Source organism: Daktulosphaira vitifoliae, unplaced genomic scaffold, assembly GCF_025091365.1.
Source record: "Daktulosphaira vitifoliae isolate Bord-2020 unplaced genomic scaffold, ASM2509136v1 Scaffold_3, whole genome shotgun sequence".
In the NCBI taxonomy this organism is placed as follows: Eukaryota; Metazoa; Arthropoda; class Insecta; order Hemiptera; family Phylloxeridae; genus Daktulosphaira; species Daktulosphaira vitifoliae.
In genome coordinates, this window is record NW_026099574.1 from 6,800,852 (window position 1) to 6,872,940 (window position 72,089).

Sequence of the window (72,089 nt, forward strand, 5' to 3'; positions counted from 1 at the left end):
TACCCAACGGGAGGACCTGAGAAAAGCTAAAAACGACGAACTCGTCCTCTAAAAAAGTTATTTAATTTGAGCATTATTTTTGTGTCTACGTCGGGATACTACCGACGTACAATAGTTTATAATTATGTTTATTCAAATTTCCCTGACTTTTGGTATATGGCTCTATTTTCGAAATTAATATTACATTTGATAGCTCATTATTAACTTAATCTAACACTAAAATAAAAATCCATAATTGCCTGTTTAGTTTTTGAGATAAATGACAAAGTTTTCAGTTGAAATCAATAATATCTCTAAACCTATAAGGTTAAAGCGATTGACTAACATCAATTAAGCTCTACGAAACGTGTGAAACAGTACTTCGAACATGATCTCGCATTCCATTCGCTGCAAATAGGATAAAAGCTATTTTAAGTTTTTCGAAGGTTATTTATTTCGCTTAGCACAGGTGTAGGCCTTATCAAACTAATATAGCATAGAGAATGCCACAATAAAAGACCTCGGAGTACTGGCTAAATCTACTACTTTCCCTCGCACCCATTTTAGCTTCGATGCGAAGCTGAGAAGGTATTAATTTTACTATGATGTGTTTTTTTTTTAATTTTTAATTTTTTTTTTTGTGTCTGTGAACGCTCAATCTCAGCTCTCGCTGGACCGATTTTGATGAACAATATGTCAAAAGATCACAAATCGTATCTAGTCGAAGACATTACCCTCAAAAATTGAAAAAAATTCCCTCGTTCCCCGTAAACGGGGGAAATCCCCCAAAAAATTACAAATTTAAAAATCGCTAATTTTCGATATTTTTTCAATTTTTTTTACTTAAAATTGCCATAACTTTTTTAAAAATGACCGAATCAATATAATTTTTTTTTTTATAGATACCTTAGATAATTACCTATCATTTTATATATTTTTGTGAACATTTGACCCTTTAACAGCCCAAAGGATGGGGTTTCAAAATGGTAACTTTTTTACAAAAAAATAACTTTTTCAACTTAACTTTTGAAAATGTTCCGGAAAGACTGACACTTTTATATATATCTTAAATTAAAGCTTATGTAATATACTTTAATTTGAAAAAAAAAAATTTGACCTCTGGACTTGTCTTCATGGTGAAAATGACTACCGTATGCAAAAATATGCTATTTTTGTGTTAAAATTCTGGGTTTTGTATTTTATTTTATTTTAAAATACCTGACAAGGGGAGTACAGATTTTCATAAATCTTATATAAATCAAATTGATATAGCATAGAAAGGTAAACTTATTTAAAGTTTTTTACTTTTTTTAAGTCGTGAAAATAATTTTGAAATTTGAATTAGCTTAAATAGCCAATTTTTTCAATGTGAGTTAGTGGTGTACGGTTGCCGAACGGTTAAACTTGTGTCTTACGCGCTTGGGTTACAGTGTTCCAATCCGCGTGAGGCAAGAAAATTTTTTGCATTTTTTCTTAATTCTTTTTAAATTAGAATAAATTTTCAACTCATTTGATTTTTATCTCATTTAAATTCAATAACTTCAATAAAGATCAAGGATCCCATCACTTTAGTCGCCTCATGCGAGAAGAAATTTCTTATTCATATTAAAATTATTTTACTATATTNCTTTGCAAGAAAAAATTTCTTATTCGTATTAAAATTATTTTACTATATTTTAAGTTTTCGGTTCGATGCAAAGCTGAGAAGATATTTTTTTGTGACTATCATTTATTTTCTCTGCTCTAACTTGACCTACTTTTTTCAACGATACGTCAAATTACTACAATTCGTATCTAGTTGAAGATATTACTCTCAAAAATTGAAAAAAAAATTCTAATTTATCAATTAAACAGTTAGTTATTACATCGTCTCCATAAAGACAATTAAAATCATTAATTTCTAATGTTTTCAAAATATTTATTAACGAATGAAGTTTGATATGATAGGTTTCAACTACAAAATTAAATCATTTTACTTTGTAATTTAATAATTTTTTTACTCTATTTGTGTGTGCTACTACTAGACTATAATATTACAATTTTTTTTTGTAACATGTTGCTATATAAATCATTTCTAAAAAAAATGATTGTTTTTTCTCCTGAATTAACAATTGATTTTTACAAATATAATCAAATTTTATAATACACTCAATTGAGTAAATCTTTTTAACAACTTTGTTTTGATTGGTACATTTAGTTAAAGTAAATCATTAAAATTAATTAAGTTCTCAATATTTCAATTATAGAATCTTTTCAACAAACAACAAAAGTTCCTAGGAAATTATTACTATTACTTCTATTTAAGTTATCTATTACCATAAAAATGCAAAAAAATATTGAGCTTTTCTGATAAATTTACAATAAATAGTAATTATAAAACTTTCTGACTGCATATTGATCTTAACGATACAATTTTTTTAATTGTCATAAAATTTTCTATTTAATTATGTCAATGTCAAACTTACCAATTGAGCTAAAAGTTATGGTAAAATAAATTTTTTTTTTTTATTATAAACATTTACAACAATCAACTTTAAACGATTAACAAAATAGGTTAAATATGTCATTTTCCTTATTTTTAACTTATTAATAATCAAATTAATATTAAATATTATATCAAATCAGTATTAATTTAAAACAATTTTTTTTGTTCTTAATTATTTTTTTTTATATGTAAAAACTATTTTTTAATAATATTAAAACTTAGAAGTTATAGAAAAAGTCTAATTGCACATTTTAAAACATCGCGAAAAGTTGATTTAGAATAGTATATTTTTGTTTCTGATGGAAGTTCCTTGTAGTCCAGTGTATAAAACTTATAACTTTGTTAATTGTTATAACTTTATCAAAAATGACCAAATCAGTATATTTTTTTTTATTTAGATGCATGTCTTTATCTATCATTTGGTTTTTTTTATAAATCTAACCCTTTACCTGCCCACAAGAGGGATTCAAAATATTAACTTTTTTTTTTTTAGTTAAAGTAAATCATTAAAATTAATTCAGTTCTGGATATTTCAATAGTAGAATCTTTTTAAATATCAAAAATTACTTAGAAATGATTACTATGATTTCTATTTAAGTGTTCTATTACGATAAAAATGCAAAAAATAATGAGTTTTTCTGATAAATTTACAATAAATAATAATTATAAAACTTTCTGACTGCATATTAATCTTAAAAATAACATTGTTTTAATTCTCATAAAATTTTCTATTTAATGATTCATTCTAGTCAACGAAGGAGTAATTTTGCAGAATAGCAGAAAAAATTCCCAACAAACTTTTTTTTTTTTTGTTTTAATTAGGCAATTGGTGGATTATTCCAAAAGCAACATCAACTCTTATTTCTTTAATTATATCATGATTAGTAGTTCTTTGATTTTAAAATATAATATATGAATATATACTAATTATAATTATTAAATTTAGTATGAAATTGATATTTAATATTGTAATTTAAACGGAGAAATTATAAAAATAATAAAGAAGTTATATTTTGCTTTACTTTTACGTGTATAAAAATTTAAAGGGCTTGATACAATAATTTTCAATAAAAACTGTTTGTTACTATAAAAAAATGCACTGGACTACAAGGAACTTTCATCAGAAGCAAAAATATACTTTTCTAAATCAAATTTTCGCGTTGTTTTCAAATCTGCAAGTAGACTATTTCTATCACTTCTAATTTTTTATATTATTACTAATTATATATATAAAATAATAATTAAAAGAAAAAAAAATTTGTTTTCAAATTATTACTGATTTGATTTTTAATATGTTAAAAATAATCAGTCCAAATTTTCAATTTTAACCTATTTTTTTGGTTCTTTAAAGTTGATGAAAAATTTTTGATAAAGATTTATGAAAGTTTATAGTAAAATAAATTGAATATATTACCATAACTTTTAGCTCAATTACAAGTTTAAAATTGACATCTAGGCCTGTCAACAAAGGAAAAATTGCGGAAAAAATTTTGTTTTTTTAAAAGTTGAATTAAAATATGTATAATGACATACTAATAGTCCTCAAGATTGGAATTGAGCTTTTTTTTTAAATCCTCGCAAAAGTTCAAAAATATGAGCTTTCTTAATTTTCTCAAAAAAAAATATTTAACTTACAAAAAAAAGTTTCGCACAAAAGTTGTTTAAAAGACAATTATAAATAAAAATATAATCTTATATTTTTTCATTTAAACAAATATTTTTCGAGTTACATTACATTTAATATGAGTAATAAAATTTATATTCCATTTTTTTCATTTTACGGTTACTTTTTATCATGTTATACTTACATTAGACACAATGTTATAAATGCATATGTGTGTATGTGTGAGTTTATTTATTTATTGTATCATTAAAGTGTAGTGTATATTAATATACAACCGATAGAGTAGGTAATTGATTTGACGCTATATTATTTAAACCCAACTAAACGCTAAATTGTACATTCCGAAACAACAATCATATTATGTCAATTGCCACCGGAATTTCTGGTAATATTTTTCTTTTTCTTTGCCTTAATCCCAACTACTTGGGGTCGGCCACCCTTATCCTAAGCTTCCACTTGACACGATCTCCCACATCTTCTACGCTCACATCAGCTGTCCTCAAATCGCATTCAATAGCATCCCTCCATCTCTTTTTTGGTCTTCCTCTATCTCTTCTTCCTTCAACATTCATTTCTATAACTGTTCTTACAGCTTTCGATTCTTCTTTCCTCATACCATGATTGTTTAATCTAAGTCTATTTTCTGTCATCTTATCCACGATTGACGCAACACCTATACTTCCTCTTATATGCTCGTTCCTTATCCTATCTTCTCTAGTCACTCCACTCATCCAACTAAGCATTCTCATCTCTGCTACACTTATTCTCTGCTCTACTTTCTTATCAACCGCCCAACACTATGAACCATACATCATAGCTGGCCACACAATTTCATACTAAATTTAAAAACTATAATTAGTATTTATTCATATATTATATTTTAAAATCAAAGAACTACTAATCAGGATATAATTAAAGAAATAAGAGTTCATGTTGCTTTTAAAATATTTCACCAATTTCTCTAAAGGAAACACTATCTACAGATTTGCATCGAAGCGTTTCTTATGATAGTGATTTTAATCACTGTCAGATATCATCTATACTTGTCCCATCTATGCCTCGTCCACACTGTGCCTCGACCCCACTGTGCTACCGTTTTTTTATGTTATATTCTGTCTTAAATAACACATTATCCCTAACTTGTAACTCTTTAAGATTTTTACCACGATAACTTTTTTGTTTTTGTTTTCTGCTAAAAAAATCATTTTTTATTTGACTTAAGCTAACTTAAACGGCTCTAATAAATTATTTACTACCGGTAACTTATCTTTCAATCTACGAGACATCAACAATTGAGCTGGTTATAGCTCCAAACCCTCTATTGCTCTTTTTCTCCTCTGATTTTTTTAAGATTTTTTTACATGTACTCACAGTCTTTTCTCCCTGTCCATTGTTTTTAGGATAATGGGGACTACTATAAATTGATTTAATGTTCCACTCAGAGCAAAAGTGTTTAAATTCTTGAACGTTAAATGGAATGTTCTACGAAACAATCTCATCCGGGCAACCATGAATAGAAAAAATGTTTATAATGGTTTCTATTACCTGTGAAGCAGAATTATCTTTAATTTATCTAAGCTCAAACCACTTTGAAAAATAATCAGTTACCACTAGATATGACTTTGATTTATACTCTAAGATGTCTGTGCCTATTTTTGTCATGTCTTGCACGGAATATCATGAATTAACATCGGTAATTTACTATTGTTACTTTTAAATGTATCATATAAATCACAATTATTTACAATTTTTTCAACATCATTATTGATTTTAGGCCAGTAGATTAACTCTCTTGCTCATTAAATCATTTTCATTACACCATTAAGATGTATCTTTTAACACAAAGATAAAGTTGCGCGTACAGCCCAATTGCACATTATTAACGGACCGTTTACATGGCCGATCGTAAAGATGTTATTATTGTCAACGTCATGATTCCCTAAACACATATGCCTTTTTTTCCTCTTTTAATTATTAGGTTCCTTTTATTGCTTATTATGATAGAATGGTATCTTATTTATTTCAGAATTGATTTAGTTGTAATTTGAATTTTTTTTTTTTAATCATTCTTTCCTTACTCAACTGTTATTGTATTTAAATAATAATTTCTTTTTTAAGTCATGTCGTTATTGTTTTAGTTGTGTGTTCTGTTTTGTAGATTTAATACTTTATTTTTATATTCAGCCGTCCAGCTATTTATATGAAAATTGGTTGTCTCCCCGCCCTTGATACCGAGATAAGGCCGCCGCCGAGTATGGATTACGGATATTACGTTGTGTTCTGTATCAAACGTATACCTTGACTGGCTGATTTTAGCTTCGATGCGAAGCTGAGAAGTTATTAATTTTACCATGATGTGTTTATTATTTTTTTTTTTTGTCTGTCACTACTTTTTCTCAGCTCTCATTGGACCGATTTTTTTTAACAATACGTCAAAAGATCACAAATTGTATCTAGTTGAAGACATTACCCTTAAAAATTTTAAAATTTTCCCTCGTTCCCCGCAAATGGGGGAAATATCCAAAAAAATTACAAATTTAAAAATCGATAAATTGTGTCATTTTTTTCACTTTTTTTTCTTAAAACTGCCATAACTTTTTCGAAAATCAACAAATCAACATAATTTTTTTTTATACTAAAACCTTAGATATTTACCTTTCATTTGATATTATTTTTTTGAAAATCTAACACTTAACCTGCTCATTGGGGGGATTTAAAATAGCAATTTTTTTACAAAAATTAACTTTTTCAACTTAATTTTTGAAAATGTTCCGGAAATACATGGTGGTCTTGTAATAAACAAAAAGTAAGTAAAAAAAGGTATGGTGTGTTGTGGCAAAGGAATGTTGTTAAGTGTGTTTGGGGTGTGAAAGGGAAGAAATGTAAAGAAATGTAACACAGGTGGCCAATAAGGAAATAATAATCGTAGCGGGCGTAGTGTAAAAAAAGATGGGCAGCAATGGAAAGTAAAAGTGGCTATAGATACCCGGCAGTGACTACAATAAAATGAAATAGAAAGGGATCTCGGGGTATGTATGCTTGTGTAAAGACGTCTAATGTATGAATAAGATGCAATTACAAAGAAGGGTTACTACCTAGCTCCTGCATAGAAACGCGTACACTAATTTCCGGCGAGTCACAAGTATGGTATTTTTTATAAAAATATTTTAGTTTATTCTCAATGACCTATCCTGTTCTAATTGTTTATTACTAAAAAATTCTTCAGTAAAGGATCTATTATAGACTTATTATGTAAACAAATGTTTCACTTACCTCTGACTATCCTGATATTCTCTTGAGATGAATGATGTTGTTGATGTAACAATTATCGATGTATACGTTTACGCATTAATGTACGCAATTATATTTATACGGTTTATATTATTATTAACTCGCGTGTAACTACTTTTCTAGTACAATTCTATATTAAATCTACCCAAGGTGAAGTCTAAGTTTATTATAACTCTGNTAAGGTGAAATCTAAGTTTATTATAACTCTGTCTTTTTGCAAAAACCTTTTGTATATTTATGTAGTATAGTTCTTAACCTTGTATATGGTGTTTTACCTTAATAATTTATAAAGCAAATAAATAACTTCTAAATAACATAACTGTCTTGTGCAACAAACTATTTCCAAGTGGCCTACGTCTTTTTAGTCGTCCAAAGAGTGATCTAGGGTAGATGCGAGCTCAATTTCAGTTCTTTGCACAATAGATTATACTAGTGTCCTACACTCCGATCACCCGCACTGTGGCTGAGATCAGACTAGCTAGTCGATAAGTGGAGAGACACTTTTAGTTGTTTAGTATAATGTTAGTTATAAATATATATTAGTAAAATATTAGTTTTTAGTATAATATTTCGACTCTGATTTATTTGTATTTCGTAGCTGGATATACCAACGCGAGATCTCAAATAATATCTTTGTCTTTATGCAAAGAACCTTATGATATGTGGCCTACTTCTTTTCAATCACCTGTAGGACGACCTAGGTTAGATGCGACTGTACTATAGATTTATGCACGATAAGTTATGTTAGTGTCCTACTCTCCGATTGATCGCACTGTGGCAGAGATCAGACTAGCTAGTCGATAAGTGGAGAGACACTATGAAGAAATCTTATGGTTAACTAAAATTCTAATTATGATATTATTGTACTATTACCCTGTCCAGCCAGGTTGTGGCCCTTCAATAAGTAGTAGATTACTTTGTATACTCCCGTGTGTATGGTCGTTCTCTGCTGTTTGAAGTATGTTGCTAAAAAATTTCCTTTTTTCTCTTTGAAGGGTGCTTTTGCAGGCTTTACGTTCCCGTATAAAACTTTCTTTAGTCATTTGAGTGTTGTTTTTAATAAATTCATTTCTCGATTTTCTGCGTCTGTCTACAGCAACTCTACAAATATCATTATACCAAGAATTTCTTGACCTTTTTAGTTCACCAATACTAGTGGCCGCTACTTTTTTAACAGCGTTTCTCACTATTTCCCGATCCAGATCTATGTTCATTTGTGCATTATTCTCTTTAAAGGTCTTCGTGACTTCGTTCTCATAATTCTTCCTCATGATTTCATCTTTGAGTAACTCTAGATTAATTTTGATCCTTTTTTCTTGCTTTAATTTCAGTTGGCTTTTTAACTTTGATCTAAGTTTTGCAATCACTAAGTAGTGATCCGTGTCGCAATCGGCGCCTCTCTGGCTTCTTACATCGTAAATGGTACTACGGTATCTAGTCTGTATGAGGACGTGGTCAATTTGGTTCAAGGTTTCGCCATCCGGTGACCTCCACGTGACTTTGTGAATATTTTTGTGTGGGAACGTAGTACTACTAAAAGTCAACCCATTTAATGTTGCAAATGCTATCAATCACTGACCATTGTCATTGCTGTTACTATGCAAACTCTCTTTCCCTATGCAAGGGAAGTATTGTGGTTTCCGTCCGCATTTTGCATTGAAGTCACCTATTACAATATTTATCACGTTCCCAGTAATGCTCTCATATGTATTAGTTAGTTCGTCGTAGAAGGCATCTTTCACATTATCATCTTTTACTTCCGTAAGTGCATGTACATTTACTATACAAATATTAATTGGGCTAGTGTTGATGGTTAATATTGATATCCTTTCAGATACTGGATTAAACTCTTTAATGTATGATACTAATGTCCTATGGACTACAAAACCACTACCGAAGTGATGTGTATTTTCCATTCCAGAGAAGAAAATTGTGTACTCTCCAATTGTTAGTTGTCCTACTCTCAACCATCTTATTTCTTGTATGGCTGCTACTTTAATTTTGTATTTGTTAAGAACTTCAGCTAAATTTTGGCTAGCACCTGTTTTATACAAGCTTATCACATTCCATGTCGCAATCTTAAAATTAGCATTCCGTTTCCAAAAACCAGTCTTGAATCCATGTAGTCTTGTCTGAGGCTTAGGTGTAGTTGGTTTCTTAACAGAGTTTTTTTTACTAGGCAGGGTTGTTAGCCCTGCGCTTAACCTCCAATCTGGAGGACCAAACTGAACCAATCAGTTAAGTTTAGTTCAGAGCTCGGGGTCCCGGGTACGCCAAACCCGTAGCACAAATAAGTGCATCCCCTGAGGGATAAATAATAACATACTATGTAAAAAATAAATGCATACGACAGTCATTGTTACTGTATGGTGGTACCTTTGATGTTGAAAATATGCATATCTAAGCGTCTGGTAGTTGAAGATAAAATTCATAGAATACGTTTACGTTTGGTTTCACCCTGTCACCATCAATAGGTTATTTTCATTGGGTTTCGTCGTTCCCCCCACCATCAAATTAGATTTGTTTACGTTGGATTTAATCCCTCCCCCCGTTGCGATACGCTACAGTGTCGGTGTAATCGGGCTCTACGGGGCTACGAGACATCGGCACGAGTGTAGTAACCCTAGCTCGGGGAATCGGGCGCGTCCTCAGGTTGCTGATAGAAGAACGGCCTGCAGATATGTAGGGTAGCCGTGAGATAAGCCACTTTTAAAGTGGACGAATAAGCGGTTGCGATCGAGGGTAATTGTTCAACGGGCGGGTGGGCCCGGTAGCCTGTTAAGGCGACCACCTAGGTCATCAAGGATGGAAGGTCACCACGTTAAAAAAACAGTTACGGTTCCAGGAGTATCAGAGACTCCAGGACCGGCTGGAGAGAGTGCCGTTGCAGGATCAACCCGGTCGTCATCCTGCGACTGTACCACAACCGTGGGCCTGTTCAGGTAGGGTCCAGGGGGCGTTCGCGCCCAAGTAACTGCCGAAGGGTGTGCCAATCAGGCACCCTCCAGTGACCTTCGGGTCACTCAGGTAACTACTGGTGGTATCACTACCACCGAGGAGATGGTGGACGATTGGGAAGTCGTGCGTGAGCGTTTCCGCGACGACATGCCCCTGACTCAATCAGAGTTTACTCGATGGGTTGAATGACTCCATCACATGGAGGCCGGGAAGTCGGCAAGTGACTGCTTTCCCTGTGGTCAATTCCGGAAGGTTGAGGCATTCCGGAGTTCGGTGTCCACTGTGTTAGGCATGATGCAGAGGGAACTGGACGACGGACGTTCTTTTGCCCCGGAAAGGGTTAGAGAGTACGACCCGCTGGATGATGTTGATGATCCCAACCAGAGAGCTGAGCTCATCGAGAAATATATTTCGAGTCGCCGAGGAGAAGCCGCAGCGGAACGCCTTATGGGCGTGGCTCGTCTCGTCGCCTCAGGGCTATTATCCCGCTACAAAGACAGTGAGGTAATAATACTTGTGGAAAGTCGAGGTAGCAGCCAGGCGTGAGGAGTACATCAGGGTCAGGAGGGCCTTGACGTGGAATCCCCGTACCCAAATGAGGCGCTGAGGTCGGCCCGCAAAGAGCTGAAGCTTGCCATCAGGCGGGCCAAAGCGAAATGCTGGGCCGAACTCGTGAAGTCGATGGACAACGACCCATGGGAAAACCCTATCGGGTCATTATGCGGAAGCTCCACGGTCACCGGCTTCCAGTCAAATAGAGACGGAAGTGCTGGAAAGGGCGGTAGGCACGCTCTTTCCGACACATCCACCCTTGCCTCCCCAGGTGTTCGGAGATGACGTGTCGGCGGAGGAATTCACCGCCCAGGAGATGGCCGATGCGGTGGCGCGCTTACGAGGTCGGAATACTGCTATTAGCCCCGTCGCGATTCCAAACCGGGTGTGGGGGTTGGTAAACGACCTCGTCCGGATTGGATACGCGCTATATTGAATCGCTGCCTCTTGGAGGGTGAATTCGCCGCCAGGTGGAATAAGGCCAGGTTGGTGCTTCTGAGGAAGGGTGACAAGCCCGAGGGTATCCCCACGTCGTACCGACTGATTTGCATGTTGGACGACTTGGGGAAGATCCTCGAGCGCCTGCTCGTCACCCGGATCAAGGCTCACCTGGCCATCGTCGGCGGACTGGCCGAGGGCCAGTATGGTTTCAGGAGAGGGAGGTCGACGGACGATGCGGCCTCCCTCTTCAGGGACTTGGCCCTCAGGGCCAAAACTGAGCAGGGCTTCGGGGTGGCGGTGAGCCTGAACAAAGCGGTCTTGTTTACGGGCAGGTACAAGTTCACTCCTCCACGGTTGAGGAGCCGGGAGGCGTGGAGGCTCGTCCAGGCGTTCGCCGAATCCGTCTTATTAAAGAAAGAGGAAGCGGAATGCCTGAGACAGAGGCAGCCACGCATCAGGGGATTCAGATGCCCCAGTGCCGGCGGTTGGTGTTGGTTGTACCCACCAGGTGTCGTTATCAAACGAATACACGCCAAATGCAGGAGTGTTGAGGCAGGCTCTTGCAGCCAATCACGGGGTTTATGGTTAAAGGTACTGATGCAGTAACTTTAACTCCATTCGTTGCCATTTCCTAAATATATATGATTTGAGGGGGTTGCCCTCATAGCCAGTCCCTCCGGCCAGTGAGCGGCTAACTTCACTGGTTGCGTTGCCATAATTCTCCGTTCTCACTCAAACGCTACCGCTTATTCGTCCTTAAATGCTTATTTCACGGCTACCCTGTTTATCTACAGGATTAACACGTCGCCTTCGCTTCTTCTTACCATCGCGCTGTGAACCGGCCCAAGTTAACACTAGAGCCGAATCCCAGCACGGCGTAGCCTACCCTGTTAGCCGGACCCTACTAAAGGGTCCGTTGCCCGGGTTGGACCACGTGGAGGTGGGGGTAGGCAGTCTTCTCCATTGTTGGCCGGGTTAAGAACACGACCTTCTTCTTTTTTTCTTCTAACAGGGCAGTCCTTGGAGAGGTGCCCCTCCTTCTTACACCTGAAGCAGGCCTTCGACCGGTCCGGTCCCTTGCACGCGTGGGCAATGGTGCCTGCCCTGTTCTGTCAGTAGGCCGTGAGGGCCGAGAACGGACCGTCCTTCTGCGTTGCCCGCAATGAACATTGCCTGGACATTCGGCACGATTTCAACTCCGTGCGATGATCACACATCCTCGTAGCGCTGGAAGCGTTCCGCGTACCTCCATACTTCTGCTGAATGATCCGGTCGTATTTCAACGAATACTCGAGTGCCACAAGGTTCGGTTCTTCTTCATTTCGGAACCTCCTTCATTAAACTCCCCTCGACCTCCACAGTTCTAGCGAGGGCAACGACGTGGTTCAGGCCGACGTCAAAAGTGGCCTCGACGTCACTCGGTCCTGCTCTTCTATCACCTGATCGGTCACCCGTCCGCATTACCTCGTAATTTTTTTCCCATGTAAATAAAAACCGTCAATATTGATATGGAAACGTTAAAAAAATTAAATACTACTCTTCAATGAAAAGGAAACTACAATTTTTTAAAATGGATATATTGTTTTGCTCATCCAATGAGCTTAGTGCATGGCTCCAGGAGATTGTATTTTTATTTTTTTATCTGAGTCACCATTTAAAAAAAATTATAGATAACTCTAGCAATTATTTACCAGAGAAAACTGGAAAATATAATTTTGTAAATTTTCAAGTGCAAAGCAACATTCGACGTCATCTATTCCACAGGTCGTATTAGAAACAACAATGTTATTGCAATTTTTTTTAATTTTTGAAACATGAGAATATCATGAAGTAGTTTAGTTTCGAAAACACCGCGTAAAATCAATTCATTGATATGACGGCGTTGGTAAAAACAATAAGTCTTTCTTAAATTTTTGCTCTAGTAATTTTTTAGAGCTTAAAAGGACACCAATCATTTAAACGTTCTATATTAGATGCGGTATTATCACAACATAGAGTTTAGACTATGTTTAATAAGCCTCAATCATCCAACGCACAATAAACAGCATTAGCTTATAATAAAAATTGATCACTTGTGGCTAATTAATTAAGTAAAATTAAAACTATATTAAAAATATTATTAATTTAAAAAAAACTAAAAAATATTAAAAATATTAAACTCAAAAGCCACAAAAAAAATTAATGAAAAGTCGCGGATACGTATTTCGGAAACAATGTTACATTATCAACGCTAAACACATACTGACACCCCGACTAGAAAAACTCCCTTATATACCCCTAGTGACCTTATCACCTAGTGACGTTATCACTAAGTAATATTATCACATTTTGCCAGTTTACACAAGTTTAATAATGAATTTTTCAGTGGGCCAAGATCCCAATTAATTAAATTGTTTTTATTTTTAAACATTTCTATTGCTTCTCTGATATTAAGTTCTTTGTAATTATTTACGTTTTTAATTAGTTTTATGGTTTTAATAGAGTGATTATGTGTCAATAAATGTTCAGCCACTGGAGATTTCTCAATTTCTTGATTTTTAATATTTCTTAAGTGCTCTTTAAACCTGACCCCTATATTTCTTTTTGTTTGTCCTACGTAACATTTATTACAACTTTCACATTGTATTTTATAAATGCCTGATTTCCCCCCTTCATCTACCTTATCTTTAGGGTTACCTAATAAATCTCTTAAATTATTACTCTTAGATGTTACCAAAGTAATACCAAAATTCTTAAATATTTTAGTTAATCCATTTGAGATGCCCGGATAAANTTTTGTGGCTTTTGAGTTTAATATTTTTTAGTTTTTTTTAAATTAATAATATTTTTAATATAGTTTTAATTTTACTTAAGCATTAGCTTGTTCATATTCCGTTAACTTTTTCAGTTTCGGTATACTAATTAATAATCTAGATTTTCACTAGTTATCACAATTGGTAACCAATGCCCTAAATTAAATTTAGAGTTGGTAAAATCTATCCATCCCAATGCACAGTAACATATATAGAAGGGCAACTTCAAATTTTTTTTTATTAAGATAGCCCGATCAATTCGCATAGCATTGCGGCATATATGTACTGAACACTTATTTATAAAAAGACATTAAGCTTCAACTGTTGCTTGAATAATATAAACTGCGTCTCGTGCACTTATTTTACACCGACCTGACGCACCTATGAGTTTCAGTACTATGAAATTTGTTTGTCCTCTTTTATTCTATTACGCTTAAACATTAAAAAGTTTTTCGTTTACTGTATTATGGACCAAGAAAAACTTTTAATTGTATCGTTTGATAAATAAGTTATAGATTAAATATGTTATAGATATGCTCTCTGCCCCTTATAATATTATCAATTTAATTTTTTTAAATAGATCATTAAATAGACAACTAAATAAAGTAAATGAATGACTGATAATAATTTTTAGGACAACACTTCGTAACTTATGTTACTTAGGCGAATAGAAATATGTGACCGAAAATGTGTAATGATAATATCCGATTACTAATATAATACAAAAATGAATTGTAGAATACTAAATTAAAAACTAAACAATAAATTGGCGTCAAATTCATTGATTAATTTGAATTCGAAGGAAAGATATTAGAGAAAATTAATACTGAAGTCAAACGAGCTAAGTAGTAAAAGCGACAAATTCAAATAATCGGATGAACAAAATTAAAGTGTCAATAATGTACATTACATAACTCGGTGGTCAAATGGTAACATAGTAGAAATCCTATCTTTACTAATAGTTACTCAGTTTCCTTCTTTCGTGTCCCGCGGGTTAGAAATAAGTTCATAAGCAAACTGGCAACGTTGCTTTCTATAAGGCCATATAATTAAAAGGGACGGAGTGTTGAATTCATTCGTAACGCTTATGAATATCACACGTTACCAGTGTGTTTGCTTATTAACATATGCTTAATTTGATTTTGTCGCCGTTTTTTAAATGTCTGACCGTCTGCTGAAAACAACTGTTTGAATTTGTAGCTCTAATATACTAAAATTTCTGTTATTAATAGACCGTCCGGTTGGGTTATTTTTCTACATTACTTATTTATCACACATTAGTATAGTAAATAAATTGCATTTATAAAATGTTTGCTGTTTATTATGTCAATTTAATAATTTTCGGTACAAATTATTCAAGCACATTTTTTCTACATTAAAGTTATTCTTTTTTTTGCAGTAATGTTTCTTATATTTCATTAGATGTTTAAAATTTTTTATTTAAATTTTATTTTTGACTAATATATGCTGTAATTTATATTTATTTAATTCTTAATGCACTGTAATTACTTTTAATTTAAAATTAGAAATATAAATAATTGTATACAAAATTGTGAAATTAATAAATGTAAAAAACTGTTACATAAAAATCAAGTGAAATATTATTAAAAAATTATTTAAAATGTTAATTAATTAACTTTAAAGAGTGGTCGATTTATCATTGACCAATAAATTATTCCTAAAGTAATAATAATTTTAGAAATATATCCTGTGCCTTAGTTGAGTAATATTTATCTCTTAATTTATGAAATGTTAAATTTTTTTTAGGTTTGTCTATTATCTCTTATAAGGGTACAAACTTCATTGTTTTAGATTTCTTCAATATACATTTTTAACTAACTTATAAAATATAAAATGTAAACCTTTTATTTAAAAAAATATTTAAATAAACATAGTTTATAAAAACTAAAAAAACACGCTTTTAAATCACATCGAACTAAAAAGTTAAAAATAATTTTTTAAATAAATTTAACATAATTATGAACAAAAAATACTAGTATTATTATGTTAAAAGCGTGAGTGTTTTGTGTCATATTTTTTGTATATTGAGCGCCCGACGATTTTATCACAATAATACTAGTATTTTTTGTTCATTATTATATTAAATTTATTTTAAAAATTATTTTTAACTTTTTAGTTCGATGTGCTTTAAAAGCGTGTTTTTTTAGTTTTTATAAACTATATTTATTTACGTTATTGTCGACAAATTACGATACATTAAATCTCAAATAGAGTGTTTCACTTTAAAATGTTGAGTCTTTTATTTTATTAGAAAATTATTATAATATTATTCATGTATAATATTGAGATTTTTACTTGTGATTTCTTTTAGTTCCATGTTTTAGACAATTTATAACCGTAAAGTATTTTTCATGTTCACCCCTTATCATTGAAGTTATGACTGATGATAAAGGCACCCCTCCTCTCTCCAAGATATACGAATTTCAATAAATGAAAATAAATTATGAACAAATAAAGTTGACACCCTAATAAAGTGACTAAAGCATAGAACTAAAAGAAATCAAAAATCAAATTCTCAATATTATATTTATTTTTTGATTAATTAAATGGCTAATTATAAAAAAATTACCCCATAGTTGTAGACCATAGGTCCAAAAGGGTTTTATAAGGGATTTATACACTAGAAGTTTCATAACTAACTTATAAAATAGAAAATGTAAAACTTATTTTTAAAAAAATTAAATTAAATATCTTAATATCTTATATTTAAAGGCGAAGAAGACATACAAGAATATAGAAATAAAGAAACATAAAGCTTATAAGTCATAGTATCAATATTTGGGAAAGGTAATATACAAAAGAATAAGAGAACAAAATAACAGTTACAAAGAACCAGTTTTGTTTTTTGTCTGGAATGTCAAAGATGGAGCCAATTTTATGCGCCAGACAACTATGTGAAGCCTTGTCCACACTAAGATCAAACTACTTAAATAAACCTTTTCCTGAAAAAGAAGATATTAAAAACCTAAAACTCAGAGAGATACTTAATTTCGCCAGAAAGACAGGACTCTTTGGTCATCTTTAGAAGTGAATTTATGGTTGATAATGTATTAACACTTTGGTGATAACACTTAGGTGGGTAAACCGAATCAAGACAATTCGGAATGAGGTGCTCACAATAGACCAACAGGTCTGAGTGCATGGGCATTATGTCCACCTCGATAATATCTAAAACTAAAACTAAACTAATGGTATTTATAGATCTCGAGAAAGCATATGATAGAGTACCAGGAGAGGTCTTAAAGTGGTCATTAATGAGACAAGAAGACTTGAAAGGGTACATTAATATAATAGAGGATATGTGTAGGGTCACTTATACCAGGATAAAAAGTATAGGTGGTATAACAAAGGTTTTAGGATAAGAGTATGAGCGCATCAAAGTTCTGATTAAGCCCCTACTTATATTTTTTAGGGATGGATGAAATAACTAGAGAAGAACAAGGTGAGGCACCTTGGTGAATGTTGTTCGCTAGAGATATAGTGTAAATAGGAGAAAATAGGGACAAAATTAATCAAAGACTAGAGATGTGAAGATAAGCTCTTGGAAGAAAGGGATTGAGAATAATTAAAAGTAAGATAAAGTTAATAAAGTACGAATTTTGTTGGGTTGGGTTTATTGGTTGCTTATTGTAATACACTATGAATTTATAATATAGTATATTTTATATCACTATGTTAATAAGTTATATTTTAATTAATATTTAATAAATAAAAAGAAGGTAATATGTATTTGTTATTATTTTAAATCTGCATAAATAATGTAAGCAGATTATAGCACACTTATTTACTATGTAAAACCAAAATTATACCCTATTCAAATAATTTATGAAAAGTTACAAATTTAATTAACAATTGTGTTATATTCTGCGTGAATTAAACTAAAAATTAATTCTAAATTTTCCATTATTTTATCTAAATCTTTTGGTACATCATGAAAATTGTATGACTTTTCATTTTTTTGATGTTTGGGAAATCCTTTTAATAATTTATTTATTAAATCTTGTGGTAGTATGGGATTATCGTAAAGATCGGAAGATGTATATTCATATTTAAAATCATATTTTGTTAATTCTTCATATTTCATAAAATATTTTGCACATTCTTCTGCCAATCCTTTTAATTCAATCAGACTATTACTCTTTGCATGTATTATTTGGTCTATGGAGTCATGTATAACATTATAGCGATCCAATATAAGCATAACTTTTTGTATTTTTTTAAAAACTTCTAATAACTGTCCCCAAAATGATTTTGAAAAATCTTGAATTATTATAGCATTAAAGGCATATACAGATAGCAAGATCATATACTTTAAAGATCGATCAGACATATTATTTTTTGCTATTTCTTCAGGTATTAAATGTTTATTTTTCTTCTGTAAAATATAAAATTAAAATTGAACATTAATTTTGTATTTTTGTTTTTTATTAGCTTTTATGATGAATATATTATAGCTCGACAATTACATAGGAATTAGCATTAATTATGTTCAAAAAAATTGTATAAGGGTTCTGTTCACACCATAAGTAGCTGTTCCTAATTGGGTCAAAAAAAATTTAGTGCTGAATAGATCCACTAGTTAAACGATTAATCTATCTATTACAGTAGAATTATAATAAATTAAAACTCGAATGGTATTAAACTAAAATATTTTTTCAACTGTTACTTTAATAACACTGACATATATTTAAAAAGAACCCAGTAATATCAGAATAAGTAAATTTGATAAACTTTAACTTATTATGGATTTAAAAAATATATATTCACTTCAAAAAATACTAGTTCAAAAAAACTAAAAAAAAGTTCTCTATATATTTTATTGTTTCAGAAAAAATGTAAAGATCAATGAATCAATCATACAATATAGTATATATGCCTATATTTTATCATACTACAAATTAAAGCTAATATACAGGATGGCCCACCACTCACTGACAACTTAAATAACTTTTGATCCAGTTAATATTTTTAGCTTATTTTTTTTTTAATAATAGTTATACGTTAGGTCTATAGCTATATCTCAATAATTAATTTTTTTACATTTTATTAAAAATATTAATTATTTTTAAATTTTAAATAAAATGTAAAAAAAAAATCTAAGATAGCTATTTTGTAGAGTAGAATTTAAGAAAAATTTTAGTAAAAAAATATCTTATTAATATTCAGTAGTAAATATTCTGTAGCGTTTTGAAGTTTGTGAAAATTTGAATTTTCATGTACTATTTTACGGTATTAAACATTGAAATACGTATTGAGAAAAGGACAGAAGAAAACGCTATCTTTTCATGATTACTGTGTATACATATGATGATAGTGTGTATACATTACAAACTTGGCATAAATACCATGATAAGAAATTAGATAAGGCAATTATTACTTATCACTCTCATTCAAAAGTATATTGAAAAGATAGCGTTTTCTTCTGTCCTTTTCTCAATACGTATTTCAATGTTTAATACCGTAAAATAGTACATGAAAATTCAAATTTTCACAAACTTCAAAACGCTACAGAATATTTACTACTGAATATTAATAAGATATTTTTTTACTAAAATTTTTCTTAAATTCTACTCTACAAAATAGCTATCTTAGATTTTTTTTTTACATTTTATTTAAAATTTAAAAATAATTAATATTTTTAATAAAATGTAAAAAAATTAATTATTGAGATATAGCTATAGACCTAACGTATAACTATTATTTAAAAAAAAAATCAACTAAAAATATTAACTGGATCAAAAGTTATTTAAGTTGTCAGTGAGTGGTGGGCCACCCTGTATACAGAGTCAAAATTCAGATTAAAATATACAAATTGTTGTTGTAATTATAAAAAAATTTGTTTCTTCATTTTCTACACTGCTTTTAAACCATAGTCTATTATTCTTATCTACACTAACAACTTTTTAAATATAACACAAAATTTATGTTTATCTCTATTAACATCGTTTTGACATATACTTACTTTACCTTATTGATAAAATGGACATAATATTTTCATTGGTTTGTTATCATGGTTATGTATGATAATAATTATTATGCCATATAATTTAATAACTAATTAAAATAATTAATAATTTTAATAGTTAATTAATGTATCTTAATCCACCGTATGTCAACTATGCCTTAGAAGTGTAAGTGACGGGGTCACTGTAATAGAGTTTTTTATTGGTTAAGGTAAAATTTTTTTACTTTTGTCATTTAATCCACATTCTATATTTCTCACCTTATTTATTTTGATAAATGCTACGTATAAATTTCAAAAAGGTTTACGAGATTTTAATTTTATAGTTAAAAAATTAATTTTAAATAATTATTATATGATTTATTAATAAACAAAAAAATATCTGTCGTTTATGTAGGACTCATCACGAATTAATTACCATTTTTTGTATTCATGTGCTTAAAAAGATGCAAATTTTATATAAAATAAATAACCATTTAAGATCTATGACATAATTTTATAATTTTTAATAAGTTATTATTGGTGTTAATTTAAAAAAAATTTATTAAAAAAAAAATTCATTTGTATTGATTTGTATTTACATTCGTATGTATTCCGTGATGAGTTCAGCATTTATTTTAATTTAAATTATATTTGTGAAAGGTTGAAACTTAAATTTGAATAAACAATTAAAACTCACAATGTTTTCAAATACTTTAAATTCAATATCATAACCCAAATCTTGAATAATTTCCCTCAATCTTATAGTACCATTTTCTATAAATAAAATGATTTCATGTGTTAATTTTCTTAAATATATTATGACGCTTTTCTGTTTTGTTTTAATAATAAAGTAAAATTTTTTAACAAATAACAAACGGATTTTATTCAACATGATCTATACAAACCATTGTATGAGCAAATTTCACGGTCTTCTTTGTTATCTAAAATTATGTCATCTTCTTTGAACGTCTTAAAATACAAATAACAGTAATTAATGAAAAAGGAAGATTTTATATGATATAAAAAGCCCAAAAACATAATTGAATCTTATTTTTAAATAACCTCCGTCATTTGAAAAAAACTTTTGGTATATAAAATAAATGATTTTCAGATTAAAATATTTGTTCTCTGTTGGTTTTCGAAAAGTCGTAATGAACCGCAGCAGTTTTATTAAGATAATATGTATAATAGATAATAAGATAATAATTATACAATCAATCACACGCAGGATAAATCCACCGTATTCACATATACCGTCATAATACCGCAAAGGTCGCGGGACAACTATTGGTGGCACTGATGTGACCAAACACTGGTTTATATAAGCCACTGGTTTACTGGTATATAAGCCGACGAATATCACCAGTCAGCAAACGACTTCCCCACTTATATGTGTAAAACTGGTTTCTTTTCTTGGTATGGAAGTTAAACGAAGCTACACGTAACTCGCGGCAACACACTCCCACCTTGGAAAGGCTACAGTTGTTTCTTAATGGACCTTAGAAGATACATCTCAATAGTGTAATGACAATGAGTTTTGGACACGTCTTAACGGTCAGTTATGAATATCATAAATTAAATAGTTACAAACAACGATATTAAATTAAGGTAACATAAAGTATTACATCTACAAAACAGAACACACAACTAAAACAATAACGACATGACTTATAAAAAGAAATTATTATTTAAATACAATAACAGTTGAGTAAGGAAAGAATGATTAAAAAATAAAAATTCAAATTACAACTAAATCAATTATGAAATAAATAAAGATACCATTCTATCATAATAAACAATAAAAGGAACCTAACAATTAAAAGAGGAAAAAAAGGCGTATGTGTTTAGGGAATCATGACGTTGACAATAATACCATCTTTACGATCGGCCAAGTAACCGGTTGGTTAATAGTGTGCAATTGGGCTGCACGCGCAACTTTATCTTTGTCCAAATTAACAACTCTCACCCTTACCTAACTACAATACTAACGGACTTCCCCACTTATTTGTGAAATTATTTACAGTGATTATTAAAAATATGTCATGAAAAACATTCATGATAACTTTTTTAGTTCAATAATATACCTGGATTTTTTATAAATTATAGAGATCGATATTTTTGATTTCGAATTAAATTTAACACAGTCCAGTTATAGTTAGTTCAGTATTGCGTTAACCCTGAATTATCTATTTTGACCGTTAATATCACTGGACCCGATATCATTAACAAAAAATATTGATATGCAATACATATTTGTTGCCAATTAAGATAGTCACTATATGCTTATCAATCTGTGTTATGGTTTTTTTATTTATGACTTTGAAAATTAACTTAGGAGTATTGATATGCATCTTTGACACACGTTTCACATCTGTTATATACAAACTATCAATTTTAGCCCAATGATATTCTTTCTAAGAATCTTTTATCTTTGTTAGTCATTACGTTTTTTACGTATTATTAATAAGCTGACGACTATCACCGGTCAGCGAACGACTTCCTCAATTATATGTGTAAAACTGGTTTCTCTTCATGGGTTGGAAGTTAAACGAAGCTACACGTAACTCGTCGCAACATACTCCCCCCTTGGAAGGGCTAGCCCATACAACTACTCAATGGACGTTAAAAGATACATCTTAATGGTGTAATGAAAATGATATGAGTTATTTACTGTTGACAAGTTACGATACATTAACTCTCAAACATAGTGTTTCACTTTAAAATGTTGTGTCATTTATTTTATTTGAAAAATTGTAATATAAGCACTGGACTAATATTGACACATGACTGAGTTGATAATGTTTTTCTGTACTGATGGAATAACACTAGTGGTTTTGTATAATTAAGTAACTATATTTCCTAAAGTTATTTAAAAAGTAAATATATTACATAGAATGATTCTTTTATTATTGACCACTTTATTAATTTAACAACAATAAATACATAAAATTATATAATATTATTCATGTATAATATTGAGACTTTTACTTGTGATTTCTTTTAGTTCCATGTTTTAGACAATTTATAACCGTAAAGTATTTTTCATGTTCATCCCTTATCATTAAAGTTATGACTGATGATAAAGGCACCCCTCCTCTCTCCAAAGGTATACAAATTTCAATAAATGAAAATAAATTATGAACGAATAAAGTTGACACCCTAATAAAGTGACTAAAGCATAGAACTAAAAGAAATCAAAAATCAAATTCTCAATATTATATTTATTTTTTGAATAATTAAGTGGCTAATTATAAAAAAATTACTCTGTAGATATTTTGTAACGATTACGTGCTTTATATATATATATATAAAAATTATGTGTTTAAATTTACACACTTATAATAAAAATAACATACAATTTTAAGCTCTAATTTTTTTTCATTTTTTTGACTGCTATTATAATTCTCCTAAAAAATAATAAAATGTAAGCACTTTTTATATTTTTACTAAAATTACATACAATAAATATTTAGAGTATTTTACTTATTATTATTATTACTGTTATAATAAGGTGCGAGCTCAAAACTTTGTCGATAGAAAGGTTACAAATAAGAAAAAATATAACTACACTCTATTATTGAGCACATTTATGATCAAGATACTTACCTGACGCAAATAAATTTCTGCAACAACATTTTTCACATTTACAAAACTCTGAAATGATATCCAAAAATCTAAATATTAAGTCTGAATTAAATTCTAGGGAAGTAAAAGCGGGAACTTCATATAAACAGTANTTAGGGAAGCAAAATCGGGAACTTCATATAAACAGTATTAAATATTTATAAAAGTTTTATAAAAAAAAATCATAAATCTCACAAATGGGTTTTAATGATTCTTATGACTTGTAAAGAAAAGAATGTTTTCTGTCGTAGCTAAAAAATTATGGGAAAATATTAGCAAGAAAGATTGTTTTTGTTTATATTTTTTTATGTTAAAGATTATATTTTAAATTTTTAATATTTCTATCCTAAAAAAATTACCGAAATATTTAGTATTAAATTTTAGTAATAGCCAAATATTCCTTTAAATATTAGCTACTCAATTTCTTTTAAAGTAATAATTATGTTAAAAAAATTATTTTTGGTGTTTTTATTTTCATACATATATTTCTCAATTTCTCAACTATTAAGTAGTTTTTGAATTCATTCTTATACCTTATACAGTTATATAATGATATATTAATATCTAACAAAAGCATATTGTCATTGGCAAAAACTATATAGAATTGCCTCATATATTTATTTTAAAATATATTGAATTTTAGAATTAAAGATTATTTTTAAAAAATATTGTTAAAATATCAAAATTTAGAGTTTTTTATATGTTGTCAATATTAACAGCATTTATATCAGTATCTATTTATATTAAAATATAAAAACTACATTTTTTAAATACTTATAAATTATCCTATAAGCCATAAAGAATTTATAATTACAGACGTAAATACAAAAGAGGNTAAATACTATTTTTAAAATATCCTATCAGCCATAAAGAATTTATAATTACAAGCGTAAATACAAAAAATTTTATGTGGAAAATATCAGTTTTAATTGTAAAATATCGCCAAAATCAGTTTTGAAGGATATGTGTAAGAGATTAAACATAAGTTTTAGATCTTACATTTTGTATGTGTTTCTCAAATGTAGCCCATTGATTTTTAAAAATTATTTTTTTAATGAGTTATTAATTACATAAGAACCTGTTTTTTACTATTTAGCGGTTATCTAAAAAACTAGAATTAATCTGAAAGTTTTAAGATCAAATTCAGAGACAGAGATAAAAGTCCTTTCAGAATCTACTCTTATTAATTGACGCAAAAAAGTGATGAGCATTTTAATTAATATTTAAAAATATATATAATTATAAACATGGTAATCTCATCATGTGTTCGGTTCATTCAATTCTCAAATCCTATTAGGAATCTCGAACACTAATAGATTCCTCTGAAAAGCATGGTATTATCGCAAAATCAAAATCTACATTTAGTACAACTTAAGAGTTTTCAATTTAAGCGTATCCAAAAGACCGTCATGATAAAACCTTTACCTGCCCATAGGGGGGATTTAAAATAACAGCTTTTTCACAAAAAATTAACTTTTTCAACTTAACTATTGAAAGTGTTCTAGAAGGTCTGACATTATTATATATATTTAAAATTAAAGCTAATGTAATGTACTTTATTATGGAAAAAAAAATTTGACCTCTAGACTTGTTTTTGTGATGAAAATGGCTACCAAATGCTACTTTTGTGTGAAAATTCTTGATTTTATTTTTTACATTTTAGCTTCGATGCGAAGCTGAGAAAGTATTGGTTTTACTATTATGTGTTTTTTTTTTGTGTCTGTTACTACTTTTTCTCAGCTCTTACCGAACGGATTTCTTTCAACAATACGTCAAAAGATCACAAATCGTATCTAGTCGAAGACATTACCCTTAAAAATTGAAAAAAATTCCCCCGTTCCCCGTAAATGGGGGAAACCTCCAATAAAATTACAAATTTAAAAATCACTAATTTTCGAAATTTTTTCAATTTTTTGTACTGAAATGTGCCGTAACTTTTTCAAAAATGAATATATCAAAATATTTTTTTTTTTTTATAGATGCTAGATGCTTTACCTATCATTTGGTATATTTTTTTTGTAAATTTGACCCTTTATCTGCCCACAGGGGAGGATTTAAAATGACAACTTTTTCACAAAAAATTAACTTTTTCAACTTAACTTTTGAAAATGTTCCGGAAAGTCTGACACTTTTATATATATCTTAAATTAAAAATTATGTAATATAATTTAATTTGAAAAAAAAAAATTTGACCTCTGGACTTGTCTTCACGGCGAAAATGGCTACCGGATGCTATTTTCGTGTAAAATTTCTCGATTTTATAATTTACATGTTTTACTTTAAAGCGCTATAACTTTTTAAAAAATGTATGGATCAATACAATTTTTTCGTGAGAAGTAGTATTTATATACATCGTTCATTGGACATACTTTTTTTTTTAAATCAGACCATTTCCCCATATATGAGGGGGCTTAAAATATAAAAAATGCACATATAAAGTAGAACTTTTTCAACTTAACTTTTAAAAGTGTTTCGGAAGATCTGACACTTTTATATATATCTTAAATTTAAGCTAATGTAATATAATTTAATTTGAAAAAAAAAATTTGACCTCTGGACTTGACTTAACGGCGAAAATGGCTACCAAATGCTATTTTCGTGTAAAAATTCTCGATTTTATTTTTTATATTATATTTAACTTTATAATGCTATAACTTATTGAAAAGTGTATGGATCCACACAATTTTTATATGAGAAATAATATTTTTTAATAAACCCTTTTTCATTCAACATATTTTATCTTAATCAAGATATTATTAAGGAACAAGTATATCATGTAGCTTTTGGAATAAAACACCAATTTTTTTTAAAATTAAACATAATCTTAAGATTTGCATCGAAGCGTTTATTTTTGATAGTGATTTTAATCACTGTCAGATATCATTATACTTGATCTAACTATACCACGGCACCACTGTGCCGCGACCCCTCTGTGCTGGGTATTAAACTTTATAATGCTATAAATTATTGAAAAGTGTATGGATCAACACAATTTTTTTATGAAAAATAATATTTTTTAATAATACCTTTTTCATTCAGGACATAAATAAGAAAATAGCAAATCATTTAGCTTTTGGAATAATCCACCAATTTTTTTTAAATTAAACACTATCTATAGAGTTGCATCGAAGCATTTCTTATGATAGTGATTTTAATCACTGTCAGATATTATTATACTTGATCCAACTATTCCACGTTACCACTATGTTGCGACCCTCCTGTGCGTGGATTTTACCGGTGAGTTTGGTTGGGTTGGGTTTAATATTGTAAATGGCCGGCACTTTAGAAAATATGTATGTGTTTAAGACTTTCGCAATAATGCATGTCGTAAAATAAAAAAACAAAGTGTCTTACTTAATAATGACTTGCACATCATTATCCCTTTTTTTTTTCTCAACTATAGCCGACTTAATGTGAACCGCCCTGGAACTGCCGTGAAACATTGTTTCAGGGCGGCCCACGTAGCCTTAAAATCTTCTCACCACCGCGTTGTGATACGACCAGATATTAATCTAGAGCAAATAACAACGCAGCGCTGCCTCCCTCGTTAGCCGTACCCAAGCGGTGGAGCCGTTGCTCGGGTTGGACCACGTGGAGGTGGGGGTAGTCCATCATCTCATCTGATGGTCGGGTTTAAGTCTCGACCTTCTTTTTGCTGGGGCAGTCTTTGGATAGATGCCCCTCACATTATTATCCCGTGTTAACCCATTATTAAAACACACTCAATGTTTACATAAAATAATTTCTTACCATATTAAGATTCCCAAATTGTTTGGAACTCTAAAAAAAAAAATAATTGTGACAGAATGTTTTTATTAAAAATTGCAAAATGATATATAATCTATGTGTTAGCAATATACTAAAAACACAATTAAAGTCTGTACAAGTTATTATATAATCATTGAATATAAATAATATTGATTTTAATTAAAAAGTTAAATTTAATTCATAAAATGTATTGACGCTAATTTTAGCAATGATCAAACTTACATCATCCGATATATGACAAATTAGTGCTCCTGTCTAAATGAAAAAAAAACATGTTTGAATGTGCAATAAAAATTTGTTATTTATAACTGCAATATCTATTAAATATTATTTATTTGAATATAAAGTACATATGAAGAAGAAAATTATATGACTTTCATAATTGTAAGGAAGTGTTGTATGTTTTTTATTACCAGATAATATTTAAAAGATAATATAAAGAATTATAACTAAATTATTTAATCAAATATAGTTTAATAAATTTTATTTCAATTACATTGTCCTTTATAAATATGTTTGCAAAAACATCTTTAAAATAAATACAACACACAAAAATTAAAACAAAGGAATACGTTTTATAAAACATTTTTCGAGAATATTAAGATTAAATTAATATAATTCACTGACTTTTATCTTTGAATGTATTTTATTAATTTTCCATTACATTTTTGCATTTTTATAGGCTTTGAAGTAAATAAATTATTAAAAACCATAAATAAAAAAAACAAATAAGAGAAATATGTGTAAATTTTTTTAAACAGTACTATTAAAGACTTTTTCGATATTTTATGACGAAAATATATAAATTATGTTATTACTTATGCATAAATTGTGAAAAATATTGGTATTTACTTTGTTAAAAATGTCTATTTAATTAAATTTAGAAGACTCTAATATACAAAACTATATACAGTGAATTTTAATAAAACACAATAAAAAATAACTGTAAATATAAATTTTTATAATATGTCAAATTGATATTTACTTGATTGTTATATTTAGTAAACAGCTTAGCAGGGATATTTATGATATTTTTTGTTAATGTTATATTTATATTATTATTTGAGTCATCTATTCGGATTGCAAGTCACCGAGTTACGTCTATTTGATAGTTATTTACAATAGGTAAAACTAAATAAAATTATATCTCAGAATTTTTGTGGACTAAAATTTGGCAAATCTGTTATTGCTCTCATTCTATGCAATTATTTTTAATAATACTCTAGTGTTAGTCACTTAAATAATTAAACAAATATATATGCAATGAATAAATTAACAATAGCAATTACAACAAAATATTATTATACTAATGAATATTATACATCCATTAATGATTTTAACCGTTTATAATCCTCAATAGGTTAATTCTCATTTGATCTGTGATTTTTCATGCAAGTCTACAATCTATAGGACTGTGTACGATTTATGCTTAACTTTATCAAAGATAAATTCCATATCAAAAACACTTTAGTGTACTTATTACATTGAATGTTATAGTAGTAGACTAACAACTATAAACACTTCAATTCAAAAGAACCATGACGTACACATCAAACACGGTACAGAAACGAAGGTACTTCCATAAAAGAATAATACATGTAATTTCTGATTACATGAATATCACTTATCACTATCATATCTCATACCTGAGATTCTAATGAATATTTAGGAGGGCATACTTGAGACATAAATTTTCTTTGGTATGTTTATTGTGAAAATACGATAGAAAACTTAAGTACAGGAAGGATTTGAAATATACATTAGATATATTTATTAATATGAAATCTACTGCGAAATTTTGTACTAAGAAATGTCAATGAAAATTTGAATTGCATTTCGGTGCAAATTTTGAATGGTCTAAATTATTTTTTCCCTTTACTAAAAAATATTTCTATATAAAAATGTATTTATACAATTTTCATAATTATTGTAGGTACTGAAACAGATTTTGGGTGGATCATTTCCTACGTTTGCACCTAAAAAGAATAAAAATGTTTCACATCTAAAACGTTTTTATTTCGAGTAAATAAACTATAATATTATTTCGAACCGGTTATGTATGACACTATATTAGGGGTGCTTAATGATAATATTAAAACAACATCGTCTTTCCTTTAATATTTAAATAAAAGTTAAATGTATTCTTATAACTAACAATGAATTTACAATAAAACAACAAAATACTGGTGTGAGCAAAAATATTATAATAAAAAAACCTCAAAACGTAACCGCAGCTCGTGCGATTGATATAACACTCAGTTGAACTCAGTTTACACAGTCTCCAACGTTTCCTGCGGTATTAACCCCCTGACTTGTCACATCTATCGACTGCCGGAAAAGACTAACATCTTAATACAGACAAGTGCGGCGATGGACTACTGATAATCACGATCGTATAAATTCAGCGTAGATGAAAAGTGCGCTGTTACGGGTCGTGTTAGGTAGGTAGAATTTTATGATAAAGCGCAATTTTTACTTTCTACAGAAGATATTTTTGTTAACAAAAAACATTATTTATTCCTAAATATTATTTTAGTATAACCGTATGTTAAATGTTAACTTTTTTTTTTTAAATTAGATATAAATACAATAAATTGTTCAAAAGTTACGTGTATAGCCCGGTCAAGCTCCACGTAGTTTATAATCACCCCACCCCCTCGTCGCTTGACCCTAAAGAAGTCGTGTCCGACACTATCGGTACCTAAGTCAGTACGTATATGGACGTGTTTGAAGTGGTGCCATACCGTTGAGTCTGATGACTTGTGGCCTGTGTATCTAGTGTGTTTTTATTTGTTGTTGGTTATTTTGTATCGGCCTGTTTAGGCGACAACCAACAGTTACTCTCATCCGTTACGTGATACTACGCGAATGTACAACGGAAATCGAGATCAGCGGAGGCTGACATTCAATACTTCAAAGGAGAATTGATTGGGAAGCTTTCGGCAATCATTCAACATCAAATGACAGTGAGGTTGACTGATGGCTGCGGGTTGATGCCTTATGATTTTTATTGTTAATGTATCAATATATTGAATCTCTATTAGTTTATGTATGTATGTATAGTAAAAATACTGTCCATAAACAACCTTTAATAGATTGTCTTCTCGTTGATCGCCTATTAAGAGTAGCAGAAAACACCCGACCCGTCATTTATATATAGTTAATTAAGTTAACGTTTATGTAAAGTATTGAAGGTGTCACTCTGGGAACTAGGATTTCAATATATTATTTTCACATAAATAATAAGAATACATATATAATAGGAACGGTGTGGCCGAGTCGGTAACGCGGCAGTGCTTGACGCGCACTGCCTCGGGTTCGAAACTCGGTCACAGGCGGCTTCATTTGCCCAACGAGAGATCAGCTCGGTAATTGGAGTCGCCATCCCACTCTCCGGCGATGGACTAACCACCCGTTCCGGAGAATAAATGGTTAAGAAAACCTGCTCCTAGGGGGAGGTCGCTATGGCCCTTAATAGACTAATAAAAGCAATAATAAAAAAAAAAAAATAATAATAATAATAATAATACAAATACTTTCAAGTAATTTACGTTAAATTTAATTATTCAAAATTATTTTTTGAATTTAATATTAGCAATAATGTTTACTTCTGACGTACTTCTTTTTAATTGTTTTAATTCAAATATTTTTTGTCTTGAAGAGACGCTTATTTTATGGTATACCTAAGCTTATACAATATACACAATAAGAGTAATACTTAAAAATTCTAACGAGGATTGATGGAAGGGAATACTTTCCAATGCACTTGACTAGAACACCGCACTTTAAGAGTCTCATAAACATAAATAAAAAGCAAAATTTGGTTATTTTTACTAAAACAAAAAAAAAGCCTCATGATAGCATTTTGCATTCGATCCTGCAATATCCAACGCCGGTACTAAATGCAACAGTAATTTAATTCATTTCATTGAAATGATTGAACTCTCATTAATGGTTTTATATAGTGGCTAAAGAAAACTCAAAATTAAAATAACCCATAAAAAAGAAACAAATATTTCAATACATCTTATTTATTTTTATTCAATTAGAGGTCACATTAATAGAGGCCTATTAAGTGTACTGATCCATAATGTGATTTTGGAAGTTAAACATCTTAATTAATTGTTAAATGCGATTGACTAGACTTAGTTGATAATCCACATATAGGCGTTACTTTATAAGTTAGTTATGTCGTTAAAACATTTTATTTATTTTTATGTATACTAAAATATCTTATTTATTGGCATATTTTATTTTAGCGTATTACATATTTTGTGTGGTGCATCTTTTTTTTAAGTTTGTATTGTTTAAATGACAATTGACATTAAAAATATAATACGATAGTATTTTGAGGCAGCTGTACGAAACTAAATAATTATCTACCATATTAATTATACCATAAAAACTAATATTATTTATTATTTATTAATATAAACTAATTTATTGACATAAGTTTTGAACCTATTCATCATTAAATTGCATAATATTAAATATAGCACTCAATGGCTATAAAAATAAACACAAATTTAACTAAACAGCGCTTATAAGTACTTTGGGTAGAATTATTGTGGGATATTCATTCACTTGTCAACGCATTTTTAGAATTTAACATTAGTATTATATTATTATAAATTCAAAGGATACGATTATAATAAACAATCGCAACGTAATACTTTAAAATCAAAATTATCCTTTCATTGTGATCATGTTTAATTTAAATTTCGGACTTTATTTTATCTTCATGGTGAAAATGGCTACCAAATGCTATTATTATGTGAAAATTCTCGATTTTATTTTTAACATTTTTAACATTGTAATGCTATAACTAATTGAAAAGTGTATGGATCAACATAATTTTTTTTTGAGAAATAATATTTTTTAATATTCCCTTTTTGATTTGACATACTTTATCTTAATCAGGATATTAATAAGGAACTAGCAGATCATGTAGCTTTTTGAATAATCCACTAATTTTTTAAAATTAAACACTATCTAAAGATTTGCATCGAAACGTTTTTTTTTTAAAGTGATTTTAATCACTGTCAGATATCATTATACTTGACCCAACTATGCCACGTTACCGACCGTCCTGTACTGGGTTTTTTTAATAACTGTTATTTATATTTTAAGACGTTCGAAGAAGATAACATAATTTTAAATCACAAAGAAGACAATGCAATTTGCTTATACAATGGTATGTATAAATTATGTTGAATAAAATCGGTATGTTACTTGTTAAAAAATACTACTGTATTATTAAAACATAACAGAAATTCCTTGTAACATCTTTGAGAAAATTAATACATTATGAAATCATTGTATTTACAGAAAATGGTGAAGAAAAAAATAATGGTTTGACTATATATTATTGTAGAGTTTTTTGAACTTGATATTTTTTCCCTATAATAAAATTAAAAATTCTCAATACTTTCTGAGAAAATGAGTGTCTTACCAGATTTAAATCACCCTGTATATTTATAAATATATATATATATTGGGAAATGGCCCTACTTAAAAAAAATGTATGTTGCAAGAAGAAGATAAATGTACTTATCTTAAAAAAATTATAATTATCTAAAAAGTTATAGCATTATAAATTTAAAAATATAAAAACGAATTTATTTACAAAAATCGTATTTTTTTTTATTAACTTTTATGACCGTTTTACCATGAAAACAAAATAAAGTCCGAAATTTTTTCAATTTTTGAGGGTAATGTCTTCGATTAGATATGATGTGTGATCTTTTCACGTATCATTGAAAGAAAGCGGTTCGGTGAGAGCTGAGAAAAAGTGGTAACAGGCACACAAAAAAAACACATCATAGTAATATTAATACCTTCTCAGCTTCGCATCGAAGCTAAAATATATTATATTTAATACATTATCTCAAAATTATATGGTAACTTATGAAAAATAGTAGTTGAAGTTTAAAGGGTGCTTGTTTAACTATAAGTTATGTAATATCATTAAACATATAAAACATACTATAGTGTTTCTTTTCAGAAGGTTATATAGGGAAGTAATTTATATATAAATTAGTAAATAAGGTAAAGTGTTTCTATTCTTTTCATTTTTGTAACAACTGACTTGTTTCCTTAAGTATTAAACAGTCTGTATAATCTTACAACCTTATATTTCTTTGAAATAATTCAGTCTTATACCACTTCATTACGCATTAATATTATATCAACTAAGATAATTTACTTATTTAAAGGTTTTAAACACATATTTTTCCATTTTAAAAAATTATAATGATATAGTATTATATTGAGTGGGTGGTAGGACTAAATTTTTTTTTTTGTAATTTTATAAATCACTGATCACTACAATTTCTTAAAAGAAATAAATAATGTTAAGTTTTTTTTTGTAATGATATTGCGTGCGACATATTTATACAATTGTTCTGTAATTATAGAAACTTAAAAATACAAACTGATAATTGGTATTTCTCGTAAAATATAATATAACGTCAATTAGTTTGACAAATTACTATAAATCTTATAATACACGTTTCAAATAACTTATGAATAGTTACAAATCTAATTAAACAATTGTGTTATATTCTGCGTGAATTAAACTAAAAATTATTTCTAACTTTTCCTTTATTTTATCTAGATTTTCTGGTACATCATGAAAATTGTATGACTTTTCATTTTTTTGATGTTTGGGAAATCCTTTTAATAATTTATTTATTAAATCTTGTGGTAGTATGGGATTATCGTAAAGATCGGAAGTTGTAAATTCGTATTGAAAATCATATTTTGTCAATTCTCCATTTTCCATAAAATATTTTGCGCATTCTTCTGCCAATCCTTTTAATTCAATCAGACTATTACTCTTTGCATTTATCAATTGGTCCATGTAGAAATGTATATCATTATTGCGATCCAATATAAACATTACTTTTTTTATTTTTTTAGAAACTTCTAATAACTGTCCCCAAAATGATTTTGAATTAAGTTGAATAATTATAATTTTATAGGCATAAACAGATAGCAAGATCATATATTTTAAAAATCGATCAAATATAATTTTTTTTGATATTTCATCATTTATTAAACGTTTATTTTTCTTCTGTAAAATATAAATTAAAATTGAAAATTTATTATTATTATTATTTTTTATTAGCTTTAATTATGAATATATTATAGCTCGACAATTACATAAGAATTAGCATTAATTGTGTTGAAAATAAATTTTATAAGGTAAATCATAAAATATTTATGGCAGAAAAATTTTAATTGAGACATTCAGTTGCAAAAAGAATTGTGTTCAAAAAATTGTTATCTGGGTCCTATTGACCTCATACGCTGTCTGCTCCTAAAAAGGACTCAGGGTCAATTCCCTGGCTTTTGGTATGTGGCTCAATTTTCGAAACTCATATGTCATTCGATAGCTCATTATTAACTTATTCTATCGCAAAAATAAAAATCCGTAATTGGCCGTTTAGTTTTTGAGATAAATTACTTCAAAGTTTTCAGTTAAAATCGATCATATCGCTAAACCTATAAGATTTAAACAGTTGATTAACATCAATTAAAGCTCTACAAAACGTATGCAACAGTACTTCGAACATGATCTCGCATTCCATCCACTGCAAATAGGATAAAAGCTATTTTAAGTTACTGTGCATGCGTAACACGGGTTTACTGAGCATGCGCAGTAGAGATCAAAAACGACGAAATTCTTGATAACGCCATCTATTGGTTATTTTAAGCTTTGTCTATTAGGGCTATATTAGTTTGATAAGGCCTACACCTTTGCTAAGCAAAATAAATAAGCTTCGAAAAACTTAAAATAGCTTTTATCCTATTTGCAGTGGATTGAATGCGAGATCATGTTCGAAGTACTATTGCACACGTTGCTTAGAGCTTTAATTGATGTTAGTCAACAGTTTGAATCTTATAGGTTTAGAAATATGATCGATTTTAACTGAAAACTTTGTCATTGATCTCAAAAACTAAACGGCCAATTACGGATTTTTATTTTTGCGCTAGAATAAGTTAATAATGAGCTATCAAATGACATATGAATTTTGAAAATAGATCCATATACCAAAAGCCAGGGAAATTTGAATAAACATAATTATAAACTATCGTACGTCGGTAGTACCCCGACGTAGACACAAAAATAATGCACAAAATTAAATAACGTTTTAAGACGACGAGTTCGTCGTTTTTAACTTTATCGAGTCCTCCCGTTGGATACTCTGGTCAAATTCAATCCCTCCAATTAGTGAACTACTCAAGGGGTAGAGTTTAGACCCGTCAATACGATCTAGCTCAAAAGTAGCAGATTGAGGGGTGGCTCCTTATCAACCACCAGCACAACTACCTTTTCACTATATCTACTAAAAGACGATTAAGGACGGTTTTGTTGTAGATTCTTTTATTCTTAAATTAAAATAAATAAATGCAAATCTTCTTACGAGAATAATATTTTAATATATAAACACACAACATAACCCGGTCACGTCGAACGCCGGTCAACAACTGATTACAACAAAATTAGTAGAGAGAGTGTACACCACATCCTCCCCTCAATGTATATACAATAAAAACGAAAATATTTTTTTTTTAAATATAAATAAATACATTTGTTTATAAAATATTAAATGTTAATCATTATGGCATGTAATTATTAAACATATAATAATATATCATGACACATAAAATTAAACATATATTAATTTAAAATAATAAATATACCGAATAGGTAGACATAGCTTCTGACGAGGACGAAGTTTGCGTTTCTGAGGTTCATAATTATTTTTTGATTCAATACTGTTATCATTATAGGATAAATTGTTTTTATTTCCCCATATTACCCCCTGTTTTAGTATTAAATGTTCTCTAATCCTACGGTACCTCACTCCATCTTCCCCCGCCACAATAAAAGACCTCGGAGTACTGGCTAAATCTACTACTTTCCCTCCAACCAATTTTTTTATGTTATAGTCTGTCTTAAACAACACATTATCCCCAACTTGTATCTCTTTAAGATTTTTACTATTTTTGTCATGATAACTTTTTTGTTTTTATTTTCTGCTAAAAAAATCATTTTTTATTTGACTTAAGCTAACTTAAACGGCTCTAATAAATTATTTACTACTGGTAACTTATCTTTCAATCTACGAGACATCAACAATTGAGCTGGTTATAGCTCCAAACCCTCTATTGCTCTTTTTCTCCTCTGATTTTTTAAAGATTTTTATACATGTACTCACAGTCTTTTCTCCCTGTCCATTGCTTTTAGGATAATGGGGACTACTATAAATTGATTTAATGTTCCACTCAGAGCAAAAGTGTTTAAATTCTTGACTGTTAAATGGAATGTTGTCCGAAACAATCTCATCCGAGCAACCGTGAATATAAAAAATGTTTATAAAGGTTTATATTACCTGTGAAGCAGACTTATCTTTAATTTTTCTAAGCTCAAACCACTTTGAAAAATAATTAGTTATCATTAGATATGACTTTGATTTATACTCTAAGATGTCTGTGCCTATTTTTTGCCATAGCCTGGCAAATTTTGTCTTATTTTGTAAAAACTAGAAATCTCTCCCGTATGCTATTATTGTTGGGCCAATTATTATTTACACATTTTACAATCATTCTATACTCATTATCAAAATCTATAGCTTTTGTTAATCTATTTAAAGTTTCAGTGTTTATCGACAAACAGTTTTTATGTCGTGTATATTATGATACACGTCCTCGATAACATTTTTATTACCAATATTATTATAAAGATAATCTCTACTGAGCGCATCCGCAATAAACATTTTTGAACCGGGAAAATATTCTAATTGTATATCGTACACAACAATTTTTAAAAGCATTCTTTGTAGTCTAGGTGAAACTTTGTTTAGATCTTTTTTTATTATCGACACCAAGGGCTTATGATCCGTCTTTAATAAGATGGGCCTACCATAAATGAAATAATGGAATTTTTCACAGGCAAAGATTATTACCAGCAACTCTTTTTCTATTTGAGTGTACCTTTTTTGTGTTTCAGATAAACTTTTAGACGCATAAGCTACAACTGAACCCTCTTGCAATAAAACTGCTTGTACGCCATCTTTTGATGCATCAGTTTGTACTTCGATTAATTTGTTATCATCAAAGTGTGCAAGAATTGGTGAACACGTTAATAATTTTTTAATTTCATTAAATGAGTTTTGTTATTTATCTGACCATTCCCACTCTATTTTGTATTTTGTTAACTCTCTTAATGGTGCGTTAACCTTGCTAATGTTTGGTACGAATTTTGTGAAATATTTTACTATACCTAGAAATCGCATAACTTGTTTTTTATTTTTAGGAATCTCTAGTTTAATCTCTTAACTAAGTATTTAAACGATCAGGATCTATTTTAATACCTGCCTTACTTACAATAAAGCCTAACATTTTTACCTGTGATTGTTTGAACTGTATTTTTTTTTCATTAAGTGTTATACCTGCTTTTATAGCTTTTTCTAAAACCTCTTTAAGTGTTTCATCGTGTTTTTTTTTATTTTCGGCAGCTATATATATGTCATCTATGTATACTTTTACACCTTCTATACACCCCTTGGTAGTTCATTTTCTGTTAGAGAAGTCAGAGTGTTTTTTTACTATATTGTGCGTGTTTAACTCTCTAGTAGCACTAAACATTTCATTCATTTGTTCTTTGGTTGCTACCAATTTTTTTGCAATATCAATCGCCTTATCTAATGTCACATCAGATTCGTGTAATAGCTTTTCTTTTATTTCCAGCTGATTTATACCAATAATTAATTTGTCTCGAATCATGTTTTCAGTTTCACTGAATTCCCAGATCGATGCCAATGTTCTTAATTTTGTGACATTCCCCAATGGACTGAACTTGGTTACAAGATAAAAATTTAAATCGTTCGAATATAATGTTTTTATTTTGGTTCGAAATGATTTTTAAACAAAGTTATTACGTTATCATACGTTCTCTTTGTTCGCCGGTCAAAGGTGAATGTATTGTAAATGTCAAGTAAATTCTCGCCAGAAACATTTAACAAAATAGCTATTTTTATCTCATCTGGTTTTTTAAAACTGCCTGATGCTAAGAGGAATATTTCAAATTGTTGGTAAAATTTTTTTCAATTTACCGCCAAGTTCCCATCAAAGCTTAAATTTTTTGGAATTTTACACTCATTTATTTCTTAATCGAATACACTTTCAAGTTTTTTTTTTAAAAACAAAACAATTATTTAAATTAGATACATTTTAGCATGTAATTAACCGTTTAAGACTACGTCAATAATTTATAACATATTAATTATTTAACACTAAATTATTTAATTCACACCTGACACCATGTTGTAGATTCTTTTATTCTTAAATTAAAATAAATAAATGCAAATCTTCTTACGAGAATAACATTTTAATATATAAACACACAACACAACCCGGTCAACAACTGATTACAACGAAATTTGTAAAGAGAGTATACACCACAGGTTTAAAACTAGCCAGCACGTACACTAATTGTTATGATTGATTAAAGGACCAGTAGTACAACCTAGACTCTTGACACACACACATTTTAATAACACGACGGTTGTAGAGTATTTACTTTCGAGTACAGGTTTTTAAATAATTATTTTATTTATATAACGTAAAAACACAAAGTTAAGATATAATATAAAAATATAACACACAATTAATTAAGTCGTACAAAAACAAAGTCACTCGCTCACCAACGACCTAACCCGTAACTGGACGTTTCTTCGACAAAACGTCCAGTCTCGTCCCGTCTGATCATCCTTTTCATGTTTTTCATTTATATTCTTTTTACTACCATTATTAATTTGCTTACCCTGCATTTCGCTTATATATGACATTATTGTATTGCTTGAATATTTAAAAATTGCTTACTACTGTCTTAAACCCCGTATCATACTAAAATCGACGTTATTTAACTATTTACTATAAAACTCACAATTTTTTCAACTACTTTAAATTCAATGTCGTAACCCAAATCTTGAATAAATTTCTTCAATCTTTTATTACCATTTTCTGTAAATACAATGATTTCATAATGTATTAATTTTCTCAAAGATGTTACAAGGAATTTCTGTTATGTTTTAATAATACAGTAGTATTTTTTAACAAGTAACATACCGATTTTATTCAACATAATTTATACATACCATTGTATAAGCAAATTGCATTGTCTTCTTTGTGATTTAAAATTATGTTATCTTCTTCGAACGTCTTAAAATATAAATAACAGTTATTAAAAAAACCCAGTACAGGACGGTCGGTAACGTGGCATAGTTGGGTCAAGTATAATGATATCTGACAGTGATTAAAATCACTTTAAAAAAAAAACGTTTCGATGCAAATCTTTAGATAGTGTTTAACTTTAAAAAATTTGTGGATTATTCCAAAAGCTACATGATCTACTAGTTTCTTATTAATATCCTAATTAAGATAAAATATGTCGGATGAAAATGGGATTATTAAAAAATATTATTTCTCATAAAAAATTGTATTGATCCATATATTTTTCAATAAGTTATAGCATTATAAAGTTAAAAATTTTAAAAATAAAATCGAGAATTTTCACACAAAAATAGCATTTGATAGCCATTTTCACCATAAAGACAAAATAAAGCCCAACATTTTTTTTTTTAATATTAAAGTATATTACATAAGCTTTAATTTAAGATATATATATAAATGTCAGTATTTCCGGAACACTTTCAAAAGTTAAGTTGAATAAGTTAATTTTATGTGGAAAAGTTGTCACTTTGAATCCCCCCTGTGGACTGGTAAAGGGTTAAATTTATAAAAAAAATATACTAAATGATAGGTAAAGACATCAAGCATCTATAAAAAAAAATATTATGTTGATTTTTTCATTTTTAAAAAAATTATAGCAGTTATAAGTAAAAAAAATTCGAAAATTTCGAAAATTAGCGATTTTTAAATTTGTAATTTTTTGGAGGTTTCCCCCATTTACGGGGAACGAAGGAAATTTTTTCAATTTTTGAGGTTAATGTCTTCAATTAGATACGATTTGTGATCTTTTGAGGTATCATTGAAAGAAATCGGTTCAGTGAGAGCTGAGAAAAAGTGGTAACAGGCACACAAAAAAAAAAACACATCATAGTAATATTAATACCTTCTCAGCTTCGCATCGAAGCTAAAAAAAAGAAGATTTTATATCATATAAAAAGCCCAAAAGCATAATTGAATCTTATTTTTATATAACCTCCGTCATTTGAAGAAAACTTTTGGAAATAAAATAAATGATTTTCAAATTAAAATATTTAGTTCTCTGTTTGTTTTCAAAAGGTCCTAATGAACCAACCTCAGCAGTCTTATTAAGATAATATTTGCTTAAGTATATGTTCGCTTACAGGCTGCTAAATCTCGGTTGGCCTGACTAACTAAGGGAATGAATAAAAGAAAATCCTATAACTTTATTAGTTATTCAACTACCTTCAACCGTTTGACGGAGTCAACTTGGACTCAATTATACAATCATTTACACGCAGGGTAAATCCACCGTATTCACATATACCGTCATAATACCGCAAAGGGCCGGGACAATATTGGTGGCACCGATTTGTCTATTTAACTAGACCAAACACTGGTTACAACTGGTAGATAAGCTGACGACTATCACCGGTCAGCGAACGACTTCCCCAATTATATGTGTAAAACTGGTTTCTTTTCTTGGGATGGAAGTTAAACGAAGCTACACGTAACTCGCTGCAACACACTCCCACCTTGGAAAGGCTACAGTTGTTTACTTAATGGACCTTAGAAGATACATCTCAATAGTGTAATGACAATGAGTTTTGGACAAGTCTTCACGGTCAGTTATGAATATCATAAATTAAATAGTTACAAACAACGATATTAAATTAAGGTAACATAAAGTATTACATCTACAAAACAGAACACACAACTAAAACAATAACGACATGACTTATAAAAAGAAATTATTATTTAAATACAATAACAGTTGAGTAAGGAAAGAATGATTAAAAAATAAAAATTCAAATTACAACTAAATCAATTATGAAATAAATAAAGATACCATTCTATCATAATAAACAATAAAAGGAACCTAACAATTAAAAGAGGAAAAAAAGGCGTATGTGTTTAGGGAATCATGACGTTGACAATAATACCATCTTTACGATCGGCCAAGTAACCGGTTGGTTAATAGTGTGCAATTGGGCTGCACGCGCAACTTTATCTTTGTCCAAATTAACAACACTCACCCTTACCTAACTACAATACTAACGGACTTCCTCACTTATTTGTGAAATTATTTACAGTGATTATTAAAAATATGTCATGAAAAACATTCATGATAACTTTTTTAGTTCAATAATATACCTGGATTTTTTATAAATTATAGAGATCGATATTTTTGATTTCGAATTAAATTTAACACAGTCCAGTTATAGTTAGTTCAGTATTGCGTTAACCCTGAATTATCTATTTTGACCGTTAATATCACTGGACCCGATATCATTAATAAAAAATATTGATATGCAATACATATTTGTTGCCAATTAAGATAGTCACTATATGCTTATCAATCTGTGTTATGGTTTTTTTATTTATGACTTTGAAAATTAACTTAGGAGTATTGATATGCATCTTTGACACACGTTTCACATCTGTTATATACAAACTATCAATTTTAGCCCAATGATATTCTTTCTAAGAATCTTTTATCTTTGTTAGTCATTACGTTTTTTACGTATTATTAATAAGCTGACGACTATCACCGGTCAGCGAACGACTTCCCCAATTATATGTGTAAAACTGGTTTCTTTTCATGGGTTGGAAGTTAAACGAAGCTACACGTAACTCGTCGCAACATGCTCCCCCCTTGGAAGGGCTAGCCCATACAACTACTCAATGGACGTTAAAAGATACATCTTAATGGTGTAATGAAAATGATATGAGTTATTTACTGTTGACAAGTTACGATACATTAACTCTCAAACATAGTGTTTCACTTTAAAATGTTGAGTCATTTATTTTATTTGAAAAATTGTAATATATGCACTGGACTAATATTGACACATGACTGAGTTGATAATGTTTTTCTGTACTGATGGAATAACACTAGTGGTTTTGTATAATTAAGTAACTATATGTCCTAAAGTTATTTAAAAAATAAATATATTACATAGTGTGATTCATTTATTATTGACCACTTAATTTATTAAACAACAATAAATTCATAAAATTATATAATATTATTCATGTATAATATTGAGACTTTTACTTGTGATTTCTTTTAGTTCCATGTTTTAGACAATTTATAACCGTAAAGTATTTTTCATGTTCATCCCTTATCATTAAAGTTATGACTGATGATAAAGGCACCCCTCCTCTCTCCAAAGGTATACAAATTTCAATAAATTAAAATAAATTATGAACGAATAAAGTTGACACCCTAATAAAGTGACTAAAGCATAGAACTAAAAGAAATCAAAAATCAAATTCTCAATATTATATTTATTTTTTGAATAATTAAGTGGCTAATTATAAAAAAATTACTCTGTAGATATTTTGTAACGATTACGTGCTTTATATATATATATAAAAAATCATGTGCATAAATATACACACTTATAATAAAAGTAACATACAATTTTAAGCTCTAATTTTTTTTCATTTTTTTGACTGCTATTATAATTCTCCTAAAAAATAATAAAATGTAAGCACTTTTTATATTTTTACTAAAATTACATACAATAAATATTTAGAGTATTTTACTTATTATTATTATTACTGTTATAATAAGGTGCGAGCTCAAAACTTTGTCAATAGAAAGATTACAAATAAGAAAAAATATAACTACACTCTATTATTGAGCACATTTATGATCACGACACTTACCTGACGCAAATAAATTTGTGCAACAACTTTTTTCACATTTACAAAACTCTGAAATGATATCCAAAAATCTAAATATTAAGTCTGAATTAAATTCTAGGGAAGTAAAAGCGGGAACTTTATATAAACAGTATTAAATATTTATAAAAGTTTTATAAAAAAAAATCATAAATCTCACAAATGGGTTTTAATGATTCTTATGACTTGTAAAGAAAAGAATGTTTACAGAGTAATTCCTTCAAATATTGGTCACTCAATTACTTTTAAAATAATAACTATGTTAAAAAATTAATTTTGGTATTTTTATTTTCATACATATTTTTCTTAATTTCTCAATTATGAAGTAGTTTTTTAATTCATTCTTATACCTTATACAGCTTTAAAATGATTTAATTATATCTAACAAAAGCATATTGTCAGCGGCAAAAACTATATTGAATCGCCTCATATATTTATTTTAAAATATATTTAATTTTAGAATTATAGATTATTTTTATAAAAATATTGTTATAATATCAAAATTTAAAGTTTGTTACATTATTACAATAATACTATCAATTATATCAGTATCTATTTATATTAAAATATAAAACTACATTTTTTAAATACTTATAAAATATCCTATCAGTCAAAAAGAATTTAAAAGGATATGGGGAAAATATCATTTTTGATTGTAAACATGGTAATCGCATCATGTGTTGGGTTCACTCACTTCTTAAATCCTATTAGGAATCTCGACCACTAATAGATTCCTTTGAACAGCAAGATGTTATCGCAAAATTAAAATCTATATTTAGTACAACTTAAGAGTATTCAATTTTGGCGTATCCAAATGACCGTCACGAGGAGAAACAACGCGTTCAAATCGGTCATTTATTATTATAATGTTTGTATATAAAGAGTGCACTACCACCGTAACAATTGTGTTTATGTATGATCTTGGACAAATATTCCTATACCGATTAACTTACTTTTAAATTCTACCGAGTATATTCAAATTATGAACCAGTTACCCACATTAGGCAATTCACAATATATTGTAAATCAAATTAGTATTATAATAGATTGCGCATAGGTCTCTTCAAGTTTACTTGACTAGCCAATGAGAAGCATTGTGCAATTAAAAAATAAAACATTAAGTCTCCCCCTCATAAAACAGGCCTATAAAAGAGCAATTTCTAGCTAATTTATCACCTTATTTTTTCTAAAAATTTGGTCATGAAGCATCTCTGAACCAGAATATTTCGTGATTATGCTCTCTCTGACTTAGAATCTTTTTACACTTGGTGTTTATTATCTAAATCGCTCATAAGTAATGTAATTAAAAAAAAAAATAACTTAACCTTTTTATCTATTTATTTTTAGTTTAAAATATTTATAAATTATTAAGACAATTAATTTTTTTATTTTGTATTTTGTGAGTTGTTTCAATTAAAAATTTTTTAATTCTTCAATTGGATTGTCTATTTAATAAGTGCATTTCAAAAATCTACCTTAGCACATCAAGTGGTTGAAACTGTTGATAAAACAATGGTTTATGCATGTCACTAAGGAGATCGTTGAGTGTGTCTTAAATTTAGATAGATAAGTGTTTGATTGATTGCACAAGATGCTGATGGTTTGTTGAAATCATTACCCTAGCACATCAAGCGGTTGAAATTATTGGTAAAACAATAGTTTGTGACGTGTCACTCGGGATTGATTCTCATATTCTATCTGGTTATACAAATTTTCATTTTAAAATATAAAGTAACACATATATTCAGACACCAGATATAGAAAGGAACTACAGTGAAGTAATATTTCAAGTTAAATATTTGCATAATTTCACAAAATAAATAAGTAGATAAAAGTCAGTGCTCTCTTTATATATATATACTTTTTTTACGCAATAAACGATCAAGCTAGCTGGACACAAGGTAAGAAATTATATTAATAAGCATGTCATAAAAATTAAAAATAGACATAAGGTAAATCAAGAATAACTTTTGTTGAGGAAATAACAGATAATAAAAAAAGGGAAATATTATTAATAGCTACTTACTCACCATTCAGATCGTAATAGCTTGCGTTCAACGTAAATGTTTAATTTGTATTTAACACCTATAAAATAGGTGTACCTATTCTTTTTTTTTTATGACAGAAATTTAAACACACATGCCACCACTACGAATGAGCAAAAGTGCGCCAAAAATAAACAGAATTTTTTTATTAAATGGACTTTTGCGTAATCGCATGGGAGCGGACACGCCGATCGTCGTACCAAATAAAAAATTACAACACCTAATATGGTATTACCACGACGACCCCTTAGCATGTCACCCAGGATGGAAAGAGACCAAACGAACTGTAAAACAACGGTTCTACTGTAAAATATTCTCAACACCGCGTTGTGATACGACCCGAAATTAATCTAGAGCCAAATCACAACGCGGCGCTGCCTCCCCCGTTAGACGTACCCAAGCGGTGGGTCCGTTGACCAAGTTGGACCACGTGGAAGTAGGGATAGGCCACGATCTGTAGGTCATCGCATCTGTTGGTTGGGTTTAAGTCCCGACCTTCATTCTTGCTGGGAAGTCTTTGGAGAGATTGCCCTCACATCATTATCCCGTATTGGCCCACTATTAAAACATACTACAATATTTACATAAAATAATTTCTTACCATATTCAGATTCCCAAATTGTTTGGAACTCTAAAAAAAAAAGAAAATTGTGACAAGATGTTTTTATTAAAAATTGCAAAATGGAATATAATCTATGTGTTATCAATATACTATAATACTATATAAACACAATTAAAGTCTGTACAAGCTATTATATAATCATTGAATATAAATAATATTGATTTTAATTAAAAAGTAAAGTTTAATTCATAAAATGTATGGACGCTAATTTTAGCAATGATCAAACTTACATCATCCGTCATATGACAAATTAGTGTTCCTGTCTAAAAAAAAAACGTATTTGAATATACAATACATAAAAGTTAAATAAAAAGTATTTTAACTAAATTATTGAATCAAACATAGTTTAATAAACTTTATATAAATTACATTGTCCTTTATAAATATATTTGCAAAAACATCTTTTAAATAAAAACAACACACAAAAATTAAAACAAAAGAATACGTTTTGTAAATCATTTTTCAAGAATATTAAGATTTAATTAATGTAATTCACTGACTTTTATCTTTGAATATATTTTAATAATTTTCCATTACATTTTTGCATTTTTATAGGATTTGAAGTAAATAAATTATTAAAAACCAAAAATAAAAAAAACAAATAATAGAAATATAAGTGAATTTTTTTAAACAGTACCATTATAGACTTTTTAGATATTTTATGACGAAAATATATAAATTATGTTATTATTTATGCATAAATTGTGAAAAATATTGGTATTTACTTTTTTAAAAATGTCTATTTAATTAAGTTTAGAAGACTCTAATATACAAAACTATATAAAGTGAATTTTAATAAAACACAATAAAAAATAACTGTAAATATACATTTTCATAATATGTCAAATTGATATTTACTTGGTTCTTATATTTAGTAAACAGCTTAGCAGGGATATTTATAATATTTTTGCTATTATTATTTGAGTCAACTATTCGGATTGGAAGTCACCGAGTTACGTCTATTTGATGGTTATTTTCAATAGGTAAAACTAAATAAAATTAATAAATCAGGATTTTATTGTGGACTAAAATTTAGTAAATCTGTTATTGCTATCAGTCCATGCAATTATTTTTAATAATACTCTAGTGTTAGTCACTTAAATAATTAAACAAATATATGAATAAAATAACAATAGCAATTACAATGAAATATTATTATACAACTATTAATGATTTTAACCGTTTATAATCCTTACTAGGTTAATTCTCATTTGATCTAGACTTTAGCAAAAATATTATAATACAAAAACCTCAAAACAAAATGGCAGTGCGTGCGGTGGATGTAACTGTCAGTTGAAATAGTTAACACAGTCTCCAATGTTTCTTGCGGTATTAATTCCGTGACCTGTCACATCTATCGACTGCCGAACAAGATTAACATCTCAATACAGACAAGTGCGGCGATGGACAGCTGATGATCATGACCGGATAAATTCACCGTAGATGAAAAGTGCACTATTGCGGGTCGTGTTAGGTAAGTATAATTTTATGATAAAACGCAATTTTTACTTTTTAAACAGATATTTTTGTTAACAAAAAACATTATTTATTCCCAAATATTTTTTAGTATAACCGTATAACTAAGTACTTCCAGATTTTCCTGTGTTGTTCTCTTCGCCAATTCTTGGGTAGTGCTTTAAACGATTACTCAGTGAGTCCTACCACTTGTTCTGCTCCAACATATGTGCTCCTTTCCTGGCTAGAAAGTCAGCATTTTTATTTCCAGTGACACCCTTGTATCCTTATACCCACTAACTCTTGGTTTAAAACCCCATGTCTTTCCCAAGGCTCTGCTGCAGGTCAACAGTGTATAACAGTATTTGATTAACTCTTTAATAAGCAAGTCGAATACTAGACACCATAGCAAGGAACTCCTCCTTGTGGGCATCCCTGTTGAACACTCTTGATTACTTTGGTCTCATTGAGCTGTCCCAAAATGAAACGTTCTTTAAGCATAGATTCTGTCCACTTAGTAATAAGTGGTTCTATTCCATGCTGTTGTGCTGATTCACACATATCATCGAAGGGTGTATTTTCAAAAGCCCGTTCGATGTCCAAGAATATATCTACTGCATACATATAAAATATATATGTATGCATTTTATACATATGGTTTAAAAGAGGGTGCAGAAGTGCAGGGAAAATTCAGCCAGAAGCTTTAAAACTGCCAAAAGCTTTTATTGGCCTTATTATTCCATTTGGGGTTATCACTTTCCTGGTTAGTTTCCAATCAGCACATGTTATACGTTTGTCCTGTGTATTATGTGACTGTTCTCTGTTATTAATTACAGTCAGGAAAATGTGTGCTCATGAAATGTGATAATGTTAACATTCCGTTTGACAGTCGTATTGCCTCGACAGTTTTGTTTGGTTCATTTCTAAATGATCGCAAAAGTCTAGTTGCTATAGGGAGTTGATATATATCCCCACAGAACTTCTTCCAGCTTTCTCTTTTGCACTTTTTCAATAAAGATTTATAGTTCCTTGGGCGTCCTTAAAGGATTCCCAGTGTTGTTCCAAACCTGATTTTATTGCTTTATTTAAGAGCATACGTGAACTCTTTCTTAATTTATACAAGTTAACATTTCACCAAACTACACCCTGTCCTATGCCTTTCCTACTCCCCCAAACAGTGTGGTGAGCATTAGCATCCATACCTAGGATTAGTTCTAATTTTTCATTATTAGGTTAGTCAATGAAGGAGTAATTTTAGCGATTGGCGGAAAAAATTCCCAACCAAATTTTTGTTTTTAAAAAGTTGAATTAAGATATGTATAATGACATACTAAAAGTCCTCATCGATTGGACTTGAGCTTTATTTTTTACAGCCTCGCAAAAGTTCAAAAATATGAGCTTTTTTATTTTTTTCAAAAAATATTTAACTTACAAAAAAAAGTTTCGTACAAAAGTTATTTAAAAAACAATTTTAAACAAAAAAAGTATCTTATATTTTTTTATTTAAACAAATATTTTTCGAGTTACATTACATTTAATATGAGTATTAAAATTTATTTTCCATTTTTTTTCATTTTACGGTTACTTTTTATCATGATATACTTACATTAGACAAAATGTTATAAATGCATATGTAAGTATGTAAGTGTAGTGTATAATAAGATACAACCGATAGAGTAAGTAATTGATTTGACGCTATATTGTTTACTTTTACTATTTCAACTAATCGCTATTTAAAAAAAAAACCAGCAGTGTCCCGGTAAAGTGTGTATAATTGGGTGCAGTATAGATGATATGTTACTGTGATTAAAATCATTATCAAAAAACAACGCCTTGATATCTGTAGATAGTGTTTAATTTTAAAATTTTAATGAATTATTACAAAAACTACAAGATCTCCTATTTCCGTATTTATATCCAATTACAAATTATATGCATTACTAGTGCAAAGTATGTAATCGATGGAGGATTTCTCCACTATAAAGTTATTTGACAAATGTATAAAACAAAATTTTTTTCCATTTTCTTATTCATTTTCCCATTCTAAATTTTGATAGAATATATCTTCAACAAAAGTACAATTTTTTTAATCTTATTTAGAATGTTACTATTATTCAAATATAATATTTCAATGTAAATTACAACACATATATAGTCTCAAATAAATGAAAATTTTAACTTGCTACATAAACATAACAATAATTTCTGCTAGAAGTAGAACAAAAAAGTAAACGATATTATTGTACAAGTTGTGCTTGAATAAAATGTTCCAAAAATTGACTAAGCCGACATAATGAACAACAAACTGAAGCAAAATGGACGATAAATAACAAATAGAAAAGTATGACAGTTCTAAATGTCTATTAATAGCAATAATTTTAGTTTATTTAAGTTACAAATTCAAGCAACAGTTTTCAGCAAATAGAAAATTTATTTTAAAAACGGCGATTAAGTCATTTATTATTTTTAATACTATGGACAAATCATTAAAGAAAATTAATATTGATATCAATCGAGCCAGGTATGTGAACGAAAAATTCAAATGAAAGAGAAGTTCATATGCAAACTGGCAACATGAAAATGATAGCGTTATGAATATTTTTAATTATCTGTCCCTTTTTTTTATACAACGTTGCCAATTTCCTTATGAACTTATTGTTACACCTTAGACTACAAGAGAACGCAACTGAGTGACTATGGTGTGAAATAGAAGCCTACTATTTTACCATTTGGCTGCCGTGTTCTGTTTTCTCTTACAATACGTCACTGTACTATACATTTATTTGAATTTGTCGCTCTTATTACTTGGCTCGATTGACTTCAGTATTGATTTTCTCAAATATCTACCCATTGAATTAAAAATAACAAATGAGCTCGAGGCCAATTTGTTGTGTAATTTTCAATTTATTTTTCTAGTACAATAGTAAATAAGTATGCTTATTTTTAAGACATTTTTCAGTTGCACTTTTCCACCCGTTGAACAAAAATGTTAATAAGTTCCGAAATACTAGTTCAAATTTTATTATCGACCAATCATTTTTTTAATTGAATCATTTATCTATTCAATAAGTTAGTTATATATGTTGTCATTTAAAAAATTAAATTTTTTATTCTTATAAAATATAATAAATATATCTGAAATGTATTTTACCATTTGTAAATCGAGAAATAAAAAATATTTTCAAGATTATTATTTTGCGAGTAATTTACTAGTCCATGATAAATTAATCATTCCGTAAAGTTATTTGAATAAAATATTTAAAATGTTTCTATTAAAAACATTTTAGTAATACTTCATGCAATTTTTATTCAACTGCTTTAGACATTTATTAAGTTCACAACTTTGTAAAATATTATTATATTTAAAGTCTTATTGTATATGTGTCAAAAAAGATGTTTAGAGTGTATAACCTATTGTTTTAGCAGGTCAACGCAAATTAATGGTGTTGCGCAGAGGCGGTGATTATTTATGTGGAGCAGGTGGGATGCAAACATAAACTCCCATTCCAATATTTTTATTTCTAGTTAATTGTATAAAAAAATATTTATAATGAAAATTTGAAACCTAATCCCTTAATTTTTCTTTATGTTAATATAATATCTAAAATGATTTTAATATGTAGGAGGAGAGGGACGGTGTGGCCGAGTTGGTAACATGGCAATGTTTGACGCGCACTACCTCTGGTTCGAAACTCGGTCACTGGCGGCTTTATTAAACGAACGGGAGATCAGTTTGGCAATTGGCGTCGCCATTCCTTTCTCTGGCGATGGACTAACCACCCGTACCGGAGTATAAATGGTTAAATAACCTCCTCCTTTGTGGAAGGCCACTATGGCCCTTAATGGGATGATAAAGCAATAAAAAAAAAAAAAAGGAGGAGTATCTAAGCTCCCCTCGTGCTTGTTATTTTTATGCTTTGAGAGGATCGTAAAAAAGTTAAATTTTTTTTTATTTACAATTGACGTATAAGGATTTCGAAAATGCATGTCACGAGGCAAGTTTACTTAAAACTTATTTTTAAGTTAATTATTATTTATTTTTCTTAATCACAATATAACTGGATAAAACTTGGCTGGTTATTTTTATAAACTATAAAAATTTTTGTTTATAATCATATTGATCGATACATATAAAATATTTTATTCACATACAGGGTGATTTTTTTATCATAACCCACTCAATTACTTGAGTGTATACAGAAAGTATATACAGAAAGTATATCTATTGATAATCATAATTGATAAAAAACAATCCGTGACTGAGACAGCAATGTCATAAAAATCCAATTAACTACCTGTATTTACAATCTCATGTGTATTATACATGTATATTAACTCAAAATTTTGAAACTTTTAATGTTTATACCTAATAAGCTAATAAAGTTATATTAAAAATTCAAATGCTATTTACCATTAAATTAAAAACTCAAACATTTTATTAAATTAAAAATATGTGTTACCATTTAAAAAAACAAAGTTGACGCCCTTACAAGGCATAAGGGATGAACTTAAAAAGTATTACATAGTTAAAAATTCAAGAATAATGTGTAACTAAAGATAATGAAAAAAAAAATGTTTAAATTATTATTATTATGCAAGTAATTGAGTGGGTTATGATAAAAAAATCACCCTGTATATTAAAATATTATATTATATAATTGTAAACAATAATAAAAAAGCGCCTTATTAATTTAATAAAATTTTCTCGTGGCAACTATGGTGGTGAATTAAACCATAGTAACGTGGATTTTGGCACTCAACAAGTGCACCGTTGAGGCAGCTCAGTGGTAAACGTGTCGTCGTCGTGTTCAAACGTCGTGTCGCTCGCATTTTCCAAAAACTTTTAACGTATTAGAATTTTTGTAGCTGTTATATTTTATGAATTCGAAAATACTATTGTACGGAATTAGAACTTTATGCGTATAGTGAATAACAATGTTTGGTGTTTTAATACCGGAACAGACGTGATCGGCCTATAAAAATGTGTTTACAAAATACATTCAATGTATTGTATTGTACTAAAATATTTTATTTTCTTAGTGCGTGTTATAAATATATGTAAAATATTCACGATCAAATCTTGTATAAGTGAAATAGGAAAATAAGTAACGAATGAAATATGTAGGCAAAAAAAGTTTACATGGTGTAAATTAATTACGTCAAATATTGGGTCAATACGTATTTAAAAAAAATAATGTAACACCTATTCTCAAATAAAAGTGAGTGATTAATTTGAATAATTAAATATATCAAAGGCTCTTTTTTTTTTTTGAGGTTTATAGAATAATTTTTAAATATATTTTTTTCCATAAATTAACATACATGATCTTAATTACAAAATGATTACTTTTATAAAATATTTCACTTATGTTATTGATTTAGTTAAAACAATATTTATAGTAATAATATACTTATAATATGATAAAACGATTTGTACATGTTTGTATAGAATTTTTTAAAACGTAAATATTTGTACTAATTGTAGAGTAAAAGGCGCTTGTTAACCCCAAAAAAATAGTGGCATTTCACTTCACTAATAATACATAATGGCGGTGAGATAATATCATAAATTACACAATTGCGTAATAAAAAAATTCTTCAGTGGTAATTTAATAAATTATATTTTTAGTCAATTTTATACGTGTTAAAAATCATTCATCTACTTTATATAAGTGTATAAGCCTATAAAAATTGTTGAATTAGGGCCATTTCAAAATATTATAAATTAAAATATATAAAATGTAATTCAAATGTATAATGTTTCCCTTAGTAAATGGCGTCGCCACTATTATACCCATGAACATGACAATGATGTTTACTTAACGGTGTTTAAAATATTAATTTACGATAATAAAATTCAAAATTATTAATAAATTAATTGATATATATTTAGGCGTTTATGTTACATAGTTTCAATAGTTTACCCTGATCGTTAATTAAAAATATACTTTTTTAAAAACTTCAATATTTCTGATATAGTATTTGTTGAGACTTAAAAAAATTTATTAGCAATCTGTTACTCTTAGAAATCAAAAATGAACAGTTTTCAAAAATCAACTGAAAACCCGACTAATAAAATAAATATTTTACACAATGCGTTAAACAATATATGGATTGAAAATTACAAAAAGACGATACTTTTATATTTTTAAATGCATAATTTTAAGTGGTAATTATAATTGATCAACAGACATAGAACTAGATTTAGAGAGACTCCTACTTCTTCTGTTATATATCGCACCCCTAGAATAAAATCGGCATAACTCAGAAATAGTAATTACTGAGAAAATGCAATTAAAGATTTTAAGAATTTTCAAAAACCGTTAAACAATACCAATTTGTGTGATATTTCGACTTTTTCTTTTTAATTAGTTGTCATTAAAGTAGATATTTATCCCGCGGTTACAGCAGTGGTGCCAATTCAAAATCGACATTTTTTAAGTTATACCGTTTGTATTCTAGGGGTGCGATATAATGTTTCCAATATATACGTAGAGAGGACAACAATTTCTCAGGAATAATATAATTATCTTACTAAATTATTAAATGTTTGCTATTATTGCACATAATTGTATTTGTATGGATATTATTGTATTTTTTTTTTAATTTTTTAGCGTTGTTAATTTAAACAAATGAATTACATAAAATTATTATTTAATTTATTTCTATAAAAAATAACTCGCATTTTATTAAAAAATTATGTCCTAACATCTGTGGTACTTAAGTTATGACTATAAAAAAAGTTCGAGTATGCTAGGCTGGTCTAGTAATTAGTTTATTAATTAGACCCTTGAAAATTTTTGAAAAATCATATTTAAGTGCTATATAAAAAACAATTTTAGGAAGGGGAACAATACATTTAGTCCCTTTAAAGCATTAGATCAATCCAGGGGTGTATTGGATGGTATATGCGGGTATACGGCGTATACCCGTATCCCAATATTCAAATTTAAGCGTATACCTATAAGAAGATTAGTATTTTAAGAGTATACGCTAAATAAAATTTGTATGTAAGTAGGTATACGCTCGTTTTTAATTTATCGTTTTTATCAAGTACATGAAAATAAAAAAATAATAATTTTATAATATTATATTGTAAATTACAGGTTTTTAAATATTCGATATTATTTATCTTATGATAATAGATATTAGATAAGAGCGTACGGCGTGCGCGCCATGTATTACAATTGTTAAAAATAGATTCGTAGTGAACAATAAAATATATAAAGGTACTTCCATCCATAAAAAAATTCATTGATAATGTAGTTTGTTATGTTATACTTATATTTGGTTGAACTGTTCGTTTATACCTAATTGTGTTATTACGCTACTTGATTGTGCAAATTATTTTATTAAATTATATCGACATGGAATATAATAAACGCAATAGCAATTCACAAAAAATTACAAATTATTTGTTTTCTACGACAGTGACCAAAAGATTTAAAACCACGGCTGATGATGAAGTCACAGATACTAAAAATGTAAGTAATAATTAATTTGTTTGTTTAAATTTGTATAATATCTAAGATATTTAAATTTAAGAGGTAGAGATGAATTAAAAACTTTTTTAAATTTAAAAACAAAAAGTATGTTTTTTCTTTGCAATAATAATGTATATTTTAGTTCTGTTAAATGTGTAAAACAAGTATAAATTTATTTCGATATTGTCTAATGATTGATTTTTGGTAATTTTAAAATTTAATAGTTTACCCTATATACAGGGTGATTTTTTTATCATAACCCACTCAATTACTTGCAGTATTTTTTTTTCATTATCTTTAGTTACACATTACTCTTGAATTTTTAACTATTTAATACTTTATAAGTTCATCCCTTATGCCTTGGAAGGGGGTCAACTTTGTTTTTTTAAATGGTAACACATATTTTTAATTTAATAAAATGTTTGAGTTTTTAATTTAATAGTAAATGGCATTTGAATTTTTAATATAACTTAATTCGTTTATTAGATATAATCATTTAAAGTTTCAAATTTTTGAATTAATATACAGGTATAATACACAAGGGATTACAAATATAGGTAGCTAATTGGTTTTTTATAACATTGATATTAGCAGGTACACAGCATTGTTATTATCAATTGTAGTAAGGCACATTGTTATGAGTTTATAAATACACTAACTGACAATACAGAAAGTATATCTATTGATAATCATAATTGATAAAAAACAATCCGTGACTGAGACAGCAATGTCATAAAAATCCAATTAACTACCTGTATTTACAATCTCATGTGTATTATACATGTATATTAACTCAAAATTTTGAAACTTTAAATGTTTATATCTAATAAGNAACTCAAAATTTTGAAACTTTTAATGTTTATACCTAATAAGCTAATAAAGTTATATTAAAAATTCAAATGCTATTTACCATTAAATTAAAAACTCAAACATTTTATTAAATTAAAAATATGTGTTACCATTTAAAAAAACAAAGTTGACGCCCTTACAAGGCATAAGGGATGAACTTAAAAAGTATTACATAGTTAAAAATTCAAGAATAATGTGTAACTAAAGATAATGAAAAAAAAAATGTTTAAATTATTATTATTATGCAAGTAATTGAGTGGGTTATGATAAAAAAATCACTCTGTATTAGATTTAATATGATTGTTCAAAATGGTTAATTTCTAATAATTTGTTTCTTTTCTAGTGATACCTCACAAATAAATTTATTTACAAAAAATGATGTAAAAATATATACCTGATCATACTGATCTCTAAATTATTCAAAATACAACTCAAGTGATTTTTTGAAAAATATAATTAAACATTATTTCATTATATTTACAGGAAGTAACCAACAATACTGATGTCAATGCATCAAGTTCTGCTAACATTATCAACACAACTTTGTGGCCAGCTGATTGGACCTTTGAACAGTGGCAATAAAAAAAAAAATAAATATGTTTGGATGAATTGTCAAAATGTAAAATTGGCTGTGTTAAATAGCCAAAACTTTAGTAATATGCAAAATTCTAATAATACCAGCATTGAAGTGTCTTTAGAATGGTCTCTTTGTCTTGTTAGTGGAGGGACTAGTAATAATAAAAAATCTAGACTCTCTGATCTCCGAAATAAAATTGAAAAACATTTAACGTCATGAGCTCATAAATTTGCTACAAATATATTAAGTGAAAGGCAATCTGACAAATTAAAAAAACAGTTTGAAAACAATTCGTATAAATTTCATAACCTAACACAGTTTTTGGACAGCTTATTATATTGCTCAATATAATAGACCTTAGAATAATCATTTGAAACTTTTGAAACTGCAGAAATTAATGGTGTTGATATAGGAAATACACTTCATTCACGATTTTCATCTACTTCTATAATATCTCATATAGCAATTGAAATGATAAAGAAAGTAGTATGCAATATTGTTGAATCTAAATCAAAGTTATCAGTTTTATTAGATGAATCAACTATGTTAAGTACTAAGTCTACTATGGTCGTATGTATTAAAGCATCCATATCTTCTAAAAATCCAATTTTTGTATTTTTAGCTCTTGTTGAATTTAAAAAACAAACATTTGAAAATATAGTGACTCAACTTATTAATTGCTTACATAATTCTGGATTTAATAATGAATAATTGGCTATCCTTTGTTAGCGATGGAGCTAGTGTGCTATTGGGAAAAAAGGCTGGAGTTGCAAAAAGATTAAAAGATTTATATCTATTAATTTTTTCCTTGCATTGTTTGAACCATAGGCTGGAACTTGCTGTTCACAACACTATGAAAGATCTAAATTCTATAAATAATTTTAAATCATTTATCGACTCATTGTATGTTTTGTAAAATAATTCTCTTAAAAATAGTATTGAAATTAAAGGTTTTCATTTATTTCAATTCATTACACAGGAAATGAATATCATGTTTTTGAAAATTGGAAGAGTTCTTGATACTAGATGGATTGCAAGTAGTTGGCGAGCGGTTAACGCAGTATGGAAAACATTTCTTGCTCTAAGTAAACATTTTTATAACTCATCTATTGAAACAACAAAAGATTCTAAAACAAGGAGCAAATATTTAGGTTTATATAAGAAATTGACTTCACCTGAATTTTTGTTTGATTTGTCTTTAATGTGTGATTTATCATTAAATCTTCAAAATCAAAAAATAACACTCATAGAAGCAGACTCAACTATCAAGAGATCTATTCGAATTTTAGAATCATATAAAGATAATATTGGGGATCATATGAAAGAAGCAAAAATTGCAAATAATAATATGATTTTCAAAAATATTGAATTAACAAGTTCTCTAAAGATCTTACCAATCAGAAAAAATTAATGTCATACTAGTACCTGTAATAATTTAAGTAGTAGATTATTAAAAAACATTAATGATTTAAATTTGATTAAAGATATTACTATTATTGATAAAAGTACTTGGCCAGTTGAAGTAGGAATAAGATATGGTGAAACAGAAATTAAAAGGATATGCGAACGTTTCATGATAAACAAAAATAATCCAATAAATGGATTAAGACTGTACATAGATGAAGATAAAAATCCTCAAAGTGTTTTTACTGAGTTAGATAATTGTATTAAAACTTTTCCTTGTTCGACTGCCAAATGTGAGGTTTTAGTGTTTTAAATTAAATTTGCATTGATCTTAGGTCCACATTAACTATAACTAATATTTCTAATTTGATGTTTGTAAATATCAATGAATCCCCACTTATTTTTTGGAACCTAGAATTCTATGTTAAAAGTTAGTTGGTTATTCAACACAGATCAGCAGATACTACATCAAAAGAGAGTAAAAATAAAGATGAAGATATAGATTCATATAAGAAAAATTTGTGGAATATTCTTTAACAAATATATTAATGTATTATTGTATGTTTATCATATATATATATATATAATGTTAACCATTGTATATTGTAATACTTATTGTACTTAAATTTTAAAATGATGACTTATTAAACTTATATTTACTGGTATATTTTATTATTGACAAAATAAATTACGGGCTTTTTTTTGATAAGTACACCAGTATACTACTGTGATATTATAATACCACGTACATTATTTAAATTTAAATGTTTGAACATATGGTACAAAATGGAATTTTTTGGATGGAAAAGTCAACAAAACTAATCAGTTAATTTTTATACTGCAATATGATTTTATATAGTGTATAATTTTTTATAAAGTTTATGAATAATAATAAAAATATTATTTTATTTCCATGAGACCCATTCTGTATTTAATTTACCTTAATGGTCATGAAAAGGAAATTTTGTGTATGTTTTTCAATTAAAATTTTATATTGTATGAATATTTACAATCTATTATTTTTATTTATTTTATCAAAAATTTATCAACATAATAATGTATACTATGTCTTGTTTAGTTGTAATTCTATGTAATTTTATATTATCTTAAAAATGTTTGTATATATTTAGTGATTTAAGCACTCCTCTCGTTAAATCTGCAAAATATGCTCTGAAAGCTGTGCGTAGTTAGAAATTAATATTTATAACTGAATTATTTCACAATAATGCTGAGTTGAGTTCTGTTATTGTCCTGTGATTTCGATGATTCATTCTTGAAATTATTATAATATAATTAATTTTTTTGTTTACATTTTTTATACTTTTTAGTTAAACTGAATAATAAAAATTTGATTTTTATAATTTGCCAAATTAACTTATGTTAAGACAGAAAGACTTATTTGAGAACATAAAATCATAGTTTTGTATGCAAATATAAAGCCATACGGAAGGGTGGTTTGGAGAATTAACTAAAACTACGTTTTTAACGGGGTCTAAAAAGAAATTAAAAAAAATTATTTGGCTTATTTATTGAGTTTGGAATTCGCGTTATTATTTTTGCAAATCATAGTGTCGTTATTAATATATAATCCAGTGTTAATTACTATCAGGACTTAAATTTTAAAAAATTTTATTATTTTTTGTTGTTATATTTTCCAAATATATAAAGTGATTCTATTTTCATGTAGATTAAAATTAGACATAACTTTTTATGTTTTTTAACTTAACATTTCTTTGATTGTAAAAAAATAATATCAAGATATATTCATATGTTAATTATGATAAATTTTTATGGTAATTAACATTTATATATATTATTTATAAATTTTTCTTATTGTGTATTAAATTTACAAGCTATATCAGTGTATATTTTATTAAGTAATTAAAATATATACTTATGTTATTAACAAAAAAATTACTATAATTTAAGAGTTGGTCCTTAAGAATAAACTTAATTAAAAAAAAAACGTGAAACAATAAAAAAGCTATGTAGAATTTAAAACTCAATTTTTTGTTTTTAATATAAATGTATGCAAGGTATTTTATTGTTGCATTTATCATTGGAATTGTATTAACTGATGTGATTTTTGATTTTATTACTCAATTATCTTAAAGAAAGGTCCGCTGCACTTGAGATAGTAAACAAGTATTATGTATCATTGATGCGCTGTAAATTGCCTTGAAATTATTTGGAAACTCATTTTATAAACGAATTTAAAAAGCATTTTTATATGCATTCTGTATTTAATAAATAAATACTTTTATAAGTATATAATATATATATTCACTAGATATTTAAAATATAATTTGTGTTAATTATTAAAAGTATAGTTCTTCAAAGAGGTATTTGACCTCGGATTTTATGTGAGAGGACCATGAAATTTAAGTATAAATTTAATGTTTTAAGATATAAAAAATAAATGTTAAAAAAACTTATTTTTTTAAATATGATAACATAAAATACATACATAAATATACCTAACAATTTTTAATAATAATATTTAATGATCAACTAGTGGCTGATATAGTTTAAGAATTGTATATTATATATAGATAATAATACTATTTAAAATAATTTTTATAATAATAAAAAATAATTTAAAATATTTAACTAAAAATTTTTGTTTGTCAACTTCAATCATTTTTTAAACTAATGCATGTTTTGTATAACAACATAATTAATTATGTAATAATATTTATTATAATAAATATATTTTATTAATAATAATTATTATTTTATGTTCCTAAGTCAACTAAGGGATCTCATTCACACTGGGGGGCCTTAGCTCCCCTATTTCCGTTTATAGTTGCTTCTATGAATAATTGATTTGTTTAATAAATTTAATTAATTAAAACGATTTTAATTTAAAATTATATTCTAGGTAAATATGTTTATCTAAAAGGCAAGTGTAAGGGTCAAACCTTTCTATTGTTATTAATGACTGTCAATTCGACCCACTGTTTGCTATCGGATGGTTCCTATCATCCGTTGTGAACGAACGTTTTTTATTGTTCTAAACGTTGTTCATAAACACGTTCAGAACGTATGAAATATCGAACGAACGACCGTTTAGAATAATAAAAAACGTTCGTTCACAACGGATTGTAGGAACCATTCGATAGCAAACGATTGGTCGAACGTCGACCGAACGGACGGTTATTTATAACAATAGAAAGGTTTGACCCTTATACTAATCTTTCAGGTAAACATATTCACCTAAAAAATCATTTTAAATTAACATTGTAATTTCGTAATTAATTAAATTTTTTAAACAAATCAATTATTCGTAGGAGTAGGTATACTCGGAAAGAGAGGGGCCATAGCCCCCCATTTTTTTATTAAATCCCCTAATTGACTTTGAGACATAAAAAAAAATTTAATATATATTTTCATTAATAAAATATATTTATTATAAAATATATTATTACAATTAATAATGTTTTTATGTAAAACATAAATTAGATTAAAAAAATGATTGAAATTTACAAACAAAAATTACTTTAACTAAAGTCACATTAAGTGAATTAAATTGAGAAATTATAAATATATATGTGTGTTAGTAATAAATTATTGTTATTAGAAAATAATATATTAAAAATAAAGTTGTATAAATTTAAAATTCAAAAGATTTATTCATATTATTACAATAAATTGCAAACAATTGTGGAACGTAAACGTTCATCGAACAATAGTAATTTGGCCCTACACTTAATAAAAAAATAGAATCCGTTCGACGATCGTATACGTTCGTCAAATAGACAATTCAAAAATAGGCCCTCCGTATGGGAGTAACCAACCGTTTATACATGATTGGGTTGTAAGCCTCCATTTGGATCTCAGCCACGTCCCAAGTTTTATCTTGTTGATATTTCCAGTGAGCCACTTAAGAAACATCATTTGGGCTGAACTTATCACAAGTGCGCTCTGTGAATGAGTCTATTACCCAATAGTATCAAGTTTTCATACAACGACTCGATGAATTAAAATGATTTGTTCGGTGCTATTTTGTTTTCAATAATTTATTTGGTGATTATGCTGATACAATTTATGAAAAAATGTCACATTGGTCGTACTTTCACCACGCCATATATTTTTAATATCTGAAAATAAATTTTGTTGACTCATTTTATATTATATAATTTTATTTACCTATAGATAATATGAAGGTATTTGTTTTAATCAATTTTATTTTAATAGCTGATCAAAATGATAATTTTCAGAAATCTTTAACGATGGAGCTTGATGGAAATATGAATATCATGTCTCGTAGTAGTACATGGCCCGTGGTAGTTGTTCAGTTAGAGCAGAACGGTATACATATTGTTGAAAACAGGCCCTCAGACGGAATAACTTTAACAGAAGATTTAGATGGCTGCCCACTTGCCCCATTGTCAGCTCGAAAAAGAGTAACATTACAAAGACACTATTATCCTGAAGGCGGATGGGGTTGGGTTATACTTTTCACTGCAATAATAGTCCATCTCTTAAATAACGGTATGCAACTATCAAACGCCATGATTTTAAATCCTGTAGCTGTAAGATACAAACAACCAATAGTTAACACAGGTAAGCAGTAAAATATTAATATAATTAATATTTAAAAACATAAAATTGTCACGTTTATCTTACCAAGGTTATGCTATAAATTTCACTTTCGGCTTTTAAAATCGACGTAAAATTTAAGTGCAACAAGGTATAAAAAGATTTATTAAATTATAATGTTCTACAAAAAGTGTTTGTTATAAAAACTACGACGTGATTGTACAGTAGTAATATACTTAGTATGTATTAAGTAAAAAAGGGTTGTCAATAAATTGACTATAAAAAATATTTTGTTTAAGTAAATCTATGAGTTTTGAAGTAGGGCATACATCAACTGGAGTACGTTCCAATAGTAATTTAAAATGTTTTATGCACAATACCTTTTTGGTTGTATTGTTTTCTGTAGAAATCTAGTGAAATATAATGGACTACGTGTGACTACAATGAATTATTGTGATAACAATACGTCTAGATTTTCATATAACAAATTATTAAAAATATTAAAATTCTATGAGCGTAAATAGTTTTTCGGCAAAGCCTATAGCTAGGAATTGCAAAAACTCAAAGAGAATAGTTAATATTATTGTACCGTCAAAAATAACAAAATCAGACGGTGTGCTGGCAATTTAAAAATGGTTTCATTAAAATTTGTTTTCATGTTAAATCATTTTTTTATTTTTATGTCACATACTAAAGCTAATACTTTTGCTGTAACAACTAAAAGAGTATAATATGAATAATATAACTTTCATACTACTTCAGTTATTCACCTATGATATGGAATACTTTTAAGTAATGTTACTTGGTAAGGCTTATCATCAAACTACTACAATGATCTTGTTAAGGGGTTTCATTAATAACATGACGAAATGACCATCGATAGAGATCTGATTGAAAATCAATGTTCATACAAATCTATTTTTTTTTTTTTTTTACAATTAATATAAAATGTGTTGGGCCTTCTGAATAACTAGGATTATGTTTAACGTATGTATTTTATATCTATATTTTCTGATTTAGCTGATAAGTCGTTAAAAAAAATTTGTTAAATTTAATGAAATAATTCCATTTTTTATTAACAATAAAAATGTTGGAAAAAAAAACAGTCATCAGAATTAAAAGAACACAGTACCAGTTTAATTTATAACGTAACTACTTTAAAGAGTCAAACAAAAATATATTATTTTACATTTAGTTTAATTATTTGATAAATTATAACAAAGAAATTTAATTTATTTAAATTAGAGTCTAGTTAATTAAAAAAAATTTATTCTTAGTAATAATGATACAGTACAGAAGTCGATGATATCTCACTAAAAGTAAACACTGTCCTTTAAAATTTTGTTAAAGCTTTTAACGTATAATTTTGTTACAAATTACACATATTAAGAGTATTAGTCTTATACACCTAAGTGTATGTTTATACAATTTTAAACTCATACTTGCCTCTTATACTAAAAGACATTCACATTAATCAGATTACACACATATACATGTACATGTGTATATCTATACATCGGTACGGAGAAAATATGATTTAATTTTACGGTCACATTATTATCTTCTTTTAGCTTTTTTCTTTCATTTTTAAAAAACTAAAATGAAAATACTGCACTTTTATTCTTTAGTTGTCCTTTGAGCCTCGTTTAAATCGGTTACATCGAACTTTTATCATTTGATTTTCCTATCATAGTTACCGTTAAAATAATAATGGTGGGTTATAATATTTTGTTATGAGCGAAAAATATTATTAACGAAAAAATATTCCTAAAAGAGTAGTTTGATACTGTGCTACTTAAAATAGTTTGTAATCGGTCTTTTTTTTTTAAATTCTCAATGTAGACGAAAATGACACAAATTATCAGTTATAAAAAAAAATTCAATCAATTTATTTAAGAAAAATGTATAAATACAATTTATTTTTATATAATTATTAAATTCACTTTTAATACAAAGTAAACTCTTTGTTGGGCACTAATCTTAAAAAAAAGGATTTTTATTTATGAGAACTTCTTGATTACAATATTCAAATTCTAAACAATGAAAAAAGTAAACAACAAATACTTCCACATTCAAACATTTTGTAGCTGTCTTCGGGAGAGTAATAAATTTATCTAAAAAATGAACATTCTTCATAACACTAGGAAATATGTCTGAATTGTATTCCCAACATTAATTAAACTCAAAATTTAAAAAAATTAAATTATTTAATGGAATATTTTTGTTTATACCTTATCAACACATTTTTCTTCATTGAAAAATACACACGTTTCATCATGTCTAAATTTTCAAAAGAATTAATAAGTTTTAATCATTGATTTTTGTTTAATATTTCTTTCAATTTACCAATCATGTACTATTATTTATATTATCCATATATGTATAAAGGTGTCAACTTAAATTTTTTAAATGACAACATGTATAATTAATTACCTTATTTAATAGATAATGATCTAATTGAAAAAATTACTGATTAGTAACTACCTTTGGAATAGTATGTCGGAAGGTGTTGTATTTATCTTTATACCTGATGAGAAGAAGAGTACGTCTGAGAAATATCTAGTTATAAAATAGCAGCACCTGTCATTATTCTAAATCTCTGAAATAGTAGTTAAAAGTTGTTATTGACCAATAATTACCTAATTATATCATTTTTATCATATAAGCTAGTTAAATATATATGTTGCCATTTAAAAAAAATACAGTTGACACTTCTATAAGATATAATGGATGGACCTAAAAATATTTTGTAATAGATAAATAAAAATACATATGTAACCATTAAAAATAAAAAAAAATTCATTATTATAAGAGATATCAAAGGACTAATGTAAAAGAATCATTCGATATATAGGGTCATTGTTTGTAAAAATTGACCTGTTTCCTTACTGAACACTCTCTATAATTAAATTATAAAATAAAAATTTATTAAATTAAGAAAATCTACTAAAAATTCGAATGTAATTAACATTTTTATGACTTGAAGACAGGAGAGAGGCGGGCAAAAATTGTGTTAAGAAACCATATTGTCATAGCAGCACCTAACCTCCAGTGTATATTTTAAAATGGGTATAACTTCTGAAATAATTGGACAATAGTTATTATCGACTAGTAGTCATTTTCTTAATTAATTTTTTTTTTTTGTAAATTAGTTCAATGTATTTAATTAAAAAAATGAATTTTTTTTGTATTGTATTTATTTTGCGAGTAATTGAGTGGCTTATGATAAACCGATTTACCGTATGTATATTACTGTTAAGAAAATGTTGATACCATTGTAAGGTATAAGGAATTAATTAAAAAAGTATTTGATGTATCATAAATCGTAAAATACCATTAACTAAAAAATACCAAAAATAATTTTCTTAATGTAATTGTTATTTTAAAAGAAAACGAGTGTCTAGAAAGAATAGCGTTAAAATAATCACGCTGTAGTACGTAGAATAGGCTGTGATAATCAATTAATGGGTTAATTAAACCTAATTTCCTCTACATGGTAATAATGTATGTAAAATTTTATAAATATTTTTTATTACTGAAGTATCACATAACAAATATAGGTCACACATTTTTATTATTACTACGTTTAGGCGTTAGAATCCGCCCACATTATTTTGTGTAATACAACTAGGTTTGACAATTATTAAACCATATACACACACAAGCATATATATAAATATTTTTTAAATTTCCCCTGACTTATTAGTTAATGTAATTTTGCTTCATTAATATTTATCCATAAATAATATTTATTTAATGCACTATCATTTTTACCTTGTTAACCGACAGTAGTTTTGATTAAACAAATTAAAAAAAATTAATTTCAAGTGTTTCATCATATTATTATTAACTTCAAATATTAATTTCACCGAACACTTGTAAAGTAAATGAATCTAAGAAAACATAAACAAAATAATGCGTAAACATTTAGAGGTTAAATAGTCATAGTTTTAGTAGATTAAAAAAAACGAATAACATACAATAAAATAAATTATAAATATTTATTATAGTTGATAACAAGGATGTTTAAATCTGTTTAAAACATAAATAAACTGTTTAAAACGTTTAAATATTTCACGAGATCATTGTAATTTTTGACATTTTTAGTTTTTAAAGCACTACGTGTTTAAAACGTAACAACCCTAGTTGATAATATCAAGAATTTTTTGGTAGTATAAGCCTTGAATTTTTTTATCTGGAGTATTGAAGTAAACAATTATGTGTAGTGTTACATTGATCATATTTAAATTACTTCCTGTATTTTTCAATTTTTTTGAAAAACCGTTAGTATCATTAGAAAATTAATTTTAAAGTACTTTTTATAAGCTACAATAATTATTTTAACCAATTATTAGATTATAATTTAATATCTTAGTCGTGTATAGATTTATTTTAATAGAACACATTATTGAGGGATAATTTTTTTTTTTTTCGAGAATGATGAAATTGAGTCTTAGCTATTTACCTATGCTATTGAACCCACTAAAGACATCAATCAATCCAAATATACAAAAAACACGTGTTTATATTTTCAACCAAGCATTACACATTACGACTAGCCACTTACAATAATACCCGAGAAAGAGATCTTTTTTAGAATTGTTCCATCGGCACTAGTTATTTATACATATTGCAACGAGTTATTTAAATAGGATATTTCAGATAAAAGTGTACAAATGCTATTGGCAAAGAGACATATGATAAATGATACTTTTATCGTAGAAGAAACCTAAATCGAACGGTTTACTTTATGTTGGTGAAGTCATTTGTCTTTTTTGGGGTTCATATATGGGATTAAAACTGTTCAGCAAACCATAATGAAAATGGTTAACACATACCAATATATTTTTGTGTGTATATATTTTTTGAATGTGTTTGAATTATTTGTTTTACATTATTGGTTTGAAGTATAAAAAGAATCTCGAACAATTTTTTTTTACATGTAATAAGCAATATGGAAAATTAATGGGTATGAAGCTTTCCTCGAAAATTTAAAAAAAGGTCAATTTACAATTTGTGAAACTTTTATTATTACTACTAATTTGAAATTTGAGTTTATTTTTGTATACAGCAATAACATTTAATAAATAAATAATTCCATATTTATTCTAAATATTGACGCTGTTAATTTTACTTATATTGAATATTATATACACACGTGCAACATTTTAATTTAAATATAACATTAAGAAATATATACAAAAATTCTAATTACACATATATGAATATTGACATAAATAACATATGTCCAACACGACATCTCTCGTCTACGGATATCAGATGTTCGCTGTCGTGGAGTTCACAGTTGGTATCATAGCAAGGCGTCTTGTCGCTGATATTTAATTTGTCGGTGGCGATGCGTCAAGGTTCGCTATAGTCTCTGCCGTGATTGGCCTCGACAGACCGCTTGCGTATGTGCTTGGACGTGGGTAGTTCGGGATGAGGTTTCCCTGATGGTTACTCATATAAGCACCATTCTATTTTTCACAACACACATATGCGGACAAGGGACACACGTCAAGACCACAACTGACATAAGTGGGTCAGGTGGATCGGGAGGATAACTGCTACCCCGGCGACGGATGACAACGTTTCTCGACTATAGCGGTGACCTCGATTTTACAACGGTGATGGTGGTTGTTGCGGAAATGGCGGTGGCGTTGACGGACGTGGACCCGAAACTGGTAACGAATGTCGGACGGCAAGGACGACGATCGGCACAAGAAGTGATGACCAGAAAACCAAGATTGCGGCAACCTTGATGACATGAACAGGTGACGGTAGTGAACGGTGGTCGACTTCAGTGGTGGACGATGACCTGCAACAGTGGCAATTAATTAGCGACAGCGACTTAAGTACTAAGCTCTTCTGTTTGTTCAGTGAATATACAAAAGCGCGCGTTGAGTAGCTGAATGAATTTTTGCTCAGCTTATTTTATGCACACTGGCGTCTGCTGCTTCACTGTGTTAGCGGTGAATTCTTTTTTTTCCATATTGTTCTTCTGTATGGTCGACACCAATTAGACAAAAAACAAGGCGGTCACATTGTACTCCGTTACAATAGAATATTCCAATTTGTTTTGACAAATCCAATAACTTCTGATTTAAAGAAAATGTATTAATATTATCATGATGTGTTTATTATTATTTTTAGTGTCCGTTACTATTTTTTCTCAGCTCTCACTATAACGATACGTCAAAAAATCACAAATCGTATCTAGTTGAAGACTTAACCTTCAACAATTGAACAATTTTTCCTCGTAAATGGTGAAAATCTCCCAAAAAATGTCAATTTTTAAATTGTTTTAAAAATCGTTAGAATCAATTGAATTAGTTTCTAATCTTAACTAAGGCTACAGTGTTGTTACTTGATAATTATAATAATAAAATAATATTTTTAATGACTCCTTTTCTCGGAAAAAGTATTCATTTTAACGTTAACAGTAACAAAAGTTGATGTTGACAATTTATAAATTTTTGGCGAAAACATAATTAGTTTTATTTTAGCGTATTCTTATTATCAATAAATTTTTATCTTCTTTTATATGATTTGAATGATGAGGACAAAAACCTTTTAGGAAAAGTTATTTTATCGGTGTAAATATTGTCGCAAGAGGCTGAGACTCAAAGTTGCAAGGGACCGCGACAACCTATACGTTAATTATTATAAATGATATGTATACACGAATTCCATTAGTGTTATCCTTATATTATATGGATACACGAATAATAAAAACCGCAAGAAACTAAGCTTCCGGATTAACTATGATCATTAAGCATGAATCTTGGGAGTATTGAAACATTATTTACAGCGATTTCCGGATTTTATGATGTCGACTTTTGATAAATATCGTTCTTTTTGTACTTTTTAGTCTTGTATAAAATTGACTTTTTTCTTGTTTCAAAAATATTATGCTATTTATTTAGTATGAATGTGATACCGTTTTACCACTGTATTAAAATAATATCGGAATTTAATACTTTATAATTTTTGTTGTATAGAATTAATAATTTGTGGTTTTTGCTACATAAAACAAATCCATATCCGAGTTGGAGTACAATATATATATATATATATTCAATATAAATTGTTTTTGTTTATCGCTTACATAGTTTGAAATAATATATCATGAGAATCTTAACTGTAAAAAAGATACAGTGTATGATAAATAATTTATTTTCAATACATTTCGTTTAAATTGCTGCGTTACGAACAATAGTATATTTTTCTCTATGTAAAGAATATCCACATTTTGTAAAACTAAGTTTGCATACACCTTAATATTTTTTGAGTGTCGCATATACACAGGAAACCCACGCAAAATATACTCAGAAAAGTCTTTGATTTTTAAATGTATTTCTAAAAGAAAGTTTTAATCTTAAAATATAAAATTAAATATATTTATGAAGGCTCTCCTCTATAATATATCTGTGAAATTAAAACTCATGAATTTTAATTAATTATTGGTTATAATATAAAACCAAAAACAAATTTCTTGGTATAGAATATTTAAAATAATATTTAGCTTTGATGAGAAAATGTATTGAAATGTCTATGTAATTTAAACTTTTATCGTATTAAAGTTCTTAAAGTGTACTAAAATATAAAAAAGAAACATTTTATTATTTTTTGAATAATTACAAATATTCAAATTATTGTGAATTTTACTAATTTGCAACGAACGTTTTTTATGATAGTAATGTTATTCACTGTCAGATATCATTTATATTTGTTTCATCTATATTGCGATCCACTGTTCTGGGTTTTATATTTGATAATAAATTATTTACTGCTTTTTATTAAATAATAAAAATAATATTTAATTTAAAATCTATTGTTGAAATCTGTGTTTTTATCTATTTTATTTTATAAATACAAAATCAATATAAAGCGTTACCGTGTAATTTAATTCTCTACAAAACTTCATGTTCTTTGAATATATTAGTTAAAAAAAAAAACCGTAAATTGAATCATATCAATACTAAATCATCTCCGTGTACTATCGCATATGTGCAGTTCAATTTATTGTATACACAGTGCAATGATATTATGTGTAATTTATCTGATGTACTTGATTTTTAAAAAAATTCAGAATAAGCTTCATCCGACTCCGCATTATAATACGGAATCTTTTAATACCAATTCATTATCATTATGAACTAAGTTAGTATTAAATCGTTTTGTAAATATAAATCACAGTGATACTATATGGATTTATTTGGATGATTATATTTCAAATTAAGGGTCGGATCCAGATTTTTTTCAGGGGAGTGTAAAGCGTTAAATATTTGTTTGCAATACAAAAACTATGAATTATATTAAACTTGGCAGTGGCAGTGCGCGACAAACACTGCCGCGTTATCGACTCGGCCACACAGTCTCTGGAATAAAAAACTGGAAATATTAATTTTTATAATGATATACGTATGTATTTAACAAAAAAATTATCAAATGAATTAATTAAATTCAAGGAAAATTAAAAAATATATTTTAAAAATGTTCAATTAAAACATCTTTAATTAAAAATTTAATTTCTGATAGAGTAAAATATTAAATTTATTGGGTATTCATTGTGTAATTAAAATTTCAACGTGCTTCAATAATTTTATTTGAAATAATAAATTATAATCATTTTTAAATAACGTTGACAATGTAAAAATGTAACAAATGTTAATTTATTTCTTTTGACCTGTATTGATATTGACGCAATTATTCATCCAAATCTCACTTGTTGTTGGTTCCGTCCTATTATTAAATCGTTTAGTTATCTGACAAATTATTTTTATACTTTTCATACATAACGGTAGTAAAAATAGAAAATTACTATTACATTTTTCTGTTAAAAATCAATAAATTCATCGATAATAATTATTGTTATACTGTATTCAAAAGTAAAAAAATTGAAACTAATTCATTTTTTGTATTATTGTCGTTTAATGGATTTCTGAAATAACCGATTCTATTATGACAGTGACATGTTGGTACAATTTTTACCACTCCGCTTCTGTAGTGTTTTAACGACCGATGGTTTTATAATCTCGTGATAAAATGAAATACTATAATATTTTTATGTTATTGTTATTTATTCATATGATTTTTTTTCAATGGCTCAATTTTTTTTTCTAATGCAATTATTATATTGCGAATTATCATGATATACAATTAAAAAACATTTTTGTACCAAAAAAACGTATTTATAGAAGCATACTTTATCTATAAAAATAATTTTAACATTTAATGCATCTATTAACAATTTATTTGATGCGTGTTGTTTTGAATTTTTTTAATGTGAATTAACCGGATGCTAATGAACAATAATCTATTTAAAAGTTTTATAATTCCATTGATTAATAAAATCATTTAAAGTATTTAATTATAATTTATATTTTTGCTTAGATATGTAGTTAAGTTATTTGTCGAATATTTATTTTCCATAGACCTAGGTGGGTAATCAAGATAAAGCAGTTGCCATGATATTTTTTTTTACTTAAGTAGAAGTAATCATAAAAAAATACAGCAGCAAAGTTATAACATTATTTTTAAATTTTTGTTCATTGTTTCACAGCTAGCCGTAAAAGTGACATAAACGATTTTTACACTACTCAACATAGTATTATTCTTAACTTATACACGAATTGTATTACATTTTATAAGTAAAACCGTTTGCTTTTTATAGAGGTGATACTTTAAAAGTTTGAACTATAAAATAAAAATAAAATATGA

At 28.1% G+C, this 72,089-nt stretch overlaps 2 protein-coding genes across 6 annotated transcripts in view; one reads left to right on the top strand and one right to left on the bottom strand.

Annotated features, from left to right (window-relative positions):
* Positions 1–17,912: 17,912 nt before the first annotated feature.
* On the bottom strand, positions 17,913–46,580 carry LOC126903066 (uncharacterized). Of its 4 annotated transcripts, none has more exons than XM_050681016.1 (8): positions 46,425–46,543; positions 27,702–27,734; positions 27,462–27,491; positions 23,694–23,741; positions 23,444–23,494; positions 20,993–21,056; positions 20,785–20,861; positions 17,913–18,518 (listed from the first exon to the last, which is right to left on the bottom strand). In XM_050681016.1, the coding sequence occupies exons 1-8, from the start codon at positions 46,512–46,514 to the stop codon at positions 17,985–17,987; spliced, it is 927 nt and encodes a 308-aa protein (XP_050536973.1). In that variant the 5' UTR covers positions 46,515–46,543; the 3' UTR covers positions 17,913–17,984. The 4 variants fall into 4 exon arrangements, with proteins under 4 accessions (XP_050536973.1, XP_050536975.1, XP_050536972.1 ...); XM_050681018.1 differs by lacking the exon at positions 46,425–46,543 and adding an exon at positions 28,107–28,207; XM_050681015.1 differs by lacking the exon at positions 46,425–46,543 and adding an exon at positions 27,976–28,137.
* A 5,733-nt stretch (positions 46,581–52,313) lies between these two features.
* Positions 52,314–72,089, top strand: part of LOC126903050 (monocarboxylate transporter 10-like) — a 174,636-nt gene continuing 154,860 nt past the window's right edge. The window contains exons 1-2 of one of the 2 annotated variants that reach the window (XM_050680979.1): positions 52,314–52,729; positions 62,045–62,390. In XM_050680979.1, the coding sequence (XP_050536936.1) occupies positions 62,057–62,390 (334 nt within the window). In that variant the 5' untranslated portion in view covers positions 52,314–52,729; positions 62,045–62,056. Of the gene's footprint in view, positions 52,730–54,834; positions 54,995–62,044; positions 62,391–72,089 lie in introns of those variants that run through there. The other variant, XM_050680975.1, reaches the window with a different exon arrangement.

Excerpts from the sequence above, each read along its gene's own strand:
- LOC126903066 (XM_050681016.1), bottom strand. The coding sequence starts at position 46,514 with ATGATTTACAAAACGTATTCTTTTGTTTTAATTTTTGTGTGTTGTTTT. Across the intron at positions 27,492-27,701 it reads TTTGTCATATATCGGATGAT|AGTTCCAAACAATTTGGGAA; the intron begins GTAAGTTTGATC and ends TTTTTTTTTTAG. Across the intron at positions 23,495-23,693 it reads CAGAAATTTATTTGCGTCAG|GAGAATTATAATAGCAGTCA; the intron begins GTAAGTATCTTG and ends ATTATTTTTTAG.